Below are 60,948 nucleotides of genomic sequence, written 5' to 3' on the forward strand. Positions count from 1 at the left end.
TGATGGAAGATCGTAGACAGTGGCAAGAGCTCAACCGACAAGAGCGTTGCTCTTAAGATTATGAATGAATGAATGAATTTTATATTTCAATACTATCCACTTATTAAATTGCACCACCTTATTACCTCTGATCAACGTGACGGTTGACTGGTACTGAATGCCATCATGTAGTAAGAGTGCCATGTATACAATTGTGTGTGCAAAAGAATAAATAAATAAATATATGTACCTTTATAATAGAGTGTAAAGGTGCTTTAGAAGTGAAACAAAGGAATCGTTTCCAGTAAATATATATTTGCAAGCGTCGACACTCTTGTGAGACCTACAAGAGAGCTATCGAGCGCGATAGCGACGTTACATTTGCATTCAGCTAAATTTATAGGAATTACTTCATTCAAATTTAATTTACTCAGAACATATGGGTATGTTTGTTTTTTATTCAACTGGGGATAGTAAATAAGTTAACCACACGCCGATAAAATACTGTAAAGTTCTTTAACATCTTACATCTTTACATAATAGAAAATAAAGTCGCTTCCGCTGTTTGTTTCCTTAGATCTTTTAACACAACTGATTTTAATGCAGTTTTCAGCAATAGATAGAGTGACTACTTAGTGGATTTATATTATAATGCCTCGTTCAGAGGCGAAACACGTGTCGCAATATAGGTGTAGATTCAATAACGGTCGGAATTTGATCACCATTAGAGTAACTCGTGACGGTAGTCAATTTTCCTCACTGAATACTTTTGATCTAACACATTCTAATTGTAGCGGATTTAAACAAAAAAATATAAAGTGGAATGGATTTCCGCAAAATAACACCTAATTCGATTAAATATATAGATAGAGTAAAGATTTAAAAGATTTAAATGTCAAATAAAACAGTTTCTTTGCAAAAAAGCTTACTATAAAATTGAAGAATTCGTTAACGATAATAATGTTTTTATAGAAAAACTTTAAATCCATAGCACTGACAATATTATCTAATTACACTAATAATGAGTGCGTAGCGATTTCTATGTTGATTATCGCATGCCTCTTACTTGTTATACTGTAATTATTTATATAAAAAAAACATCTATTAAAAAGAGCAACACACAAGTTTCTTGCTCGTTCTTCTTGTGATGAATCTGCATTCCGAATGAGTGGTAGAATCAAAATATGACTATTCAAAAGTGCTTGTAATGAGTTTATTTGAATAAAGATTATTTCTATAGAGTGACCCAAGAGGAATATTTATATGTATAATACATGTATACACGTGCAAAGTTAGTAACTTTTAAAAGAAACTCATGAAGTTGTTTAATATTTTATCATACGTTATTGTTACCATACGTATTAATTATACGTGATTGGGAGGCTCGAGATTTGCTAATTTTGAATACTCATTTTTATATACTTACCTTAGTTTTATTTATAATTTATATTATACTAGCTACTCGCCCCGGATTCGCACGGGTGTACATGTATTATATATATAAACCTTCCCCTTCAATTACTCTATCTATGAAAAAACCGCATCAAAATCCGTTTCGCAGTTTTAAAGATTTAAGCATACGTAGGGACGGACAGACAACGACAGCGACTTTGTTTTATACTATGTAATAATATACTGTGTGGATTGTTCAAGGTTTTTCTTATTATTTGTTTCCATATTTAATAATATAAACATATTAGTATTGGCAAATTTACCTGTTAGATAAATACCAATAGTATGCCATTTTCCATTACTGTCCTTCAACCGCTTTCTGTTTTTACCCAATGGTTTGCTTGTAGTTAATACCATATGGCATTAAACTCGCCAATTGTATATTTATTTTAGATACTGCAGTTTTATCAATTTATTTTATTACCTTCATAGTAATAAAATAAATTCATAAAATAATCATCATTATCATCATCATCTCATCCAGGAAGACTTGGAGATCATTGGGGGAGGCCTTTGTCCAGCAATGGACGTCTTCCATAAAATATTATTTCGTCTAAATATTTAAGAATTTTACTTTAATATATAAGAATTCTTAAATATTTTCCCAGATGAAGTTAATCTGTTGAGTTTGAGTTTGATTACAAGTGCTAAACGTTGAAGTCCTATCTATCCTATAATTGCTGGGGAGGCAAGACAGTTTCTGCGGTGGGCATAATAAACTACGAGTAGAAATTTAATTAGTCGGAGGTCTAACACGACCGCACAACCGTCGCGGAGACAGTTAAACGGAGGGGGTCCTAGCACCACAACTGTGATTTAAATAGTATAACCACACAACTTTCCGGGTTGGATTGCTACTTGGGATTACGTGAATGCAGGAATTCATACTATTGATTACAGTTCGGAAGTACAGATTACATTTTCATTATTTTATCTATAGTCGAAAGCTAACATTTGTAGACGTATTGATTCTGTTATGAAATTTCTGAACGCACTATAAATATTTGACAACAAAACATTTGTCAACTTTACCACGTTAATAATACTAATAATATTTCAGGACAGTTTCACAATGTCATCTAGTCCCGAGCTAAGCAGAGTTTATGGATACTAGACATCTGATACAAATAAATAAATATATTTTTTATAATTACAATCATATTATATATAGAAAACACCCAAATCAATAAACAAACACAGTCATGAAAACAAATGTGTGTCTTGTGCGGGGAATATAACCCGCGAGCATTGGAATCGGAAGAAAAGAGGTTGTCGAAATAAATGTTTCTAATTACTCCTTCACAAGTATTATATTCAATTTTTTTGGTATTAAAAAACAAAGAACAAGCTGTCTGTAGAAAAAGTTAACATGAAGCGTTTTTATTTTCCCGCTTAAAACGAAAGATTCCACAGATTAATAAAATTTTCGCGGCAAACGCATTATAGCTGTATGTTATTAAGTGCCAGTATTAACAACGTCTATCAGTTCCCTATAACAAAGTTTTTTTTTTAAATTATGACTATATAGCGCTGTGTCATATGTCTATTTTTTTAAACAATTCTAGTCCAACGTTTAGTAAACAAAGTGTCGGGATACTAATTAATTTTGTCAAGTGAACATGTCAGTTTAACGGCCGGCTGTGTTGTTCTGAACTGTCGATGTAAGGGCCCCGGAGAGCAATTCCGAGCCGTGACATGTTATGCATTTCGCCTGCTGATTAACTGTGGGACTTGTGTAGTATCGTCTCTGGTTTTCGTCAATTCATCATTGGTCTAATTCGGTGTTTTATTATGTACTACGCCTATCCGACTAATGTCATCCTATCTTAATAAATCCGAACACTCAAGCGCGCGAAGTTAAATTGCATTTTTTTTAATGGTATTTTATTTTTTAATTGATCTGGCAAACTGCAGATTTTAATTTCTAAATTTATTTTGTGGTTTTTGCACTACATCAATATAATTATTTTTCTGTTAGTACTGTTATAGTGTCTGATATATAAGCTATTTTATGGTACAGTTTCATCAAAATCCGTTTGGTATTTTTTGCTTGAAAGCCTAACAAACATCCATCAATACTCACAAACTTTAGCGTTTATAATATTAGTAAGATTTCATTGGGCCTAGATGGCCTTTCGTAATTTAAAATGACCTATCTAGTCTCGAAGTCTGTAAACTAAATATAATAATAATAATAATAATCTCAGGACAATTCACACAGCGCCATCTAGGCCCAAGTTAAGCTAGCTAAAGCTTGTGTTATGAGTACTAGATAACTGATACAAATACATAGATATTTTTTTTTGTAAATATATACATATTATACATAGAAAATACCCAGACCGATACAAACAATCATACTCATATATACAAATGTTTGTGCCGTGCGAGGAATCGAACCTGCGACCATGGGTCGTAAAGCGGTGTGCTAGACCGCTAGACCACCGAGGTCGTCGAAATATAGGTACTTCGGATGTTTCTACTTTTAAAAGAATCACGGGGTAATTAATTAGTAAGTAACATTTGTAAATTTCAAATCCATATAAACGCCTTGTTTCAGGATCAACTTCTTTCGCCAAACGAACTCTACACCCCTTGTTTACCGTGATTTCACTTCGACCCACACTAAAGCAGCTTTCAGTAAAATTCAATTTTCTCGTTTAACTTTTAACTTATTTATAACTAAAAAGTGGTGTTTGTGCAGCCCTGGCGAACAAGATCTTTTTGTTATTGGATTTGTTTCAACGAATGTTTCTAATAGAGATTTTCTCTTCGTCTTTAAGCTGCGGTAATAAATTTTAACTAAAAAATTTAAGAACCAAGGTTTTTAGTTTAGTTGTATGTGTGAAATAAATTAGTTTTTCACCAAAATACTAAACATAACGATTTTTCTGACTAATACATTCTTTTATGAAAGAACAATACTTATAGATACTAACATCACAGATAAAATAACATTACAACTGCGACATCGAGTCTTTCGGAACGTCTGAACAGATCTTAATGTAATTTGAAAAGAGGATAGATTGTATCACTAGGTTAGACAAATGCTATTTTTTTAAACTAAACTAATTAAACTAGCGTACGCTAATGAATTAATTTTATCAAATTAGGAGTGTATTGCGCAAGCGCAGTACACTACTAGATGGATTTATATTATTTTGTTTAATTCCACTACAATTAGTTTTTTTTTTTATTAATAATGGGATTGCGCTTGGTCTTACCTCATCTGATGGTAAATGATGGTAAGAGCTAGGATGTAGCGCGCTTACCCAGAAGATATCTATTCACCATAGACTTGAAGAATCCGGGGTTGTATTTCTCCGGGAACACAAAAGCTGGAAGTGTGTTCCACTCTTTGGCAGTGCGTATTAGGAAGGAAGATGCGAACCGCTCAGTGCGAATGTGCGGAATATGTGAGTCTGTGTGAGATCACTAATATTCAGTGATAAAGTTGCCACGATGGGCTAACGGACCAGACCTCATGTTCATCTTACCATCCTCCACTGGTGCCGCGCCAGCGTAAACAAAATATCACGAAGGTTTCCAGGGGGCACCTCGTGGAGGTCAACCTGACGTGGTACTACCAATTCCTTTTTACCCCTAAAGTAAACCGATAGCATAGGCTGAGGCATCATTGCATTATCATCCATTAAAAAAAATGTTACCAATATCACAAGATTGTAGCTCGGAAATGGGACAATATAATAATAACAATCTCAGAACAATTCACACAGCGCCATCTAGACCCAAGTTAAGCTAGCTAAAGCTTGTGTTATGGGTACTAGACCACTGATACAAATACATAGATTTTTTTTAAATACATACATATTACACATAGAAAACACTCAGACCGACACAAACAATCATACTCAACAATACAAATATTTGTGCCGTACGAGGAATCGAACCCGCGACCATTAGAAGTAAGGCAGTGTATTAAACCGCTAGACCTCCGAGGCCGTCAAATATAAACTGTTTAACACAATTTCTTTGCAAAACTAAGGCTCATGATACGTGGACACGCGTTCATTTCTAGCTTGCTGTACCACCGTATCTTCCATCTCTCGTTCCTGATGGATGAGTCGATCAACTAGCCAAATTGTCCTCTACATCACGGGCGCTAGTGTTGCATAAACACAATCTTTTTCTTAAGAATCCACACTATCCACTCTGTAAGATTTGCTAAATCGAATATAGATTTTATTAAAGAAAATCTAGGAATAAAATAAATTGCGGTAAATAAGTTATATTTGGTACTTATTATCTTCAAATGTTCTTAAATTAAGTTTATTTATATACTTATTATCTTTCTTTACTTCAAAAGTGCTTAAATAACGTAAGTTACTTTGAATAAAGGATTTTCTACTCTATTCTATTTACGTATTTAACATTCATATTTAACATGTAACGTGTTATATGTTTTACAAACACTTTGTCATATGCAAATAATATAGTAAATTGTGTTGCTTAAAAAGAGTTTAAATTCAATTGTTTTCTATAAATATTTCAACAACATATTACCAAAAATAGATCTTTAAATAATAATACTGAAAAGAAAAGAACATTTCAATTACTTAACAAAATAGAATAAAATTTAGATATATTCTTCTTTTATAAATATATAAAGTAATAATATGTTACAGCTAGAAATTTCCTTTATGAATGTCGTATGGTATTCTGACATTTGAATCAACTGTGAATGCGCGCCAATTTCAAATAACGAATGTCAATGATCTTATATATATATATATATATAAATGAAATAATGACTACCGAAGACAATGGCTGTATGGGGTGAGTCCTTTTGTGTTTTCCTGAAATGGGAAAACCTAACCAATAAAAAATTAAATGACGTTTGTTCATTTCGCGAAGGTAGCAGTCAAACCCTAAATCACATATTTTTTTAATGTTCCGCTTATAATATTCAACGCTTGTTTTTATTGATTATTTACTGAACATTTATAAGAAATTGGAAAAAATCCCGCGCAACATCCAAGACATGTTGACTAATTTTGAAACATATATATTTATTTATACGTTACCTCTATATCGAGATAAATTTAAATAATTGATGCAGGGATATGGACAAAACTTAAGTAATTTTAAAATTACTTAAATTTTGTCCATAATTGGCATTTGGCCTCATTACCTGTACATAAGAAGAAATTTAAAAGTAGACTAGGCTGTACGATCTCAGGATCTTTGCCTGTTCCATCATTGAAAACGAGATGTATGAATATGAAAAAAAAACATATTTTTTTATGTTGTTATTTTTTTTAAACAGTCGGTTCCGAGTATATTATTACCTAATGTGCTATATATAAAAGTAGCAGTGTACGTACAAAATAGATAGATAGCTAGTTGGTAGTTGGTCGGTATCAATCACGCGGCGTTCCTCGATGTACCGTGCCTGACGGATTGCTCGATCGACGCAGCAAATTGTCCCCTATATCACGCTCCGATATTGCATAGCAAGTAATAGGGCACACATAAACAGACGCTTTTCTTGGAAATTCCAGTCTTTTATTGATGTTTCCTGAAGCGTGGGTAATGTGTGGAGTCTCAGTAGAGAGATTGTCTTGCAGACGATTTAAAAAACGCAGAGTAAGTAAGTAGTAACGCAGGAATGTTGCAATTAATTAATGTTATTGCTACGTAATAATAATGATTTATTTTCATTCAATATACATTCGAATTAAATTAACAGTATATTCATGTGCATATAATTTTATTCACGAATGCAGCTCACTTCAATACATCTCGTTACACAATGGCATGTCAATAGTAATTACAATTATGTCAACAGATAATTTTGTCACAATTACAACTTTAATTATTTAAAATTAAATAAAAAACACTATTATAATTGACATAATTTTACATTGAAATTCAGACATTCAGTCTTATTGTAAAAAACACTATTAAAATTGACATAATTTTACATTGAAATTCAGATATTCAGTCTTATTGTAAAAAAGGATGTTGCTCGAAAAATTTATTGTATTTTGTTCGTAAATTCTATTAATGTTATATTTTTTTATTTATTACACTTTATTGTACTAAAATAGAAGGATATTAACAAAATACATATTATATGACAACATCTTCATTTTCTTTCATCCATTTCACACTACGTTTCATCACAAAAGCAATCAAATTTACAAATTACAGCTACTTTTATAAAACATAGTTGAATATTTGTGGAGATAAATGAAACGCCATGATGGAATTTTCACATCTCTAATATTTTTATTTTTAAAACAAATAAATGCGAAGCGCGTTCGAAATTTAAAATAAATACAAAAGAGTTTTTATGTCTCGTACACTACACACACGAGTAATAAATCACATTAGAGAATTACTGAAGGTGATTTCCTCTTCAAATAGTTTAATAGTATGTAGTAATAGGTACCTATCGCTGCTGAATCGCATGTAACCTGAGGGCGCCCCGTCTACACGAAAGGGGCGTGACCACAGGTGATGTACCCCATGAGCTCTTCAGAAGCCAATTACGGATCTAACAGTGAATCTTCCAAGAATAGGCCTGTTAATGTTTCGAACATTGTCGAATTTGGCAACAATTCTAACATGTTATTGCGTATTGTACATCTTGAATCTGTACTGTTCTGTCTCGAACAATCTAGCTTTGTGGGAGTCGTATACCTATATCAAATAGATCACTCCAATATAAATTATCCTAATTAAATTGACAAATAATAATTTTATTTGTAAAAGATTTTTGGCTACATTACATATATTGTCTAAGACCTTAAGTATTGTTATTTATAAGGGTATGCAACCTCTTTGCTACTTTGTATAATGTTACTTTAAAAAAAATTCCTTGGAGGATAAATAGAATTCCTTTAAAATAGAACAAAATATTTGTTTTATTTACGTAAGAAGGGATATTACGAACATATACAATATTATTAAAAACATAGCCCTTACAAAATTTGCTTATATCTATAGTGTACAAGTCTTTTAGTTCAAGTATAACTATTTATTGTTTATATAATTATTGGAAATTTAAATAGAATTAGTAGTAATATTCATTCGTTAAAGTTCATTTTATTTACTTTTCAGCCTGTCCATTTATTGTCAGTTATATTAAAGTTAGTGATAATCAGAATGTAATTTATTGTTAAGGAGAAACAAATATTTCTATATACAACACTTTTAGAAGAATATGTTTTTTATTGTTTGTATTTGATATCTGTAGATACGATTCAATACTAGCATAGCTATAAAATAACAACTTAGATATAACTTAAAGCAGATTATAAATTGATTTCAATCAAACAAGCTTAACCCAAGCGAGCCAAATCAAAACTTATCTAATACAAAGACTCAGAAACTCATTATGCAAATCCAGAATGAAACATAACCATTAATCAATTAACATCTGAATACAACAGTGGGATAGATCATCAAAGACCACAAACACTGGCCGAATTGTAAGAGATCTAAAACTATCCTCTGGGGCACATCAATCTGGGACGCTGCGAGACTGTCCGGCCTGTCATAACTACGGCCTATTTGATTAATTTCATCTGCCAACAATATTCGAACACTGCAAGTTTGTGGAACAGCGATCGAAGCGATGCTACACGATTTATACGCTTCGGTAAATTGAAATAAAGTTTATATTAGTAAGTAAGTCGATTGAGTTTCTTGCCAGTTCTTCTCAATTGGATCTGTATACTTAATTGGACAGTAGGGAAAAATATATAATATAAAAAATTTTACGTCCATAACCAGCTAAAATGTCATGAATAAATTATTTTTGAATTTGAATTCGAAATTGAATATTTTTTACTTTGTTTAATTCCTCTACCTATGCATGTGTCAGATCAGAAATATTCATACGTATAATTAGTAAAAATCACGGGATCTTACCACGTTTTATATTTATTTGCTGAGTTCCCGATATTTCGGTAGTGTTTCAACCACTCAACCACCATGATCACGGGTAAACTCAGTTTACCCGTGATCATGGTGGTTGAGTAAGATCCCTTGATTTTTACAATTATACGTATAAATAATGACCGCGTCAAGTTTAAAACAGAAATATTCAGTACGGAATTTAAAACTAAATAAATAATAAAATAAATCGAAATTGTGACACTCTGAGGTAAGATTCGAAACTCTAGCGGTGCCCTCACACTAAAGTCGTATCCGTGAAGCAAGAGATGCCCTACAGCCGCTTCATAAATTCTTCCTTTGGTTTGGAGTGCCATGTGCAATCGCACCCTATCGTTCAGTGTAGCTGTAAAGGCTAGCTCTGACAAACAGCATTAGAATTGTTTAAAAAAAACTGTACAGAGTATAAAAAATAATTTACATTCAAACACATGAATATTATGATCCTACTATTTATGCTATCATAGTGATAGTTTGTGAAGTTATTATGCTCAATGAAATGATTAAAATCGTGTAGGTTCATGATTGAAGGAATTCGAATTAAATTTAATATACACTCCATGATCCCGCGACTTCGTCCGCGTGGAATTTCTAAAATAAAAGTAGCCTAAGTTACTCCTTATTGCATCAGGAAGGTCCCGTCAAAATCGGTCCATTTCAGAGATTAGCCGTAAAAGACAGACAGACATAAATTGTAAAAAAAAATATTTTATTTTACCCTTATAATTGTACATCTATATGTTTATATATACATAGATATGAATAAAAATGTAGTGTCTGTTTGTAATACATATACCGTATTTATATGCACGTAGTAAAAAACGGTTATTCAATATTAGAAACAGGCACTCCAATTTTATTTATATGTATAGATGTACAATGATAAGTCTAAAATAATATTAATGTGCACAAAATAATGTGTGCCTCACTGTGCAAGCATAATTTATACAAATAGATCAAATTGAAGTGTCTCTTTGTAATTTCAAGTTAACAACTGTTAACTAAACATATGAAAATATATACGACAACAGATAGTTGTCATGCGGTTCCACTTAGAAGCCATCATGATAAATTCCTGGTAAATTTGTCACGATGACACGATGAATATAAGGCCAGTTCAGTGAGCCCATCTCACTGAACTGGCCTTATATTCATCTTGTCATCCATCACTGCTGCTTGTGTGGACTGGCCTGCTCTGATCACTATGACTTATTTTTTCTTATTAATTGTTTGTACACAAGTTTCTTGCTTGTTCTTCTTGTGATGAGCGGTAGATTAAAAAACAATGTTATGACTATTCAAAAGTGCTTCAATGTAAGTTTATTTAAATAAATGATTTTCTATTCTATTCTATTCTATACTGGTGTCCCCACGCCAGTATAAACCTCGTGTCATAATATTAGTTACCATACTCCGAAACGCCTTGACCGATTTTTATGAAACTTTATATGCACATTCAGTAGGTCTGAGAATCCGCTACTATCTATTATTCATACCCCTAAGTGATAAGCACTGACCATCGTTACTATTTTCTTCATAATTTTTTTACAAATATATATATATTTTTTTTATAATGTGACATTAATAAATACATATAACCCTAAATTTTAACCCTTCTACCACCAACCCCTATTTTTAATAGCAATATTAGTACTGAATTTTCTATAGCTAAACAACGTTTGCCGGGACAGCTAGTTTACCATACAATTATTCGTGGTAAGATCCGGTTAAGAGTAGGTATAAATAATGAATGCGAATCGAAAGCGAGCAAGCAATATAGTAAAGTAGCTATTAGTGTGTGACAATCTTAGTGCAGACTAAATCCGGCTTATTGTTTTAGTAAGTTATCAGTCCAAGTTGTTAACAAGACGTCGCGGCGGCATGCTCATTTGATCCCTCGCTCGTTATTAATTATTTAATCATAATATAATAATAGTTCTAGTCACTGGATATTGTTAAATCTTATTAATGTTATAAACGCTAAAGTTTGTGAGTATGGATGTTTGTTACTCTTTCTTGCAAAAACTACTAAATGGATTTTGATGAAACTTTACAGTGATATGGCATAATGCATCAGAATAACACATAGGCATTTTTTATTTAAATTCAACGCAGGTAAAACCGTGGTCACAGCTTGTAAGTAATAATAATCTCTGTATATGAATCAGCGTTGTCTAGTCGTAAATTACACCCGAATAGCACCCGTAAGGTAGCGAGTTCAGATCTGACCTTACTTATATTACTTACACCAATCCTTCATAATCTAATTAATATTATAATGTCGAAAATTTGTGAGTATGACTGTAATTTGTACTGAACGGATTTTGATAAGATTTTACAGTAATATAGCTTATACATTAGAATAATACATAGGCTACAAATTTCATGCGGATAGAACCGCGAGCAAACCTAGTAAGTAATAATAGTCTGTGTATATTATTATGAATCCGCGTTATGGTCTAGTCGATTAGGACCCCGAATTACACCCGAAGATAGTGAGTTCAAATATGTCACTATAAAATAACTTTGCCTCAATTTATAGTAATAATAATAAAACTATATATTGTGTATAACAGAACAAATAATTACAAAAAATAACAATAAAAAATATGTAAACAAAAGCCGGCCAAAACAATCAAACAAACAATTAAATCATTGTTCTGCTGCTTATGCAATTAGAAGGATAAGGCAATTAACAGACGTGGCGACGGCAAAACTTGTATATTTTAGTTATTTCCATAGCATTATGTCATATGGCATACTACTATGGGGTAAAGCTGCCGATATAAATACTATATTTATTTTACAAAAGAGAGCCATACGTTCTATTTATGGTATGGGTTCTAGAGAGTCATTACGTCAATGCTTTAAACAATCAAATATCCTCACCGTTGCCTCACAGTACATTTATGAAAATATTATGTATACAAGGAAAAACTTAGATAGTTTCAAGAAACTTAAAGACTGTACAAGTAGAAACTTACGCAATAAAAATAAGCTAATTTTACCTAAATGCCGTCTACACAAAGTTAGTAATTCATTTTATGGTAATTGCGTAAGATTCTATAATAAACTGCCAGAGTCTACGCTAAATCTTACAGAGAGGCAATTCAAATCTTATATTAAACAAATGTTATGTAAAAAAGCCTATTATAAGATAGATGAATTTATAGATGATAGCAATATATAGCAAGAATAAGTTTATTTGCGGACAACGTTATAATTTTAATTTTCATACTGCTTTCTTGATATATGATAGCGTAGCGGCTTTTGTATTGATTGCCGCATGCATCCTTATGTAAAGTGCGAATACTGTAACTACCATATAGTAATTTTTGTAGCTGTGACGTGGTCGTGTGGAATGAGTAGTCATGCTCACTAAAATGTCCAGACATGTGGCGGCGTGGTGGGCCGGGTCAATGGGCTCCCTAAAATATGGTCGAGCGCAGTGATGGCTGGCTCATCCGTCATACTCGTGAACGAGTGTTGCTTGTAGGGACTGGTCTGCTCTTATCACTACGACTGATTTAATCTTATTGCATGATTATATTTGACCCAAAAAATTAGTGCTTGTTGGTGGTTTGTATTCACACGTTTCGACTTGTAAATGTAAACTTACAAGGATTATTTAAAAGAGCAACACACAAGTTTCTTGCTCGTTCTTCTTGTGATGAGACAGCTTTCCGAACGAGTGGTAGATAAAAAACAAATTGTTATGACTATTCAAAAGTGCTTAAATTAAGTTTATTTGAATAAATGATTTTCTATTCTATTCTATTGCTTTATAATCGTATTATAAAGAAATCTTGCTAAAATATGTTTTTTTAATGAAACTTAACTATGACACATAGTAAAATTTATTACAGTACCTATGACAATTTATGTAATGTTGGTCACATTACATTCCATACGTTACTACCATAAATAAATATTAGCTGTTTTTTTAATACTAAATCTTTTTTTTAAATGTGGATACTATCATACTATTTAAAAAAAATCTAATCTTTATAATTGGGTACATTTTTTTTTGGAGGATGATAATGGAATGGTACACCCGCCGACGCTAGCGGCTTACGCTGGCGGGGCACCAGTGGAGGATGATAAGATGAACATGAGGTCAGGTCAGTTAGCCCATCGTGACAAATTTACCAGGAATTTAACACGATGGTTTCCAGGGGGAGCCGCTTGGAGGTCGACCTGATATGGTATATGCTATTTGGTATATTACAACTACAAATTGCAGATAAAATTTGTGATATTATATTCACCTTCATAAGACAGGTTTTAAAAATGCCTAGAACCCGGGGTGAAGAGAATTGTTAGTAACCAAATCCCATTGCTAGCAATGTACCAACTAATGTCAACCTGACAGGTTCACATCCACGCGATTCACCCTTGAAACCATCGTAATCAATTCTTAGGGAATTTACCACGGCAGGCAAACTCACTTATCTCATGCTCGTTTTATAATCGTCAAATCGCCCCGCCAGCGCAGAACTATTAGCGCAGGTGCATCATTTCATTATCATCCATAAAAAAAACTTAGAATCCAGTAGAAGAAGTGTGTATGTACAGAAATAGGAAAGAGAAGGTAAATTCTATTATATTATATTCTATTCTATTCTAATTATATTCTATCTTATTGAGCCTCATACTACTTAGTTTGTCTAAGTAGTATGAGGAAATAGAAAAGAGAAGGTAAATTCTATTATATTCTATTCTATTTTAATTATGTTCTATCTTAATGAGCCTCATACTACTTAGTTTGTCTAAGTAGTATGAGGCTCAATAAAATAGAACATAGAGAAGGTAAATTTTATTATATTCATTTCTATTATAATTGACGTTTTATTATTGAGCCTCCTACTTAAACTCAACGTATTCCCTCTCCACGATGGCATATCTTCGCTTTTTTCTTTTATGCGTAAATATTCAGGCATAAAAAAGTGAAAGCAATAGCTTCGTAAACCTTCGGCTGAGGACTCTCATATCTTAATAGCCAGGTAATATTATAGGTCAGATTTGAAGTGGTGGCACGAAATTGATTTAATGAATACACCCTTATCCCATTTCAAACGCCACAAGAGTGCTTTGCTGGCCCTCCAATTTGTATTATCGCCGCCAACGTGTCCCGCTTAGGGATGTGAAAAATAATAATAATATAATTTATTTATTATACCTCACTAAATCGATTATGGAAAAAAAAATCTACTATAAAAACAATATTGATCGATTATGTTATGTAACAAGCTACCCGCCTCGGCTTAGCACGGGTGTACATGTTTACATAATCATTCCTCTTGAATCACTCTATCTATTGTTAAAAATGAAATTAAAATTCGTTGAGGAGTTTAAAAAATCTAAAAGATCAGACAGCGGAAGTGACTTCATTTTCTACTATATAAAGATTAACAATTATATCCGTTACCCTAAGGTTAAGGTTAAGACTGCCTTATTACTAATTGCAAATTTAAAAAAAAAAGACTTTTTTTCAATTTGCTTGTAAAGTTGCCTTATTATATTTATACAGATGTATAGATGTAAAGTTTTTAGGGATTGGCAATGCTCACATGATCACCCCTGATATTTCAGGTTTGCATAATCTACTGTAACCTTTAACAGCAGATGGACTTGATTGTCATTGTCAGTCATTATAACAAAATCGATTGTTTATAAATCGATTATAAAGAAGCGGACGATAAATTAATAATCGATTAAATTAATATTTTTTATACAGAATGTGACATCCCTAGTCCCGCTTCACTGAACGAAAATGTTATTATTCCTGTCGGTTTGATTTGAATGACAGAAATGTTAGGGGTGTCATCTAAATATAAATATTGCTACTGTTCATTGCTTCATGACACCATGTGGTGATTTTAATATAGCTACAAAAAACAAAAAAACAATACGAAGAATAATTACGGTCAAATTTGGACCACTAGTTATTATTACTGGTCCAAAATTGACCATAATTAATTTAAATTATAAATTAGAACATTATTAAGATTCTATTGTCAAAGACTATACTTCTGTAATCACAGCCACTGGCAATCACACAGCCAGTAAACAAAAGAGTATATATGCGTGTGTGTGCCAAATCATAATAGTGGGTGTAATGTTTTTTTTTATTGGTTTAATGTATTATATATGCGTAATTAAAAGTATATATATTATTCATTCATTGCATTCTGCACTCCTCTATATAAACTATACAATTCAGACTCCTCTATCCGCACCATTTTCGTAAAAAGGGGAACAAAGTTTTTGCTTCACGTATTAATATTGTGAATATATATGATTATTATGAAAAGATAGTAATGCGAATTAGGCTTTTAATGTAACAAACAAATTAGTAAAATAATTATAAAGACAGACATAATAATACAATATTTTATTATAAAACAGATATCTATAAAAGTTAATAATAATATAATATGGTAAAAGTACACAAATGTTATGGCAGTTGACTAGCATTTGACTTCAACGTGGCAAAGGACTGATGTCTATCCCCGTCTCACGATTTATTTCATTTGTTATCGGTGTTTCCATCCCCAGATAGTTAATCAGGAATAAAAATTATTGCATATGACATATTTTCTTTTCCAGCCAGTCCAAATCCTGTACTGTACTGTAATACAGACTGAGCATTCCAGATCGGCTCATTGCCAATTTGTCTTGCTAATTCTTTAGACTAAGTATAACATGCCGACCACCTTCATGAAGGTGGACTACTAAAGGAAGGGGAGTATTTATCAGCACTACCGCAGATTGCCGTCATCAATGACCACAAAGACAATTTATATTTCATATTAATTTTAATATCATTCATATATATGTTAGTCTAGGTATTTATAATATGGGCCATTAGTAGCCAAGTAAATAAATAGATATAAAAAAATAACAATATTACTTCTGCGAATAGCCTAATTTCAGAGTCTATGATAAATCCATCAAAGTGAAACTCCTAACTCTTCAAATAGCCCTTCTGTGGTATTTCCTACAGTGCTATAATACCAGAATTATACCACAGTACAGCAAAATAAGGATTTCCCCTCTGATAATTTTGTTTACATTTCAAATATTTGAATACAAAACTCCAAGCCACAGAATGCCGTAATAATACAAAATATTTGGAACTTCCACCGAATGACCACAACAAACGGATGAATGAAAAGTTAACTGAAATCATTTAGCTGCAAACTCTGTAGTGCGTTTAAAACAGCATTTCCCAATTACTCTGTCGTGGTAACCAGTTATAACCAGTTATAACCAGTTATAACCGCTGGAAACTGGCGAGAAGCTCTATTGTATTCGAGATGAATTGGCGCGAAGTTTCAGTTTGGAGTGACTTATGCATCGATCTCGTTTCGCCCCTCGATTTCGAATACTTCGTTATTTTGTAAGATGAAATTCAGTTGTTGTTTTGAAATTATTATTAATATTGTTAACAGATTGAAAAGTTTTCTCTTTTCAATACAACTGCTCCCCAAGAAGAATATTTTAGGTTAATATCGAGTAGGTACAATCATCTTATTAATATTATAGAGGCGAAAGTTTGTGAGTATAGATCGATGTTTCTTACTCTTTCACGCAAAACCTACTGAACGGATTTTTATCAAACTTTACAGTAATATGGCTTATACATCAGAATAACATCTTATATATTTAAAATTCTCGTGTCACAGTTTTCGTTCCCATACTCCTCCGAAACGGCTTGACCGATTCTCATGAAATTTTGTGAGCGTATTGAGTAGGTCTGAGAATCGGCCAACATCTATTTTTCATCCCCCTAAATGTTAGGGGTAGTCCACCCCTAATTTTTATTTATTTTAAGGCAAAACAACGTTTGCCGGCACAACTAGTAATTTATAAAGATATTATGTAAATTGGGCGAAAGATAAAGATAAATGTTAAGTAAGTATGATGCAGACGAAGTTGCGCGGGGCAACTAGTTATAAATAATAATAATAATATTAACCCTGGACATTTCACAGAGCGCCATCTAGACTCAAGCTAAGCTAATAATAATAAATATAATAATCTCAGGACAATTCACACAGCGCCATCTAGTCCCAAGTTAAGCTAGCTAAAGCTTGTGTTACGGGTACTAGATAACTGATACAAGTACTTATACATAGAAAACACCCAGACCGATACAAACAATTATACTCATGAATACAAATCTTTGTGCCGTACGAGGAATCGAACCCGCGACCATCGAACGGAAGAGGTGTGCTAGATCGCTAGACCACCGAGGTCGTCGATATTTATAATATTAGTAAGATTTTTAAATGAATGAAAATAGAATGAGGGCCAGTTCAAACTATAAAACAATTTGCTTATCAATTTACGATTGGAGGTTAATAACACGGAAAATGTGTTTATGCTGAACAAGGATACCGAAAGCAAGGTGTGTATAAATTGAAAATTTATACAGAAATCGGCCTGCCTGCCGCGGCCATGGAATGGAAATCAACGAACACAGGTGTTGCGATATTGTTTTGGGAATATTGAATTTTGCTCAACTTATTTTACATCTAGAATTAGATAGGGTATCTTGTTCGCCAATGTTAGGGACTGCATACATTTGAATAATGTATTCTGCTGAATAGCCGACAGTTATTTTATTTAATAATATAACGCTCGTAGCTATCTCGTTTGTTTACTTAGCTGTTAAATATGTGACGGACAAAGAAATATAACCATTATATTAATACATGAGGCAAAAACTTTGATCCCCTTTTTAAGAAAATCGCGCGGACTTAAAATTTATATAGACATTTATGCAGAACGCTAATATTTTTTTAATTATTCATAAAATATATAAATCCATTAAAAAAATCATTACACACACTACCATATATTAGACACACACGCACATATAAACTTTTTTTCTTCATTATTCATAAAACATATTAGCTCAAGAAAAAATTATTACACTATCATGTATTTGACACACACACACACGCATATAAATTCTTTTGTTTATTATTAAGTCTGTGGTCAAATTGAAAACAGATTAATATTATATTTCTTTAATATTATTTGTCTATAGTCTTTCTGAATGTTAAATTAATTAAGGTCGAATTTCGACCACTACAACTTTGTAATTAAAAAGGAAAAATTTGATACATTTATTGTACTTTTACAAGAAAAAGAAGTACACGCGACGAGTTTGACCATCTGTATGGCTGTAGATGTCCAGACGAGTTAATTAAGTTAGGGGAGAGAAAAAAAGGGTTCGCCTAATGACGGACAGCTTGCTGCAACTGAGCCACATTTGACAATGATTTATAGAGGCCTCTTGCAGGAAATCCCTTAACAATTGGTTGCAGGGTGAGATATGGCAGTGTATTTACAAAATAACTACACATAACATCTTAGTCATCATTGGCAACGCCCATACAATGGGCATCACATAATGAAGTAATGTCCTTAGTGCTACGCATGGACATACAATCTTTAAGCAATCACCTATTTCAATCTCGAAGCAACTTACTCCGTAGAGAATACAGTATAATAAAGTAAAATTCTTGGTGCTACGCATGGACATACAATGGGCATCATATAATGGAGTAATGTCCTTGGTGCTACGCATGGGCATACAATGAGCATCATATAATGAAGTAAAATCCTTGGTGCTACGCATGGGCATACAATGGGCATCATATAATGAAGTAATGTCCTTGGTGCTACACATGGGTATACAATGGGCATCACATAATAAAGTAATATCTACTTTATACAAACTTGTATGCATGAGTACATCTCTCTCACCTATTTCAGTCTCTAAGTAACTTACTCTATAAGCTGTTTCCATTGATTAGTATATAGGGTAGTAAATGTAGAAAGTAGGGTGCACGGTTTTGTGCAAAGTCTGTCTCTGGCATAATGATAAATCAAAGCCAAGGTCGAATATTAAAATTTCTCATATTTAGTTACTAATGGGTCCCACTTAAGGCTGCATATCCCTTACCTCTCTTCATACAAAATGATTAAATGATTCGTTTTCGTAAAATCTTTTTTTTATCAAATTATTTCATCGAAATTTTGTCATTATAATGAGGCAACTAATATCAACATTTCAGTTTGACTATTCTCTAAACACAATGGCGTATGGCACAAATAGCCAACTCCATTTCTTTTATTTGTTCATGTATTTTTTCTGTAACTCGTGTACGCTTTGTGTCTGTAATTGGTGGATAAAAAATTTATATATCTATCTACCTATCTACCTAATCAAGGCATGGACATCCCCTTAAGAAGTTTTGATTAATGTGCCGCTGAGGAACTCTCCATTGCGCCGGCTCTGTCTATTAATCTTGTGATGCAACTATGAAACGGTCTACAACAGCTTCATTGAAGTAACAACAACTTATAAGTATTCTCCAGTTTGTTATTGTACTCACATTTTATGAAAATAAAAAGCTGTTCTAAATTTCTAAAGCAAATATAGGCAGAAAAGAAATAACATTAACGTAGGTATATTAAGATAAATTCAATTTAGAAGAATGGGTAAGAAACTTACCCACTACTATAAATAAAAACAATTCCCTCGTCCCATATGATTACTACCAGTTTGTAAAAAATACGCACCATACTTCTCAGATCGATCCCCCGTCTAATATTCATTCATTCATTCATCAATTAATTTAACATTCAGTAAGACTACAGACGAATAATATTAAAGACAAACAATATTAATGTATTCTCAATTTGACCACGGGCTTTAACAATAAACAAAATAATATATATGAGTGTGTATGTCAAATATATGGTAGCGTGTGTAATGTTTTTTTATGTATTTTTATATGCATAACTTTTAAAAAATAAAAATTTTCTGTACTCCTTCTTTATATAAACTATATTATAAGTGTGTGAAGTTTCATATTCCTCCGTCTGTGCAATTTATGTAAAAATTGATACAAAGTTTTTGCTTCACATATAATATATAGATTTGTTATCTGTGCCGTGACGTACACAGAGAAAACATACACAATACATTGATGAAAACAATACCAACAATGTTTTCAAAAGTATTGAAATTTGGTACACAAATACCAAATTTTATTTAAATCGGTAAGTAGTTTTGGCGAGACAGATAGACAGACAGACACAGAGTTACTTTCGCATTTATAATATTAGCACAGATAACATCAATATTAGTAAGGATAAGCAAGTAACTAGGAAGTAAGGATTAGGCAAGTTTGAAGGACAGCTATTTAAAAATTGTTTAAAATTAATATTTGCAAGACATTGCGTGGCGAAACTAAATAAATAAAATTTCCGTGCCGTGACGTATACATAGAGAAAACGTACACAATGTATAGATGGAAAACAATATCGACATTGTTTTCAAAAGTAATCCAATCCAAAAGGATAGAACAGATCAAAAATGTGATACGGCCGTGACACCGTCCTCGTATTACGGTATTGTAGAAATCTGGAAAACTAATCCAATAACCGATCCGATTGGGTACAAGGGAATCTGTAAACTGCACAGAAAATAGTATTTGAAACACGCCAGGGCTACACGTGGGTATAGTAGATTGATCCAATCTGCGCTCTTGAAACATTTCTATCGCTCCATCCAAGAGAATTGACTTTTTGACGTCTGCCGTCTGTCTGATGAGTCGGCGGAGTCAAGACTTCTAAACCACGTTTATGTATGTGTATTTTAAACTTCTTTCTCAATTACACACATTCTATTAACTTCGGATATTTATCTTAATAATATTATTTATGGATCATCTAAGAGTTGACTTTTCACGGCTGCCGTCCATCTGATGGCGGAGTCAAGACTTCGGAACCACGTTCATGTGTATTTAAACTTCTTTCTCAATTATACATATTCTATTAACTTCTGATATTTACGAGTACCATATTAATATTATTTAAGAAATCCAGTGTTAGGTATCCTTAAAAATAAGGTGAGTGTATCTCATGTGTCTATATAGTGTTTTCCAGTGTCGCTAGTAGATTTAACAGTATAATTATGTATGTATATATTTACATAGCTGACTGCCTATAGTCGTATATGTATGTAGTAGACGGATAATCGCGGTTCGATTCCTCGCATGGTACAGACATTTGCATCCATTTTTTTCATACTCATGTATGAGTATGAAAAATATATTGTCTTGTACCTGTAACATAAACTCTGCTTACCTTGGGACAAAATGACGCCGCTATGACGACGATGACGCTGTTGAATTATCCAAGAATATTATAATTATTATCTGAATCTCAGAAAAAACAAATAAATACTATTTTATTTATCCTAATGAAATGCTAAACGAAGTGACGAAATTACAAGTGGTGATTAATTATAACGATGATGAATAAAAAGCAAGACCTGTGGCTTACACTTTTTGACCTACATACCCTTTTTGAGCCAACTTTCCTTTAACAGATGAATATATAAATAAACGAAATAAAAACAGACTTCAATTTTATTTATTTGTATACATAAATACAAATCGTTCAGCATTATTATCTATATTGAATACAATTTGTCTAGATCAGATATACAGAAGTGATGTAGCTAATAAATCCAATATTCCCAATGCATCAAGATGAACTCGAGATATCTTGTACAGTATTGCATCCAATTTTTATTATCTATACTAAAATAAAATTATAAAATGGAAACAATTTTTTTCATGTGTGTAATAGTAGATATATATATTAGTTTGTCGTGGTATGGACATGTAATGTATAGGAATGAAGATAATATTTTTAAGGAAAATGTTACATATGAAAGTGGTTATAAGGAAAAAGAGATGGATGGTCTGTGTGAAAGATGATATGGTAAGAAAGGGAGTAAGTAACGAGATGACTTTGAACAGGGATGTATAGAAGTGAATAACATACTACGCCAACCCCAAATAAATAGGATAAGGAAAAAGCAGATGATGATGATGGTGATGAATTGTAATAATATATAATCCTACACATGAATATGAATGTCTGTACCGTACGAAGTATCGAACCCGTGACCATAGGGAGTAAGACGGCTATGGAATACCATACTAATATAAAAATATGGCTGTAGGAATACAGGATTGTATCTGAGACCAGCGATAAGGCACGGTGCCCTCTCACCCCGTGTGACAACACTTATCTTCTACCCAATGAGTTATGAAACAGGATTAATTTTTTTTTATTCAAAGTATGGTAATGTTGGGCAAAGGTACCTACTTTATCCCGCCAAATATTTTTGATATTAAATAACCAGATCAAAGTGATTTTTTTAAGAGTGTACTAGCCGTTACCTTTGTCTTCGTCTTCACAAACTTTCGCCGTCTATTTCATCCCTAAATATTTTTGATGAGGCAATAAAATATTCTATGTTGACAGTCTCAGTGGTCGCGAGTTCGATTCCTCGCACGGTGCAATTTCTATTAAAAAATATAATTGGTTACATCGGTCTGGGTCATTTCTATGTATAATGTAATGTTGTGAAAGGTCGTTAATAATTGTTTTATGAATATAATAGACCCTCAACAAATAATTAGTGTATTAATATATTAGAATATAAAAATTAACAAGAAAATGCATATATGGAATAGAGTTGTATAAGGCGAGTGACGGATGACTTGAGAATATTTTATAGGTGAACTATGCAGTAGCATATGCTGGTGGTCACTCTATTGTCCCAAATTTTAATTTATAATGAATCTGAATTATTGCAAACATGTATTACATTTATTTGATAAGAATACGAGGTGAATTTCTTTTCAGTTCTTCTCATCTCGAAATCATTCCGAACTGACGATAGATTTGACATATCATAAGAGTCTGTAATAGACCTACATGAATAAAGATATTTTAAATTTTATATTTTATAATTATTTACCTTATCCAAATCTTTTGTGCATTAAGTGAATGCAGATTCCTGCGATCAGATTTCGGTGCACGCCTGACGTTGCGCTCCTGCCTTCGGTAAGTCGTATCCGAGTATATTGATGACTTACTTAACTTTATTTACTTATTTAACTTAGCTAACCGTGCCACTTGTATTGGAAATAAATGTGCTGGGTATATCTTAAATCATTGATCAGCTCTCAATATTGCTTTTTTTATTATGTAATTGAAATGGATTATCAGGTGATGGTTCACCAGACAAAGTACGGAGCGCCATCCCAGACTATGGCCCATCTATTGACCTGCCCTTTGTGCATCCTGCACAAAGGAAGATCTATGAGGTGCGACAGAAAGCGCAAAAGTCGTCGCCACGTTCTGGGGAAAATATATTTAGTTGCCGTTGAAACGAAAAAAGAAGAACCAGACAAAAAACAAGCAATATTATATAGCTTGCTTTATATTGTCATATGGACCCTTAAGGGTAAACCGGCTGAAATAGGTGGAACTAAAGTACCCAGGTACACTACCTTTTACATTGTGCCTGTTTAGATATTTTGAAATTATTTATTTATCATAAATAACCATGGACAATTAACACAGCGCCATCTAGTCGTAGTAGTAGGTACTAGACAACTGATATAAATACTCAGATATCTTTACCGACAAACAATAATACTCATGAATACAAATGTATGTACCGTGCGAGGAATCGAACCCGCGACCATTAGATAATAAAGCGGTATGCTAAACGACTTGACCACCGAGACTGTCAGAGTCACATTATTAAATATCATCATTGCCTTGCCTTTATCCCATTATTTGGGGTCGGCGCAGTATGTCATTCTCTTCCACTGCTCTTTATCGGTCGTCATATCTAAACATACTCTTCTTTTATTCATATCATCTTTCACACAATCCATCCATCTTTTCTTAGGGCGTCCCCTGCCTTTACATCCATATTCCATATATTGTTTCCAAAAGAAAATCTAGATTAAAACCTATGCACGAAATAATCTAAGATGCTGGCGACTAATAAAAACAGACAGGGTAAATAGTCCCCACAAAACTTCCTCTTCACCCCGATCTGTGCTAACTTTTTTCATAACACGAATACTTGTTCATTGTGCGGGTTGAACGCCTAAACTCGTGTTTTATTGCGGCCTCTTTTTTATTGGATTGTTTTATTTACTGCCTCCGGTCAACGGCTTAAGTTGCTCGAATTGTTTGCACAAATTGATAAAATATGGTCATTGAATTCCTAATAAAAACAAAAGAAAATAAGCATCTTAAACATGTATAGTTATTTACTTAATATTCACATACAAGATTTGTGAATGTACTTTGATTTTAAAAATAATAAGAATATACAGCCATATTCAATTAGAAATTCAAAAATTTGAAAATGGAAATAATTTCAAAATTCGAATGGCCATTTAAAAAAGTATAATTAAACCCATTACTGTCTTAATGTTACCAGAATCTACCAATTCAAAATTTGAATAAATAAGCGAGAGAACTTCGCTCAAGACTTTTTATAAAACTAAACGAAATGTCATCGTCCATAAGTATTATAATCCAACTGCTGCAAGCGACAGCAACAGAAGATTGTCCAAGTTGCTAATTACGTATTCTCGGTTATTTTATGTTAAAATCTACTCGAGAAGCACGTCTAATTTGTATGTTGAGTGCAACATCTTCTTACTCGAGGGGACTTCAACACTGTCTTGTTATTGTTATACAACGCAAACCAACGTTCGAACATCGAGATTTTGTAGTATTTGTAACTACTATACTACTTTTATGCGATCATTTCGTTTTTCTCAACACTATTCAGAAATCATTGTCATAAAAATAATTAAAAAACAAAAAAAAAACATATTCTCAAATTAATTTTTTTTTTGTCCGCTTAAATTATTGATTTAAAATTGGATGCTGATTATATCTGAGCTTGTGATAACATGAAAATAAAAGTTTGAGAAACTAGGTGGCAAATCATGTATATCTGGATTGGTTCAGACGTGGTTGTAATTAAAAAGTTAGGCGCTAAATATAATATGTACCACTTAGTTCATACTCGATTGTTTACCATCATATGGCAGTAAGCTTGTTTGCCACTATCGTAGTATAAAAAAGTAAAAAAGTCCCAAGTTGGGTGCCAAAATGTGCCTTTTCAGACATGTTTACTATCGTCTCAATTTACGCGGCAAATAGATCAAACTTACTCTAGTGTACACCTCATTGAGGTTGTACTTAATCAGCAACAGCTGAGGCGCTCAGCTATTGACAACTTTATATGTTATTTTTATTTCTTATTTTGTGTATTATTTGTAATTATATTGTGTTATGTTGGCAATAAAAGAATTATCCATCTTCATAAACTGTCTGTTAGTTTAGAAATAAACGCCCGTTTGCCGAACCCGGTCACAGAAACAAAAATGCTAAACCGAATGCACTCGACGTGGGCGGCAAACGCCTAGAGTGCATCGTGCCTTGAATACAAATCACTAACAAATGCATAACGCAGCCATCATATTGCTATACACGAGACAACTACATCTGCACTCAATATTTCTCCACACTCCTTGAGAGACTACAACAATCATCGGCACTAAGATAGATTCCTTAGGAGTTAGTTAGAGACACGTATATAGATAAAGAAATAACCTTTATTCAAATATATTTAATACTAGCTGTACACGCGACTTCGTCCGCGTATAATTTAACTTTATTTTTCTAAAATAAAAGTAGCCTTAGTTACTCCTTAATACATCTGCTACCTGCCAAAAAATTCCCGTCAGAATCGGTCCAGCCATTTCAAAGATTAGCCGGAACAAACAGACAGACAGACAAAAATTGTAAAAAAATGTTATTTTGGTGTATGTGCCGTATTTATGTTCATATGTATGTAGTAAAAAACGGTTATTTCAATGTTACAAACAGACATTCCAATTTTACTTATATGTATAGATGAGCGGACTCCGTGAACTCCGTTCGAACAGTTTGTATGAGAAAATTAAATTGTTGTTTTTAATATTTTCCATGCAATTTCTTCACATTTTCTCACCACTTAAACCTTCCTTGGAGTTCTACAAAAACTTCAAAACTACAATTAACCGTATCGGTCCAGCCATTCTCGAATGTTAGCCAGACTGACAAACGTCATTTCATATATAAGATAACAACTTTTTATTTTTTTATAACATATGCAGCAAACAAGCTTGTGGCACACCTGTTGGTAAGTAATTACCGCCGCCCATGAGCATCTGCAACAAAGGGGGACTTACAAGTGCGTTGCCGACCTTTTAAGAAGGAATAAGCTCTTTTTTTTAAGGTTTCAATATTGTATCAGTATCATATAATACTAATTTTATTATTCTACCGTTTTTTGGAAGATATACTCATTACAAGAAAAACGAGCAAGAACATTGCGTATTGCTCTTTCAACTAAATGTTGTTCAACGTTACATATTTAGAATTTCGAGTGAAAACAAACTGCCAAATATCAGGACAAAAGTAAATAAATATTGCTACTTGATAATTTATACGTGCAAAATTTATTACAAATATTTTTATGTTTGTAATTAGTTAAGGTAGAAGCTAGCTAAAATATAACGATATTACCTTGATACAGGTTTAAATATCTCTGTATTTTATTTATTTTTTTCTTAATTACTGGTAACTACTCCTGTAAACCTCGTCTCAACTTTGTCTAACGGGCGCTCTCTCTCCACACCTCTCCTCTATCCCGTATCACATCATTCACTCTTTATCCTGCATTATACACATCTTGCAAGACTTCTCTCTCTCATCCATCCTACATAAATAATGAAATTTTATTAATATTATAAATGCGAAAGTGTGTGACGCAAAAACTACTGAACGGATTTTGGGGAAACATTACAGTAAGATAGCTTATACATCAGAATAACATATCTTATATATAAAATTCTCGTGTCATAGTTTTCGTTCCCATACTCCTCCGAAACGGCTTGACCGATTCTCATGAAATTTTGTGAGCGTATTGAGTAGGTCTGAGAATCGGCCAACATCTATTTTTTATCCCCCTAAATGTTAGGGGTAGTCCACCCCTAATTTTTTTTTATTTTAAGGCAAAACAACGTTTCCGAGACAGCTAGTAGGCTATAAAATTCACGCGGATAAATCCGCAGACATAACTAGTAAATAAAAAACTACTAATTATAGTTCAAAGTTATAAATTTACAAAGTTATATCAAATAACCTAAATATTTGCACAGATATAACAATAATTTCGTCTACAGAAACCCGACGAGGAACGCGAGTATATTTTATTTGTATTCCAAAATCTTATTCACCTGAATTTTAAGGTCGTTAAATAAATGAGATTAGGTGCCCTTACCCCCCTGAGTTCCCCAGCGGACTCCCCGAAGGGAATGAAAAGGCTTTGTGTTATTATGAAAAATAATTGGAGTAACAGCACGCATTGAACTTTCACAAAGGCCGAGTAATACTTGGATATATTTCTGGACATTATTGAAAACCATTTTTATTAATAATGAAAAATATAATATTTATATTGAAATTTGTGTACCAATATTCTTATTTACTCTAAAGGTAATCGGTTTATTTTTATTGTGTTACTAGCCATTCGTTCCAGCTTTGTATGTATATATGTATAGGAGTGAGTTTGTGCATATGTGTATGTATATATATATGTGTAAAGTGTACAATTGTCAAATGTGTATATGTAATAATGGTTAACAATAAATGTTTTTCTTTCTCTCTTCTTTCTTTCTTTGTACGAAACCATTACAATATTTTGAATTTATCGGCTTGTTCTATGCTAACACGCATGTATTATACATATAAACCTTCTTCTTGAATCACTCTATCTATTGTTGAAAGCTGCATTAAAACACATAGTATACATGTGGCACATACAACACATATAATACACATGTAAACACATACATGTGTAGTGGCGTTATGTCTTCCATTTGGCAAAACCTTCAAATCTTTGTTTAGTTCATTCTCTGTTGGACTACTTTCTTAATTTGAGAAAGAATCACAAACACTAATACTTATTTTTACCATAGATAATATAATCTTATTAATATTATAGACGCGAAAGTTTGTGAGTATGGATGTTTGTTATTCTTTCACGCAAAAACTACTGAACGGATTTTGATGAAACTTTACAGTAATAGAGTTTTTTTAGATTAGTATTGAATTATATTTATTGTATATTATATATACTATTATAAAATTTATATCTGACTCTGGCAAACAGATGACATTTTAATTAGAATTTTATACATATTTAGAAAGATAGTGAAAAAAAACCTCTTCTATTGTTTCGTAGGTTTTGTTAACATTGTGAACCTTTTACCAAGTATATACACCTTTTACTACCCCTACAATATATTACGAGGGAAATAAGCAATTAAACAAATATTTATGTGCAACAACAATATATTTCTTCTAGAACTCATAATAAACCTTGCTCATAACAAAATAACATGACATCTAAAAATTACAATTGTGAGAGCAAATTTAAGTTAATAAAAATCTGTAATAAATATTATTATTATAACACTTTTTTATACTACGATGGTGGCAAACAAGCATACCATCTGATGGTAAATGGTTACCGTAGTTATGAACGCCTGAGATGATATAAATTAAACTGTTTAAATAAGCATAGTATTCTCTTTAAAGACCTAACTATTTATCTATTATAAAACATTGGCCGAATATAAATATACTACTTCAGAACGAACCCAGTTGGCGATTTGTTCAATACAAGATTTGTACAAAGAACAGGTTTAAAATACCATCCAACTAAAGATATCCTTATAATTATAAATGCGAAAGTAACTCTGTCTGTCTGTTTGTCTGTCACGTTTCACGCTAAAACTACTGTACTGATTAAAGTAAAATTTAGTACACAAATATTCTAGAACCTAAGAAAGGACAGGCACTACTTTTTAATGCGACAAAAGGGGTTGTAAAGAGTTGAAAGAGGAGATGAAAAATTGCATAGAAGTATCGACATATTAAAGTTAGAAGTTCAAAACTTATTTTTTGGATGTTGATTAAATATAAATAAATATATTATAAAAAAATAAGTAAGTAATTAAAAATGATATCCAAGGGATTCCACGCGGATGAAGTAGCGGGAACACCTAGTAGAGTATAAATTAAAATATATAAATTACCCATTTAAGCAAAACCAAAAAAAAAGGTTATAATTTTTTTTATGTATATTTTATTTGTTATAAAAAAATATGATATTACAGATTAATGTTCACTTTTTCAGTTTTGATTTTATGTTGATTTATTTACATGTTACTAGTTAATATATTTAAAATTTTGTCCTAGGAAATCTTCATTCCATGTGAAGACTTCTACTAGTAATATTTTACAACAAACAACCCTCTTCAGATTCGAACTGGTATTCAGTTTATGTAATTAAGGTCGTATAACTACATACATTCATGGTAGATATAAACTTTACAGTAAAAATCCACAATAAGATAGTAGAAACCTTATCAAAATCTGTGACGTGGTTTAAAAGGAAACGAAAAGCAAAACAGCGACTTTGAGTAATGACTACAAAAAACAATGGGGACACCAAATAAGAAATAAAAACAACGATACATAAAACTGAAGTTTCTGTTTGTAATTTCTAAATAACAGCCTTTCAATAAATGCCTATGAAAGTATATATATATACGGTACTTACATAAATAAAATAAAATTTTAACGAAATGCATATATACCTATGTATTCATATGAAAAAAATCAAAAAATATATGTATTAAATTGTCCGTCTGTCTGTTTGTTCTTGCTAATCTCTGAAACGGCTGAACCGATTTTGAACCTTATATAGGAGTAACTTGCGCTACTTTCGTTTAAAACATTTTATTTATTTTAATATGAAAGAACTGCTCAAACGAAATCGCGAGTAACAGCTAGTTTATAAATAAATAAGGAGAAATGTCAAAATTTTAATATATGTTAATTATTTAAGTAACCTAGCAGTATGTCAGTAGTTCATTGATGCTGCATGGCTTGTCACAGCACTCGCTGACTATGCCCTGGTATCTCTTCCCCCGTGATGGCAACCCCATACCCCTCGCCTTGTGAGGTGTCAGCCACGGCCAGTTCATCGACTCCTGCTCCTTGTAGTATGGTGACAGAATAGCCCCTAAAAATAGAAATAATCTTTATTCAAATTAACTCAATACAAGCACTTTTTAATAGTCATATTTTTTTATTCTACCACTCATTCGGAACGCAGACTCATCACAAGAAGAATGAGCAAAAAACTTGTGTTGCTCTTTTGAATATTTGCTCATTAGAATATATGTTTTTTTTAAATAAATAATTACACAATAACAGGTAAGAGGCATGCGATAATCGACATAGAAACCGCTACGCACTCATTCTTAGTGCAATCAGATAATAATATCAGTGCAACGAACTTTAAGTATTTTCTACAAAAACATTATTATCGTTTACAAACTCTTAAATTTTACAATAATAATTTTTACAGAGAAGCTGTTTTATACGATATTTGAATCTTTTTTCAATTGTAGAATCATTTCACTTTTGGCAACTGCAATCCTTATCGTGTAGTTAGCACATATTTCGCTGAGTATATTTTAAAGCAGGGATACCTACCATCCTCTCTCGGATTAATAATGTCACTGTTACCATCACTGGGGATTCAGTCAGAAATATAAATTGAAAGGCTTTATTTTTGTGTAAGCCAATTTCGATTTCCCAACCTTCGTTATATATAGTTTTTTACTTAATAAACTCGGAAACAATTATTATTAAACTAGCACCCGCGAGTTCGTCCACGTGGAATTTAAGTTTATTTTTCTAAAATAAAAGAATTTTTCTAAAATAGGCTACTTTTAGCCTAAGTTACTCCTTATTACATCAGCTACCTGCCAATAAAAGTCCCGTCAAAATCGATACAGCCATTTCAGAGATTAGCCGGAGCCAACAGACAAAGAGACAGACAGTCAAACGGCCAAATAAAAATGGTATACATTTTTTTTGTTGTAAAAAATGTTATTTTGGTGTATGTACCGTTTATATTCATATACATGTAGTAAAAGATGGTTATTTCAATATTTCAAATAGACACTCCAATTTTATTTATATGTACAGTACAGTATATTTGGGTGTGTAATTTGGTCCAAATTTAAAGAATGGATAATTTATTCACTATATTAGAAATACTGACCCAAGCAAGACACTGTAAGTAGTTGTCTGCGTGGATACCTATTTCAATTGCCAGTTTGCTGTGTAAATTGTATTTTTATTGTAGTGTGGGATTAACATTGACAAAAGGCATGACATCTTAGTCCTTAGTCCAACGTATGAGTAATATCACGGGCGTCACATGATAACAGTCCATAGTGCTATTCGTAAATTTACTTAGTTACTTATCATTTGATAACTAAGTAACTAGCTTTGCGTCGCACGTACACAAATGAGAGTATTGTATACTTCAATAAGTTATATAATAAAATACCAAGAAATATGCTTGAAATCAATCATCTTAATTTGTTTAAAAGATATTTTTTTATATCTAAAAATTATTGTAAAAGTAATAGCTATTTCAATGGTAATTATGATAATATACTATACAATTTAACAATTAAATTGACTGCTTACTCATAAACAGTGTAAACCGTTAAATATTAACACCATTTCTTTATTCAAAAATAAAAAGATTGAATGCTCGATTGATTCTATCAGTCAATCAATCAATAAGTCTTTTAATTACTATCTACGACCAAATCATCTATTAAAAATCCTAATTAACAATTATACTTACTGTACATAGTTCCAATATCAGATTTCTTTTCCACTGCGCCATCATCGAAGCAGAGGACAGCTAGAGCCCGCGCAAGGGTTCTTCCGCAGTACATTTGAGGGTTGACTTCTTGGAGTGGCATCTGACCTCCGCCGATGTGACCCCAGCATATTGAGATCAGTGCAAAGAATGCCAGAGTTCTGATGGACGTTTGGATCTTCATCTGCAAAGCAAACATTTATAATACTTTATTCTTCCATTCAACCTTTGAATGACAGAGGAATTGTGAAGTGGTGAAGGTGGTGAAAACATATACAATATATAATACGCGTCACAATATACAATATACACAAACGTATATAAATTGAAATAGTATAACTAATAAGAAAATATATACTGATAAATTTAATAAAATAATAAATTATTCAATATATATATATACACATATACATATGTATGTACATACACATACAAAAGAAAAAAAATTGTAAATGAGTGAAGTATAAAAAGAGCGCAGTGTTAGAGTGACCCTATAAGGAGCCTACTATATACTTATAGTGCATTTTATTTTGTTGTTGTTATGTTTATTTTTATGTAATGATTTTATATCCAATTTAAAGTATTTTTTTACTACAATTTACATAATATCATCATTTATATGCTACTGTGAGGATCATCAATATTGTGTTGTTATCGACATCTGATGGTAAACGTGATGGAGATATTCAGTGGATTATACAGCTGCAAATATAATTTACTCTCGTTCTGATTCAGTTGCACGTTACATATCAACTGTTAATTAGCAACATGATTACTTATTTTAAATGTCCATCAGATTATACTTTTTCTTCTTAAATCAATGTGCCTAATAAAACGGTTGCCGTAGCCTATTGACGACTGAAACACCAGGGTTGTGTTGCGCGTTACCAACTTTTAACAATCATATCCCTTTCTTGAAAACACCATACTGTTGTCAAGAAAATCAGCAAGTAGTTCATTCCACAATCTAGTGCACGTGCGAGGAAGCTCCTCTGAAACCGTACTGATGAGGTGTTGTAATCAATTTTATTCTATTCTTATTGTCAGATAATTTTAACAGATCTACGCTTTTCCTTCCAATACTAGTACTATCTCTTCTAAGAAGTCTTTAATCAAGGTGCCAAATCTTAGCACCGCCCTTATGACTAATCCAAAAAGATATCTATTTTGCAACTTAGCTTTAGGTATTAATAAATAGCACAGTTTTATAGAAAAAAGCTTAGCTCTAAGCAAGGTGGATGCGCATAGACTAAACCTTTATAATGAATGTATTCAAATGATTGCTTGGATATATTCCTTAGAAAATAGTTACACAAACTTCAACAAGTATCTATTTGTGTCCGTGTGGATTACATTTATTATTCGAAGCTAATATTTATTTATAGTACAGTGGACAAACGAGCTTGCAGCTCACCTGATGGTAAGTTATTACCGTTACCAATGAGCACCCGTAACACCAGCGGAGTTTCAAGTGCATTGCCAGTCTTTTAAGAATATATTATCGTAAATTATGCTAAAGTCAGTAAACTGAGACGATTATACTGCGTCGTTCCCAAATCAAGAGACAAATGTACAGTAATGATGATGTGCTATATATATATTTATATACAGTAGACAAATTATGTATATGCATATTTCTTTTTTCAGAGACAAATATATAATTACAATACACAAAAAACACTCAGAGCAATACAAACAAACATTATAATATAATAATAACCACGTACAATATACATAACGCCATCTAGTCCCAGTCTAGCTAAACAGAGCTTGTATTATGGGTACTAATAATAATATACATATATATAATAATAAATACTGATAGAGTACTTACATTCTTTTTGTAAATACATACATAACATATATAGAAAACACCCAGACCGATACAAACAGGCATACTAATAAATACATCTTTGTGCCGTGAGAGGAATCGAACCCGCCATCATCGGAAGTAAAGCGGTGTGCTAAACCACTAGACCACCGAGGTCGTCGTAACACATGAACATAAATGCTCGCATTATATTTACCTTTTTTTTCTAATTTCCTACCTTTATTTATCCACGTGCTCTCCTTTCGTTCACTTGGTCGGATTATGGCGTATCCAGTCGAATATTGACATTATATAGTCCTTCAGCTCATTAATATTCATTACCTAATATGTCGGGATGAAGAACAACTTGTGGAATCCTAACGAGATGTGATCCTTCAGTTTTAATAGGTCTTCCCGTAGGTATTTGCAAAATAGCTGCCTGCGTAATACCTATATTGCTTTTGCGACGTTATGATTTTTTCTATACTTATTCAATGTTGATACGCAAACAAAAGAACTCGCAACTAATTTTGTTAAATGATCAAAATATATTCTAATATCTTGTTGAAGGTCTTCAAAATTCTATATACCTCTCAGGTTGTCTATAAGATTGTATTAAACGATAAGACCGCCTTTTGTTTGACATATTTACATAAAGTTCATATTTTTCTAAATGTTTTTCTGTGTATAATAAAGAGTTATATTATTATTATACTTTACATTGTTTTATCTGTATTGCATGGCTAATAAATAACTGAATATTAATTAACCGATATCATAGAAAGGCAAGTTCACAAATATAGATTTTATGAGGAAACTTGACTAAGTACTTACCCGTACTTACCCGTTGAACAGTCTATTGGCGGTAGTTGAACAAGTAACACTATCTCTGCCCAGTCTGCATCCGACCATCGCGAAGCGGTTAGTGCAACCTAGTCGATAACAATTTAGAATCTTGCCTTAATAAAGTCATTTATATATCATACTGCGTCACCACCTGGAAAACATAATTATAACCACTCTATATAAGAGGGAAAGAGGATTGTTAGTAATGTGGACTAATAATAATAATTATAATCTTTATTTATACAGCCACAACATTACAAAATTAAAAAGAGAGTACATAATAGTTGAAGTTCATTAGCTAGGTAATCAAATGGCAGAAAGTTGTGCAATACAAAATGAAAACCCTGATATCCTACACTAGGTATTCAGAACACACGGTTGATTCTTTGCTAGAAGTATATGACTGAAGTTTAAGGTTCACATATACTGTAGTAACTCAAGTTGTTGCTCATAAAACAAAAAGGCTGTTTTGCACATATAAAGTGTCTTTAAACTTTAAACTATATAGATATCAGTGCTCTCTTGTCACATGTACTATACATATATTACAAAATAATACAATTGCTAGAAATATACCATGACAGTTTAACCTCCACACTCTTGGAAACCATTATGGTAAATTGCCATTAACTAAAATGGGCTAACTGGGCTGACTTCATGCATTTTATCATCCTCCACTGGTGCCCCGCCAACGTAAACCCTTTGCGCAGGTAGGTGCATCATACCATCGCCATTCATAAAATAAACGCTCTGTGTATATAAAATAATAGTATCGTAAATAGACATAAATAAAATTCTCGTCTCACAATGTTAGTTACCATACTCCTCCGAAACGGCTTGATCGATTTTTATGAACCTTTGTATTCATATTCAGTAGGTCTGAGAATTGGCTACTATCTATTTTGTCATACCCCTAAGTCATAAGGTCATAATAAATAAATGTTAGGGGTGGACAACTCCACTAACATTATATTTATTTTTTGCCAAATTTTATTATTTACTTATAATGGAGCATTAAAAAATATATACAACCCTAAATTTTCACTCTTCTATCACCAACCCCTATTAGTAATAGCGATTTTAATGTATATGGCAAATCAAAATTTGCTGACTAGTTATAATCATAAAAATGCTTCCAGAATTAGTGAAGTCTGCGTAAAAATGTAGATCTAACTACAAACTACCTATTTCATGATTTAAAATTTACATGCCTTAATAACTAGGTTTGTTATTTAAATATGTCGAGGCGTCGCGGCGCCGCGGCGCTATATACCGACGCTTGCTAGTCCCAATCTAGCGCGCACTTAAACCGTCAAATAAGATGAAACGGAGCGTAACATGGGATCTGACATGCCCTCCAAACAACACAGTGTTGCCATACTTCTTTTGCTAGAATTCAGTTCCGCGCCGTTGAACATTTTCATGGAATTCCACCCATATAGGCTTGAAGTACATAATGTGTTACATAATTTATAATCTCACCCATCATAATTACAGGTACATGCATCTACCTACATCAATGAGGTTCGGTAATTAGTTATGATCATTCATTACGGAAGATCTGCTACTGAATAATACGCCTACGTTATCTATCAATTATATAATTTTATTCCTACATACTTAGACATTATACATAGAAAACACTCAGACCGATTCAAATAATCATACTCATGAATACAAATATTTGACCCGTGCCAGGAATCGAACCCGCGACCATCGGAAGTAAGGCGGTGTGTTAAACCACTAGACCACTGAGGTCGTCGAATTCTACCTTGCCCTCTGGGTTACATGTGAATCCTTACTGTCATCTGCACAGGTCATACATTCGATAAGAGGGTTCCCATCCCAAACAATAGATGCTTACCCCAACTCAAATAAAGAACCTAATATACTAAAATATATATATATACAATAAACAGTATATACAAATATACTGACGGCCTCGGCGGTCTAGCGGTTTAGCACACCGTCTTACTTTCTATGGTCGTGGGTTCGATTCCTCGAACGGTAAAACATTTGTATTCATTAGTATAATTGTTTGTACCTAGCTGTGTGTTTTCTATGTATAATATATATGTGTATTTACAAAAAATATATATATGTACCTACTTATATCAGTTGTCTAGTACCCATAACACAAGCTCTAGTTAGCTTGGGACAAGACAGCGCTGTGTACATTTTTTTTTTACATTTTTTTTTCTCAGGACTATTCGTCCTGAGAAAAAAAATGTAAACAAATACAGAATCCAATAAAAATACTTTTATTTTATACATTTCATTTATTTTAACAAAACAAAGGTTTCATTCCATGAATGCGATGTAATAGGTAATAACTAGCAATTTTCAAATTCAAAATTCATTTTAATATAACAAAAAAAGTTTAATTCCACGAGTGCGATGGAATGGGTAATAACTACCAATATAATTAATAACAGACAACTTCAGATAGCTTAATTAGAAATTAGCATAAGTTAAAAAAATAAACCTGATATTACTACGACCAAATTTCTTGAAACCAGTATGACCAATTAATGACCCTGACACAGTAATTCAAAAATGCAATTCTATGTGTTACACAATATCGAAAACAACGTGACTGATGACATCCATGAGAAAAAAAATATGATGAAGCGATGATGAAGCATCATCATCATCATCACCCGCCTGCGCTAACAATCTACGCTGGCGGGGCACCAGTGGAAAATGATGACATACAACGAGATGGACATGATGTCAAGTCAGTTAGCCCATCATGGTAATTCACCATGAATTTATCACAACGGTTTGAGGGGGAACCACGTGGAGGTCAACCTGACATGGTACATTGCTAGCGATAGGGCTATTAGTCCACATTACTAACAATTGCCTTCCCCCCACGGATTTTGATGAAACAGTAATATAGCTTATGCATCAGAATAACATATAGGCTATATTTTTTATTGAAATCTAACGCGGGTAATCTCGCGGGCACAGCTAGTTTATATATAAAAAAATAAAATTATAAACCAAAGAATAAAGTAACTGTACCACATTATAAGCCCTTCAAATTGTTACAAGAAATTTAATATTAACTATACCTAATACCTATATATAATGAAAATTTATATAGACATCATTCACATATCTGCCTATCCAATTAATGAAGTCTAAAGATAGAAAAGTATGAAACAATACAAAATACTCAACATTCATAAGCGGCTGAAATGTTTTACATGAATAGGTAAATTAAGTTAATTATAAATTACTAGCTGTCCCCGCAAACGTTGTTTTGCCATATAAATAAAAATCGCTATTAAAGAATAGAGGTTGATGATAGAAGCGTGACAATTTTAGATTGTATGGATGCCTATTATTAAAAAAATTGTCCAAAAAATAAAAAATGTTAGGGTTGGACAACCCTTATCACTTAGGGGTCTGAAAAATAGATAGTAGCCTATTCTCAGACCTACTGAATATGCATATAAAATTTCATATAAATCGGTCAAGCCGTTTCGGAGGAGTATGGTAACTAACATTGTGACACGAGAATTTTATATATAAGACAAGAAGAAGAGCGGCACTAGAAGGCAAATTTACCACTAATCCGGGAACATCTGCCCCCGGAGAAGTAGCCGGGATATCGAGTTTCAGAGAAAAAGGATGGATGTCTCGAGAGACATCCATCCTTTTTCTCTTTGCCTCACCTGCACTCTCCCAGAAGAATAAGGAGAACCCAGATTTATTAATTCCAAAATATGTTATAGTCCACATCGTTTAAAAGCATATTTAAATGTAATTTTATTTTTAAAGTACATTAGATAAAAAATTTTTTTTAATAATCTCTATTCCTTGAACTTTATTTTCATATCAATATTTTATTCATAATTTTGGGATTCGTAAGTTCAAAATTTTGGGGAAATTAGTTACTTTGGAGGAAAATCACAGTGCCGTATGGCAACACTGATTTTGACATTGACAGTTTCAATAAGTTTTTTACGTACAGTTTAGCACGAAGTATCAATAAATAAACAAACCTGCTCACTTTACAATCATTTAGCAATTTTATATACCTATACTAGTCAACGCAACCTACTTTACTTACTAAGTTTTAGAAAGTGCCTAACTATGTACACAATACCGTTATTCGTGTTCGCGTAGTGAATTACGAAATATAGCAGTCTGCGCTGTTTCTTGTTGCTTTCTGTTTAGTCCAAATTTTTAAAATCGTAATTTTAGAATGTTAAATATTCTAGATATTATTTTCTTAGGCTTAGCTTTCACTGCGACAATAACTGGAGTTTTAATTAATAATTTCGAAAAACATGTGCCGCCTTTTATAATTAAGGGATATAGATATGGAAGTTTCGCATATAAAGGGTCAGATGCCAATTTTCTACAAGTAATAGAAGTGCCTAAAGCCTGGTACCGGCATTTTTATTTATTTTCTTCTGTGTTCGGAGTGGCAACGTTGGCTTATATGATATTGGTGTACTACTTCAATTTTACTGTAAACCACTTTTTTACAATTATACTGAGATTGTTACTGGAGCAAGATGAACCTGCAGGTAAATATTACATTTTTTAAATATTTACAATAAAAAAATCATTCAATTATTGTAGGATTATTTAATAGAATTGCTTAAAAACTTTTAAACTATTCAGAATAATACACCTGTCTGCCTGGATCACCTGGATTTGTTTTTAAACAGAGGCACTGTTTAAAAATAATCCTTTCTCTACCACAGATTTTGTCATAATTTATGCTAGTTTTTTTTTAAATGTAAATTATGTTTCACAATGTAAAAAAGAACTTATATTACATGATAACAAACCCTATTGTATTAACAAAAGAATTGTTAGTGTTAAATCTTGGTTAGACGAAAATTGGGCAGACTTATTCCAAAAATACTTTTAAATGCATATATTTTACATCTTATATCCCATAAGAATAATAATAATAATAATCTTTATATAAGTGAGTCACTACCCATAAGAGAATATTTTCCTACAATTATTATGCTAGGCATCACGCTATATGCTTTACAATGAATTTTCCTTGTTTTTGGACCTAAAACTATCATTTAGAAAGATTATATAAATTGGCTAAAATATATCAAGTAAGTGTGATACAGAGGAATTTGCTCAGGTCACCTAGTTGATAATAAATTTATTTTCATTCTTATTACAGTGTCAGCGACAGCAGCAGTGATTGCAATGACTCTACTGACAATACAATGTATAAAAAGACTGTACGAGACATATCTCATCCAAGTGTTTGCCAAATCGAGTAAAATGAATCTCAGCCATTATTTAGCTGGTATTATTCACTATTTTGCATGCATTATAGCAACAGTCGGACAGGCTCCTTTATTCTGTGGTAAGAAATATTTATATGTAATTTTTTTTAAGTAACTGAAATAGCAAAAATCTTATGGCTTACCTGATGTTAAGTGGTAACTTAAGGATGATAATTTAATTAGGAATTAACCACAATTGCTTTAATTAGGAATTAACCACAATTGCTTCCAGCAGGAACCGCATGGAGGTCAACCTAACTTGGTAAATTTCTAGTTATGTTAGGTTGACCTCTACTACACTAGACCCAATTACTAACAATTCCCTTCCCCCCAATCCATCATGTATATAATGTTGTGTGTAATAGAGTAAATAAATAAATTTTGTGATATATCCAATCTATCGTCACTTCAGAGTGCTTGACATGTCATAAGAGTCTGTAATAGTCATGAAATTAGATATTTTGATTAGATATAATATTAGCATTGATAGAGATATGTTTTTGGAATGGTACACCTGCCTGCGCTGGGCCACCAGTGGAGGATGATAGGATGAGCATGAGGTCAGGTTAATCAGCCCATCATGATAAATTACCGTTAACCCCGATGGTTGAATCTTTCCTTCATCATCTACTAGCTACTCGCCCCGACTTCGCACGGGTGTACATGTATTATTATATATATAAACCTTCCTCTCACTCAATCTATTAAAAAAAACGCTGCAAAATCCGTAGCATAGTTTTAAAATTTTAAGCATACATAGGGACGTACAGACAGCGATAGTGACTTTGTTTTATACTATGTAATGATAAAAAAAGATGAAACTAAAGTACTCATGCAGAGGACTTCCATCCTGAAAAGTAATTCAGTAGCTATAACATACCAACCAGCTATCAGTGGCCAATCTCAGCCACTGTCCATGCTATGCTGCAATCGTTCACGCATGTCTGAAGTGTGTTGGAGACCTTGAAACTAGAATATTCTATCCTCTAAAATTATTATTCAAGCCGACAATGTGATAATGAACGTGACAGGTATGTTATAGAATCAATTATGTTGCTTGCACGCTACAACCGAGCAACAGTAACAATGAAAAAACTATATATCGTAACTACATGATGATCTATGGTAGCAAATCCCAGATCTTTCTGGATTATAGATCTATATGTTATTTGAAATAAAAGCTTTTTATTTAACTCAATAAAAGTAAATAGAACGTGGTAAGATGCCATGATTTTTTTTAATTGTATTTATAAATAGAATAGAATAGAAAATCATTTATTCAAATAAACTTACATTGAATCACTTTTGAATAGTCATTACATTTTTTTAATCTACCGCTCATTCTGAAAGCTGTCTCATCACAAGAAGAATGAGCAAGAAAGTTGCGTGTTGCTCTTTTAAATAATTTTATTATTACTTTACATTTTTAAGTTTAAGTGTGTGAATACACCACCAATTAGTACTAATTCAATTAAATACTCAAATAGAAAAATATTGAATATATAACAAACTGGTTAAACAATTAACTGTTAATAATAAGAGGAAATCAGTCATAGTGATTAGAGCAGACCAGTCCCTACAAGCAACACCCAATATATATAACGTCAAATTATAATAAATAAATAACCCTGGACAATTAACACAGCGCCATTTAGTACCACGGTAAGCAGAGCTTGTGTTGTGGGTACTAGACAACTGATATAAATACATAAATTAATTACTTAGTACCTTGCGAGGAATCAAATCCGCGACCATCGGAAGAAAAGCGGTGTCCTATAATACTAGACCACCAAGGCCATCAATTAAAATATACTTTTATTTTTTTTTATACCACTTAGGTGGCACACAAGCATACGGCCCATCTGATGGTAAACGGTTACCGTAGCCTATGGACGCCTGAAACACCAGGGGTGTCACATACGCTTTGCCGACCCTTAAGAAACCTTAATATACCCTTCTTGAAAAACCCCATGCTGTAGTCTCTCGAGAAAACCTCGGCAGGTAGTTCATTCCACAATCTAAGTGTATATACTAACACACTTATACACTCACTAATAATGAACTTCATTTTTGTTACAGGTAATCAAAACAGACAGAACGTTAATTGGAATGATACCCGTACATCAATCTTAGTTGTTCCCTGCTCTATTATATTTCTGCTCTCCTGGTATGAACAATTGAAGACGAATATTATATTCGCGAATTTAAGAAAAGATAAGAAATCCGGTGAGGTGGTCACCGAAGACCATGGTGTACCTAATGGAAGGTTGTTCAGTCACATATCGAGTCCGCACAGATTGTGCGAGATAATTATATATACAGCTTTATTGTTTTTGATACCAACGAAAACATTCTTCTGTATATACCTGTGGGTTCTGGGGAATCAGGTAAGAATTCAAAAATTTGAAGAATTTTGAGAAAATACATTAATTCTAATACTACTAGCTGTGCTCGAGGTTTCAACCGCGTGAAATTTATAACCTATATATTATTCTGATGTATGAGCTATATTACTGTAAAATTTTATCAAAATCCGTTCAGTATTTTTTGCGTAAAAGAGCAACAAACATACATTCATAAACTTTTGCGTTATAATATTAATAAGATAATAGTTTGTCAATTTGTGTGTCTCAAATATTTAAATAATGTACACAAAACACAAAATAGACTTGAATAGAATATATCTTTATTGCTAACTGTGTGGGTATATTTTTTTGTAGTTGGTATAACAATATACAGTGGACCCGCGGTAATCCGGCCCCCCTTGTAATCCGACATTGTCTATTATTTGTTATTGAATATTACTTTGACAATATACTTCAGAGTGCATATACATACATACATATATAACATAGAATCTTATCACTGGATCTGTAATTTGTCGGATTACAAGATACTCTTTTGTAAAAAATTCCGGACTATAAGCAGAGGACCCTTAAGCAGCACTCTATCATCCGACAAATACGATGGTCCGACACTGCCCTGCAAAATGTTTGTCGGATAACCGGGGGTCCACTGTATATGTATATAATATAAAGAATCATCATTGGATCTATAATTTGACGGATTACAAGGTACTCTTTTGTAAAAAAATTCGGACTATAAGGGGTCTTAGGCAGTACTCTATAATCCAACAAATTCGGTAGTCCGACACTGCCCTGCAAAATGATTGTCGGACTACCGGGGGTCCACTGTATATAGTTTATGTATCAACAGTTCACCCTATCGGACATGCAACAATTTACAACATATTTGATTTTAGATTATAGTATAAATTACATTAATTAATTATGTCATGGTATTATTATAAGTATATTGTCAAGACTGTCTATGAACTATATATTATTACATGCTTTAAAATTACGTTATTGTTCTAAAATATTCATTTATGTCATAGAATACATTGTCAAGCAGCCAAGCTCTTAGTCGAGCCTTAAACATTGAATTATACTTAATACTTTTATTTCAACATACTGGACACAAGTCTCAATAAAACTACCCCTATTCATATACATATGTAGTTAATAATTCTAAATTAATATATTTGGGAATTTGATTTGTAATGTACTTACAACAGCTTAGTCCCATTGCTAACAAAAGTAGTTAAGTTTTACCTCCCCATCATCCTCAATAAAACTGCAGGGGATACGTTTATTAATTTCATCCCTTAGCCCTCGCCGTACAATAAATCTCACCGGAACACCATTCCATCAACCATAACAATGACCAATCTTTTGCTAGGAACGACTAGAAGATACATTATATAATGTAGGTCATCTAATTGTCATAGACAAGTAACTTGATGTTTTTTTTTTCAGATACAAACAGCCATCCAAGCTCATGAATGGTACAAGAAGACATTCAAAAACTACCCTACAAATAGGTTCGCTGTATTTCCCCATTTGTTATAAGTTACAACTTTATAAGACTGAGAATTGAGGCCGATTCCAAAACGCCCTTCCCTAAAATTCCAATAACTAGAATTTTATTCTTAATTACGTGAAGCCTTTAGCTTTGAATTATTTATAAACGATCTCTTAATTATCGTAAGAAGTATATTTTACCAATATAGACTACAATTACAAAGACCTTGCTTTATAAACTGTATTTCGTTTTAAGCACATTTTTGTTTTTAAAACTTTACGAATGCACCGCAAAATACAACTCAATAATAATAATTCTAATTGTATACATGAAATAACTTTGTATAAATGTGCTAAACGGCTACATTATTTTTTTTAAAGGATGATAATGGAATGGTGCACCCGCCTGCGCTATTGGTTTACGCTGGCGGGGCACCAGTGGAGGATGATAGGATGAACATGAGGTCAGGTTAGTTAGCCCAACGTGACAAATTCACCAGGAATTTATCCCGATGGTTTCCAGGGGGAACCGCGTGGAGGTCGATCTGACAAGGTACATTGCTAGCAATGGGATCATCAGTCCACATTGCTAATCCCCTTCGCCCCACTAAACTATATTTTTTTTTTATTGACGATAATGTAATGGTGCTTCCGCCTCCGCTAACGGTATACGCTGGCGGGGCACCAGTGGAGGATGATAAGATGAGCATCACGTCAGTTTGCCCATCGTGGTTAAATAAGCAGAAATTAACAAGTTTCCAGGGGGAACCGCGTGGAAGTCGACCTAACATGGTACATTGCTAGCAATGGGGTCATTAGTCCACATTACTAACAATCCCCTTCCCTCCCATGTGTATGATTTTTTTTTTTTTAAGAATGATAATGGAATGGTGCCTTCGCCTGCGCTAATGGTTTACGCTGGCGGGGCACCAGTGGAGGATGATAAGATGAGAAAGAGGTCAGGTAAATTAGCCCATCATGACAAATTCACCTAGAATACTAAACTATATTAGAAGACTGAGACAGATAAATACGTCAGACACGTGAATACGTGTCACGATAAAATGAGGAGGCTATATATTATAACTAGCAGACCCGGCCACGCGTCGCTGAGGCTAAGGTTCTTGAATAACATAATATTGAAACTATAAATTGAGATGTAAGCTATCCTATCTTTCAAGTTGGATCAAATTGCACCCAATGTGCAAATCAAATTTGCAATCGGTTCAGTTGTTTAGGAGTCCATCGCGGACAAACAACGTGACACGTAATCATTATCATTACATAGTATAATTTAAAACAAAGTCGTTGTCGCTGTATGCTTAAATATTTAAAACTACGCAACGGATTTTGGAGCGGTTTATTTTTAATAGATAGTGATTCAAGAGGAAGTTTTATATATATATATATAATACACGTACACCCGTGCGAAGCCGGGGCGAGTAGCTAGTTTTTATATATACTACAATATAATTATAAAGATTATTATGAACTAAATTGAATATTGTTGATATCATTACATTGGTTGAGGGAATGGCCTATTTGTATCACACCAAATTATTGTTATATTTGTATATTTAAGAGATTATATTATTAATATATTTATGGTTAATAATAAAAGTGTATAATGAATTTAAATAATTTATTTGACTACTCACATAGAATTATAAAACATATTGCAAACACACCTCAGATGATAGTTCTTTACTCCGTGATATTCTTATAAAACTATTGTAAATGGAAAACCTCTTACTTGAATAGGAAGCTGAAACAAAATTATGAATTGGTTAATATACACTTACTACTTATTTTTAGAAATAGATTTTTTCACCAGTCAGATTTTTTTTACTACTTTGGTGGCAAAAAGTATACAGCCCCCTCTAGTGGTAAATGGCTACCGTATCCTATAATAACTCAGGATAATTCATAAAGCGCCATCTAGTTCCAAGATAAGCAACGCTCGTCTTATGGTTACTAGACTACTGATGTAAATACTTAAATACATTTTTTTGTAAATAATATACAAAGAAAACACTGAGATTGATACTAATAATCATACTTATGATAAAGAGGATACAAATCGAACTCGCGACTATTGGAAAAAAAAGCCGGGTATTAAACCGTTAGACCACTGACGCTGCCCAAGAAAACTATCACATACTTATTGTATTTTAATAAATATATATTTATTACACTATGTTAAACCGACTCTTAAAAAAGGAGAAGGTTGTCAGACCGCATTTTTTTTTTTGTCATTGGCTGAATTAGGGACAGGCATTTTCTAGTCTACCTCTAGTTGTTGTAACACGTAATATTATATTTTTCGTCCATATAAATAATAAAACAGTGATACATACCTATAGGGATAACCCTGTGTTTTAGCTCTGAATACAGATAACAGCAATGAGAAGAATACACAAACTAGGACTAGTCCCACAATAGATTGCACCCTCCGCTTCCTCCCTTCTGCCGGTGTTCGCAATAATTCTGCATTATTAACACCACCCGCTGCTTCTATCATTAGGATCATGCCTATGACAACAGCGCAGTCTGGTGGAGGAGTTAAGGAACTTATAGTAATAATATTCTACGACAATATACACAGCGCCATCTTGTCTTAAGCAGAACTTGTGTTATGGGTACTTGACTGACTGGTGTGTTTTATTTTATTATTAAAACACTTCAGTTTTCAGCACTTTTACATGTTTTTTTTTTAAATAATAACGTTCTGAACTGTTTACACGTCGTCCTCATCTTTGCACTCTCTTTCACACTCATATATTCTATCTCGCTCACTCGTTAATCTTCATTCACACTCATGTTTGAGTACCATACCATCTCGCTATATACAGCCTATCCACCCGTTAATTATCACACTCCTACGTCACCAATGTGAATCTGAAAAATCTTTTTGCTTAAAACCAAAAACAAAACTGCATTTTTCGACGCACTAATCGAAATCTCTATAGGACACTATCAGGACGGTTCAAAATTGTATTCATTCATTATCAGGATTATATTACCGACTAAAATATAGTGTGTATATTTTTTTTTATCTGGAATAATGAGCAAGCTAACCTATTATAGTGTTCACCATTCGAGTTAAAAAATCTATAGGAATAAGGCAACTGCCACCTGAACTGAACATCTATATAAACATTGCCAATGCCCTCACCATGTGACGAATTACCACGTCATCATGTGACGAATTACCATTCCTATTTAGGAATGGTAATTCGTCACTAGAGACTAACATCCTGTATCCTGTAACATTCAATTTGAAAAATAATGCACAACTATAGTAAAGGATACTTAATATAGCTACAATGTAGCTCTCCAATATAAACTGTCCGTGGGATCCACCATTAATGTAGACAGGGCCATTCTTGGTCCTATGGTAGAATGGAGGCCCTCTAATTTGGTTCCACATTTGCCCGGAGACCATGGCAAAACAGAAGAAGACAGCTGCGACTGCCCACATTTGCTTGTTGTAGAGGAATTCTAGATTGTTCCTGCGTAGGTACAGGAAGCCTGCAATGAGAGCGAACAGCATAGCAAACGCTGCGGCTCCTGAGTAGTTCGGTGGACGGAATACACGAATCTGCAACATGAGCAGGAAACATTTTTATTCTGTTCTCCTATCTGTAATCGGTGTCTTAACAATAAGCAGCTGTATTAAGTTTGTGAAGTCATAATGGAGTATCACCCCAGCGGGAGCAGCCGCTTCTAAGGATTACTACGAAATTACATAATATTGCTTTGCAATTGCATAATATTAACATTTTATGTGCTTAGGGTAATGTCCTTATAGTTCTAATCTAGCAGGAAAAATTAAATTAAATTAATTTATTTTGCAATGTTTGTGGTAACTATATGTATTTGAAGTAGTCCTAAAATTCAGTCTATTCAACATGCAAAAAAAATCTTTAATACTGAAATTTATTAATTTGTATTATATTAAGCTATTATTATATACTATGTATTATATTTTCTACAAAAATTTATTTAATATTTCATTTCATCAATTCACTGTTGGATAATGTTCATGTTGGATGGAAGATCTCACATGGTTGATCATGTGAGATCTATGACTATACAAAAGTGCTTAAAGTTAAGTTTATTTGAATAAAGAATTTTATATTCTATTCTATGTATAAGTACATGTACTTGTGTATAGTCTATGTATGTAATAATGAAAAACAGTTTTAAACTACTTTTAATCAACTAGTACCAACCTGAACATCTGTACGATCTTGAATCCACTTGGCCATAGCCTCTGCGTGAATACCCGCCCTTTCGAAGTCCATAGAGTCGGCTGGTTTTGGCTTGCCTTTGGCAGGAAAATGCATGATAACAGGCGCTGTGTTAAGGCGAAGCTGAAAATTTTAAATTCAAACACCTAAACAGCCATTGCATCACAATGTAAAGTAAAACAAAAGACTATTCAAAGGTGCTTGTATGAGTTATTATTTAATAAAAATTATTGTACATACTTCTTCAGTCATAATTTCAAAGAAAATATTACCAGAGTAAAATTTTAGCCTGTTTAAGTTCAAAATATATAGAATACTAGTTGACCTTCCCAACTATGTCCTTAACACATTTACAATTGGGAGTTTTAACTACAATTTTCTTTGCAACTCTTCTCCTGTTGGTCATAGTCTGATCTTATATATGCTTATGACTATCACAAATAACAGCTTTTTATTTGTAAAAGAATTTTCTTAATTGGTTCAGTAGATCCAGAGATTACACCCTACAACCTCACAAAGTTTAGTTCTTTATAGATAGATAAACAATTTTATTTACCCAATTTATACAATGTTTACAACCTTTGTCCTGCAAAACTTCTGAGGGTTTGACTGCAGAATATGAGTATATTATAATACTATCTGACCACTCTACTTCATATGCATACCACTTATTTGACATTGATCATTACATTTCTCTCAATTTACATAATATCCTTTTAAATTAAAGCCTATGTGTTATTCTGATGTATAAGCTATATTATTGTAATGTTTCATTAAAATCCATTCAGCAGTTTTTGTGTGAAAGAGTAACAAACACCCATTCATCCATCCATACTCGCAAACTTCTGTAATTATAATATTAGTGAGATGTGATACCCATATGATGAGTCATCATCATCATCATCATCATCAGCCCACTGCAGTCCAATGCTGGACATAGGCCTCTCCCAAGGCACGCCACTGGGTACTATCTTCAACTCCTCTCTTCCAGTTTTTACCAGCGACCCTATGTATGTCATCGCTCCATCTAGCTGTGGGGTGTCCTACACTACATTTGCCAATTCACTATCTCCACTTTAGAACATGCCTACTATATATAGTATAGATGAGTATGATGTACAAAATACCAACATACCATTTGGAACACTTCAGAGCCTTCATCAAAGTCTACCACACCAAAGAACAGTTTATTGTTATAAGATGGTGTCATTCTAAATGAATTTGCCACAATCAGATACTCCTCATACACATGTTGACAGATGGTACAGCGGCGGGACGGAGCCATGGCTGTGAACATCACAACAAAGGAGTAATCCCTAGGTGGACTTTTCACATATTCCTTAAACTTGCTCAGATTCAATGATATTAATGCCTTCTTCGATGCTAAGTCGGTTAACTGCTGCACTTTCTCCTCCAGCTGGAAAAGAGTAACAGATGTTTTTTTGTTATATCAGTATATAATATACACTAGCAGATCCGGCAAACTTTGATTTGCCATATAAATTAAAATTGCTACTAAAAGCTATTTTTAGTAGCAATTTTAATATTTACATTCACCCTTCTCACCAACCCATTGGGGTCAGTGATAGAAGTGTGAAAATTAGGGTTGTGTGTATTTTTTAATACTATTGCAAATAGATAGCTGATTCCCAGACCTACTGATTATGCATATAAAATTTCATCAATATTGGTCATTAACATGTAACTAACATTGTAACAAAAATATATTTAATATATATAGTGGTGATCTATCAGATAAGGTATATTGCTAGCTATGAGACCACTAGTTCCCATTACTAACAAAGCACTAGGGCGGGAGGGACTACTGCCACTCTATCGGCTGGCAGTAAACAAAATTTTGAACTGTTATGTATGGATGTAAACTTGTATGTCTGTACCCACCACTAAGCTTGTCATAAAATAAAACAGTGTGTGTATTTATGGATGGTTTACCTTTCTGTTGAAGGATACAAAAAAAACCTATTTTTATGTTGATTTATCCTTGTCTCCACTATTCACATATCTAACATTATACTCCTTGGTACTCTGCCACCAAATGGAAAATATAAATATAACCACTCTATGCAGAGGAAGGGGATTCTTAGTTTTGTAGACTGATGATCCCATTGCTAGCAATGTACCTTGTCAGGTTGACCTCCATATGGTTCCTCCTAAAAACCATCAAGATAATGTCATGATGAGTTAACTGACCTGACCACATGATCATATCTTCCGCCACTGGTACCCTGCCAGCGTAAACTGGCAACGCAGGCGGTTTCACCATTCACCATCACATATCATAATTAAAAAAAAACTATTCCACATTTTTCCATTTAAAATATTTTGACATAAAATTAAAAATTAGAGAATTCCCAAATTTCCTGGATCTAAAAAATTTTGTGTTAATTTATATTTCTGACCGATTTTCCAATGATCGAAATACGAATCAAAAACAAAATTCATCTCCCATTTTTAGCCAAGTTCAAAACATAGACATGTTCAGGATTACGTTCACCACCACGTCCATTGCCAACAGTGCTTCTGAATATTATATCTGGGTTAACAATCACGAAACTATATACATAGAAATAAATTATTAACCGGTGTTTTTCAAGTCATAAAACATACCCCTTTTGCGCGATTTTGCGCTTCTCCACCATAATACGTTAGAAGCACGATGAAACATAATAACGCTTTGTACTTCATAGTAAATTTAAATTTAAATATAATTAGAGATAATATATAGAAAATTTGAAATAATATTTTATTTCTATGAGCAAAACAAGCTGATCGAAACGTCAAATATTTCAATATGAAATGACGTGTTCATGTTCGCGATTTGACAGTGACAATTCGTGTTAATATTGTACATTCACAAAGTTAGGTGCTATTTTCAAATGACATAGACAAAAAGGAATATAAACTAATCTTCCTTCAACTTATCGTCATTCCCTCGTGCAATTTAAACGGGGATCGAAATTACTACCTGAGCCGAGGTTCGAAATAGCGGATCCTCAGATTAGTCGTATCTGGCAGGCAGGATTATGCGGAAGGACCCATTGAAGGGTCCATAAGGCTCCATAAGTCACTTTTCTTCCACGGGGGTTTGAAGTGCTATCTGCATTCGCCCCCTATTATCCGATAAAACTTAAAAAACTAGTTGCGGCCAAGATCAGTAGAGTGAGGCGAAAATAAAATTTAACTTATCTATGTTAAAATAGATTTCATGTGAATAGAAATTTCCCATATTCATACATACATTAGAAAAGAGAAATTGATCTCATAAAATTTCGGCAAAATGTAGTTTATAACCTTTATTATTCAATACTGTGCCACTGAATAAATTTATATATTATAGCTACCCGCCCCAGCTTCGCAGACAAACAGACAGCGAATGCGACTTTTTTTTATACTATGTAATAATGATTACCTTAATATGTGCAGCGTCTATATATATTTTTATACTACGCAAACAAGAATACGGGCCATCTGATGGTAAACAACTTTGGCAGTAGGTAGGTACCTATAGGGGTCTCAGCTTAAAACACTACCTCTCATTCCGGTGATGGCGGGTTCTATTCGCGCATAATAATTATATTTATTTACAAATCTGTGTTGTTATTTAGTAGATATCAAGTTCCTCCGTATCATTCCATATATGGTTTAGAGATAGGTTTATTCAGTGATCGGTATTCAGATATTTCTAAAATTGTCTTATAAATTGAAACACATACCAAATTATTAATTTGTTTAATACGTTAGGTACCAAACAGTACAAATAGCTACATAACCTTGAGTAATTCAACCATATCAATTCTATGGTTCTCGTTGAAAATATACTTCACTCTTAACGGTCAGCAACAAGCACGTGACAAGACTTGTTTCCGGCGTCCATAGACTATGTATGTAGGTCTACCATAAGATGGGACGGTATGCTGGTTTGCCGCCATTGTGGTATAGTCAATGATATAGTATACTTGTTTAATATAAGCCTTTTATTACAGAAAAAAGCAAGCCTACTAACAACCAAGTAGGTGAATATCGTTTAATAGGTCAAAATTTGTCATTTTGTTTTTCCTGTATAATGTTGATCTCGGCCATGCCAATTTCAATCTGTATATTTATTTCTGACGAAGAGTGCATATTATACTAGTTGACCCGCGCAACTACGTCTACATCACTTTTAAATTTACATATCTTTTAAATAACAGCCGATATGTATGCTATATTACAGAAAATTTTCAACAAAATCAGTTAAGTAGTTTTTGCGTGAAAGAGTAACAAACATCCATCCATACTCACAAAATTTCCCGTTTATAATATTATTGAGATATAGAACTTCGATTAATTATCGTTTCCAGGTGTATTTTTAAACTCTAGTTGCAGAACTATTTATATTATAAACATAAACGGATGTGTGTAAACATGCATTTTTCTGGATCATGGATCTCTCAACTATAGGAAGGTGTAGACTAAACAAAATTTAAAATGGATTCAACAGAAACACTTGATTCATAATTTACAGTAGTTATTTTCAAAATATTTTATTAACACAATTCATTCAATAACACCAAAGATTATAACATTATCTAACATGAACCTAAAATAAAGTACAATTTACCTAGATGTATTTACTTACCAATTTATAATCATTCAAACATCATTTCGACTATGAGGTATACAGAATAAATATATTTGAATTATTTCACATTATAAATTGTCAGAAATGTACCATTTTAAATATCTATATGATTACGATAGTGCAGTGTCTATAGACATGAAAGCATCTGGCTAGGCTGCCTTCCTAATATTATATTAATACTTTCGTTCGTAAGATCGTGAAAGGAAAATAAAACACACAGAACAATCAAGTAAGAAACAAAATAATATGGAATGTACAAATCATGTTTATTTACGGATTCCTGGCAATACAATGTTTGTGACTCGCTTTCGATTTGTCACTCGATAGTAATAGTTATAAACATCCACAGGGCCATACAGTTCCATAGGATACATACATCCACTAAAACACTGAAAGCTATACAGCATGATTACTTAAGCCAGGTTTAACCTCAACTTCTCAGCAATAGAGATACGGTACACAGTACCCTGGGGGTTTTAACGGTTCATAAATTATGTTAACGTATATTGGACTTAAATTTCTACTCTAACTGTACATTAGTTTCGCCTTAATGCTAAAATAATCTAAAAGTGATATCGTCAGATTGTATGTAGTATTCGCGAGGGATGGAACGCGCAAAAAAAATTGATATGTCGTAGGTGAAACAAAGTCCCCCTGTCACCGAAAATGAAATACAACTGCGGCAATAAATTAAAGTTAAATTAAAGAGTGTCATCGCGCGGTAGCTTTTATAAAACATGATTGGGATTCGAATATTACGATCGTATTATAAAATTGAAATAGAAAAATTATTTATACAGTTCGCGGGTCGAGGCACGGCGCCACCGCAGCATCAGGGCGGCGCGGGGCCGGACACCGGCGGGAAAATATAAATATGATTAACGTTCAAGTATACTCAACAAGTAATTACTATACAGGGTGTGCTCCGAGGCCCTATGCGGTGCCGCTACCGGCGACGACTTCCCTGTGCGCGATGACTGAGCAGATTCTGGCGCAATGAGCATAGAAACTCGGAGCACGGCGACGGGAGAAGAGTGTGCTCAGCAGATTTACTGTTTCGTGTATAAGTAGATGGCTACGATGAGACCGTATAGACCCAATACTTCTGCGAAAATGAGAATGAGGATCATGCCGACGAATAACCTAGGCTGTTGCGCGGTACCACGTACACCAGCATCACCCACGATGCCTATGGCGAAACCGGCCGCTAGACCTGAGAAACCTACGGCGAGACCAGCACCCAAGTGGATGAACCCTCTGAAAAAATAGATAAAACATTTCTTTAGTATACATATCAACAAAATTGACTTATTATCTAAATAAATAAAAAACGGTCTCTCTGCCCACCCCGTAAAGAAGCAGACTATAAGATAAAACTATCAATTATATAATCTCACAATAATGACGGTAATAATCATCATACAATGCAAGGCTTATTGTTGCAGTTTTTCTATTAACTGCATAAAAAATGGATTCTCATTCATTATTCACATAAATCGTTCCAAAACCAGTTGAATACACAAGACTAAACAAATTAAACAAAATAAGGCAAACTACTAGTGACCCACCATTTATTCGCTTGGGTACTCATAATTGTGCATTTTTAATTGGTGTAATGTTCTCTCTCTTTTTAATATTACTATAGACAAGTTTTTTTATTATTTTATTAACAAGCTCCTATGATATATTGATACTTCTTATCATTGTGATTGTTGTGTGTGATCAAATAAAATTATATAACACAATCATTATATAATATTATTTAATTAATGTTATTATGTTTAAATATATTTTAATAATTGCAAATCTTTTACTGATCATTTCATTATTGCTTACTTTAAATCACCTACTGGTATATTTCACTTTTTATATAAGAAATTACTAGTTGCACTGCAATAACCAATTTAATATAATTTATAATCTTATCTTGTTTATTCAAGTGCTTACGGCATGATAAATCATTGCATAATTGTAGTATTTTTCTATAATTTTATAAATTTTTACAGTCAATATTTTCCATTGCTGTATAATGCTAAACTCTACATTATATTCATGTTTTCACAAATTTTTCATTGAAGCAGCATTTACAACATCGTTAAAGTTTTTTGCTGCTGCTTGTAGGATGGCTTGTATAATTGCTGGGTCTGCTCTAATAACTACTGATTATTTTGTTACTCAAGTAACTATTTATTTACTTATGTCAACTTTGCTATTTGTCAGTTTGTATTGCTCCAAAACTCTTAAAATGTGATTCTGAACAATTTTTATTATAAAGACCAAGAGCAAGTTTCTTGTTAATTCTTTTTGTGACGAGTTTGTGGCTGCATTCTTAATGAGTGGTCAAAATAAATATGACTATTTAAAAGTGTTTAACACAAATATTATTCATTTATATCAAGGATCTGTTTCTTTTTCCAATTTAAATTAGGTAATATTAAAAATTATAAAAAAGTGTAATTGTAAACATTAACAATTAACTGATGGTCTGTGAATGGTAAAACTCATTGAAACCATTCAATAAAGGCCATACCATGTCAAGCAATTTGCCTGTAACCTTGTATTACGTCATGACAGTCCATTGAGAAGCTGCAGGAAATAGCAAAACCACTGAAGCACGATGTTTGCAAAAAACATTGTACAGTCTCTATTATAATCATTAGATAACACTTTTGTATTACATAATTATAGTTCAAAAAATTGGCAATGTAGGACATTTATCTATCTATACATATAAAATAAAATTGTAGTGTCTGTTTGTAATAACAGTTTTTATAATAATATTGAAATAACCGTTTTTACTGTTTTCACTACATGCATATGAATATAAATACGGTACATACACCAAAATAGCATTTTTTTTTAATTTTTGTCTGAAATGGCTGGACCGATTTTGGCGGGACTTTTTTTGGCAGATTGCCGATGTAATAAGGAGTAACTTAAGTAAAGCTACTTTTATTAAAAAAATATATTTTATTTTAGAAAGAAGCGGACGAAGTCGCGGGTTCAGCTAGTACATAATAAAAATGTAACTAATCTCTTTTTGTACATGGTAGATACATATGATTGAAACTATTATTGGGATGACTTAATTTATATATTTTTTAATTCTGCTAACATCAGAAATATTTAGTGCAGAAATATGACCACCCTTACTGGAAGTGTTACGATCCTCTCTTTTGGTGTTCAAATTCCAACCGTTATTAGATCTATACCCATATTGCTTTGTAACGTATAAATACAAAAGATATAATATTTGTATGTATAAAATACACTATTTAATAAATAAAACAGTGTAAACAATGTGTTGAAGGCAATACAATTTGTCCATTCACCACAATATGATAATTAAGTGACCATTTTATTGCACCAACCACAAATTCATTTAGCTATGTATGCTAAACATGTTTTGCTAATTACTTGTCAGAGAAATGATATTTGTAAATGTTCAGCATTATATAGTACTTCATTGCCTATTTATTGTTAGTATATCAAAAAGTGATTTAACTATCTTTAGAAAGTAAGTCTTTAGTATTATGAATAAATGTTTAAAAATAGTAATTAGGTTATTATTAGCTATTACTGCATAATATTTATGATATGCTAGTAATAATAATAATAGAATATAAAAGATTAAACTTAAAATAATAATAATAACCCCGGATAACTCACACGCGCCATCTAGTACCAATCTAAGGAGCATGTACTATTGGCGCTAAACAACTGATAGAACAATTAACTATTTTTTTTTAATCAAACCTTCCAGAATGTTACCAGTGACCAATGAAGTAAGTTAGTGTGCAAACAGCTGAACTATGAAGACTGTGTAATGTAGAAATAATCATTATTACTAGATATAAAAATGATGATCATGTCCTTGACATTTTAGCAATGTTCTGTGAACATATGGTGCTAAAATGACTAAAATGTGTTGTTATGTTTATTTGGAGTAAGTATAAACATTTTTTATACTATAACTGGACTTAATATTAGAAAATTATAACTTTAAATGTAACTATAGTATGTTAACTGTTTAAGATTCTTGTCAGGGAAGATTTAACTATCTTCTTGATATTTACTTTTGATAAATGCTCACAAGTTAATCAAATTACGTGATAAAAATAGAGAAAATTAGTAATCTTGTACAAATATTAATTTGACATGAAAACCTATTTACTATATTTAATTAACCCAAATTCTATATTTTTCATTTTGTTTCTTGCTTTTTTCCTACAAAGTGTCTATAGTTTAAAAAAATATATAATGACGGTATAATTTTTGGATATAAAATTGAAAGCTACCCAATATTAGTACAGTATTTATCTGGCATATTGCGAATTTCCCAAGATTTTTTTTGCTTAGATTATTATGTAATGAGATACGGCAGACTTATAGAATTCAAAATATAATTAGTATAATAATAAATAGTAGTAGTAGTAGTAATATAGTTTTCTTCTTTAAAATTTATTTTTAATATTTATACTACAACAAGAAATACTACTAGCTGACTCCGTCTGTCTGCATCACACTTACCTAACATTTATCTTTATATTTCACCCAACTTCCATATCTTTTTATACTATAGCGTGTGTTATTCTGATATTACTACATTTTGTTATTCTAATGTATACGCTATATTACTGTTTCATCACAAACCACTCAGTAGTTCTTGCATATAAGAGTAACAAACAAACAAACAAACAAACAAACAAACAAACATCCATCCATCCATCCATACTCACAAACTTGTACATTTATACTATTAATAAGATACATTGGTGTGAAACCGAGGTGGGCAGCTATTGAAGAATACAACTATATAAGTGGATACTAACTTGTACAGGGTGTAATTGGCAGGGCCCTCCAGGGATCCTGCAATGAGCACAGCCACCACCAACCCGTAGATGGCAATGATACCCGCCATGACGACGGGAATGATGGACTTCATGATGAGCTCGGGCCGCATCACCGACATGGCTGCGATACCCGTGCCTGATTTCGCTGTGCCATAAGCAGCTCCCAGCGCTGGAATTTAACGAGATAAATTATTAGTAAAGTTCAACATATGTACCCTAAACACTAGAACTTTGAGGACAATAGAAAGCTTTTTTATTTATCTTAAATTACTAGTGACTGATTGTCAGTGTATTACTGTGTCACACACAGCCTCGATGAGATGCTAATTGCGGAAAATGGAGTCCAATTTATATTAATATCTGAATAAATCTGAGATTTTTTTTAATAATGTCAAAATAAAGGATGTTTTTTTGATGGCAAAGTTAAAATTACTTATCACTATAGCTACTCCAATTGAGAGGAAATGGCGATAAACTCTAGTGTTCATGTTTCTATTCTGGAATATTGCTCTAATAGTATCCACTAATAGGACATAAGTGTATAATAAGTATGATTTCAAAAATTCCATTATGACTTTCAGAGGAAATCACATGAGATAGATCATTACTAGCAAAAGATTTACAACTAAAAGTTCTGCATCATTAGTAATTTAGGGTCATGTCATTATTACTTAGCGAAGTTCTAGTGGGAATGGGAGAGACACTTGTTCAGGAATGTATATTACCAGTGTATCAAGATGATATAGTATTGATCAGGTTATGTACCAGTTGATTGACCAAGATGATGTAATAGAAATAGCTGATAATACCAGCATAAGATCTCAAAAACTGCCACAAATTGGGAGTGTTCGGAGTTAGGAGTGAAACATTAGCATAAGATCTTAAAAACTGCCACAAATAGGGGTTTTTCAGAGTTAGGAGTGTTTGAAATGGAGTTAGGTGTGTTCGAAACATTAGCATAAGATCTCATCAACTTCCACAAATAAGAAATGCTCAGAGTTAGGAGCGTTCAAAATTAAATTCGTAATATGCTTACTATCTCATAGGGAGGCTTATGTCCAGCAGTGGGCTGATGTAACATGATTAGATAACTATCAGGTGCTGTTTGCATTCTTAAGATGTATGAAGCATGATCACATGATTTAGTTACTATTTCAATATTATATATTCATTTTGGACTATTGGAACAAACTCCATATTCTACAGAACACTTTAGGGAACACAATTTTGGGAAACTCCCAATTTAGAGATTACATAAGCAAGTAAAGAGCCTATTTCAAGTACAATTACATTTAGATTGAAGCTTACTATAAAATTGAGACTATGATCGTTAATGAAAATAATCAACATAAAATTGAGACTATAATTGTTAATGAAAATAATCAACAATTTAGATTTGTTCTTGGAATAGGCAATTTGCAGAGAATGTATTTGTAAGCTATATCTCTAACATATTTAACTAACATAATTGTATAAGAGGTATATGATCTAGTCTCAATATAGAATAAGGGGAGCAAGTATATTTCCAGTAGTAAGTAAGGGTAGTAAGGGTATTTCCAGTGTCTAATTAAATCTGTTAGTTAATTAAGTACTTATCTTAATTAAAAGGACCACAGAATTATATTTGCATTGAAATATCAATGATAACTACTGTATCATTATTGATTACAAGATATCAGAATCTATATTATTTAATCAGTACAGTGTAGACTAAATACAAGAAGTCATATGAACATAATCATGTGATTCAAATGATCATGAAAAATATCCTTTATTGTATAACAAATAATAGGATATCCACTAAATATAGTGGGGATTGTTTGAAATTGTGTTTTATTGTATAAATAATAACAGTTATTTTATATTGATAATAGTACTGGATAGGTTAAGTTAAGCATGACTAAACAGCTGACTGGTCACATGACCAAGACTAAGTCATGTGATGACTTAAGTACATCATTATGATAGTTCTGTCTTTTTTGTCTGGAATTAAGTCAATTTGATATTAATACAACTATTCTTTGTGATAGTAACGTGATATATGCTTATGTATTTGAACATAGCAATTCTTTGAGATGAAATTTCTATAATCACATTTCTTTAAGTACTTTTATAGTCCTAATCTTGTTATAGTACTTGTTACAAATCTGAATAGGGCTCTTTAGTATAGAAATTACTATATAACACGTAAACTTAGTCAGTTAATATGCTGTAACTAACTCTCTTTGTGTGATACTCAATGTCCAGATTCTATACCTTAATATTGATTTCAGAAAGCTATATAAAGTGAATGTATAAAAGATAAAACATTTCAGGTCAGGCTGGTGTTTTTCCAGTACTACCAACATGGAGATAACTACAAGTCACATGACTAATGATTCACAATCTTGTTTCATCCCTCACGCTTAATTTCCTTGAAATTTAAGCTTCAAACTAGTTTTTTTACCCAACAATCGTAACAAATCACATAATCATACAGTTTTATCAGGGGTCCAAATTTATCGCTAGGTACTAAGGTGCGGCTATTACTATAATTAGGATGCTCAAAATAACGTAACCAGACAGCTTTTTTATAGCCGACCAAGGTAACAATTTAGAATTTGTTCAGTGGGACAGGTTTTCGGGACACTACAATCCTAAAATAAAAGTGCAGACTTCGAGGATCGATAATGATTCAGACAGCCATTCCAATGGTATCAAGGCGCACTAGGTACATACCGCTAAAGATGATAGCTGACGCCGCCCCCATAACTCCAAAGAAGGGTCCGTAGATTGGGTTTTCGGCCATTTTGAACTTGAAATGTGGGAGTATTTACAGGTCCCAAAAAACTGTGATGACTATCTGCACACACTCACTCCACAGAACTACTTAGTAGAGACAAATATGGACCAAGCTTTGCAGACACGACAGACTGGGTCATATGACGATTGATGTCGAAGGCAGTGCTCGATATGACCCAAGTTCTGATTGGTCTGCGTACGTCACTTCCGAAATGCGCAGCCAATCGTAGGCATATAACTTTGCGGCGATATGACGTTCAGCATTGATGTGGATCGCTGGCCAGCATTTTTCTTCTGCGCATGTACTGTTTCGTAGTTTCAATACTTTTTTAATGTGAATATAGATAAATGCATATTTTATAATAGCAATTATACAGTTTTCGGACATAAAATAATATATTATTAAATTATGTTATAAATAAAAATAGAAAACAGTTATAATTATAAAATTAAAAATGAATGTGACTAGCGGTTAAGGTTGCCAGCAAAATAAACTTAGTACTTATTATGTAGTTTAGAACTATGAACACAACTAACATTTTTTTTA

General features: G+C 32.7%; 4 protein-coding genes across 4 annotated transcripts; 1 reads left to right on the forward strand and 3 right to left on the reverse strand.

The window, feature by feature from the left end:
• Positions 1–30,095: 30,095 nt before the first annotated feature.
• Positions 30,096–34,160, reverse strand: LOC131853267 (bombyxin A-1 homolog). Its single transcript, XM_059204112.1, has 3 exons — positions 34,126–34,160; positions 32,060–32,261; positions 30,096–30,412 (listed from the first exon to the last, which is right to left on the reverse strand). Exons 2-3 carry the CDS (start codon positions 32,259–32,261, stop codon positions 30,240–30,242), a joined length of 375 nt encoding a protein of 124 aa, XP_059060095.1. The 5' UTR covers positions 34,126–34,160; the 3' UTR covers positions 30,096–30,239.
• A 4,548-nt stretch (positions 34,161–38,708) lies between these two features.
• On the forward strand, positions 38,709–44,087 carry LOC131853314 (polyprenol reductase). Its single transcript, XM_059204174.1, has 4 exons — positions 38,709–39,277; positions 39,901–40,089; positions 42,089–42,396; positions 43,828–44,087. The coding sequence occupies exons 1-4, from the start codon at positions 38,950–38,952 to the stop codon at positions 43,918–43,920; spliced, it is 918 nt and encodes a 305-aa protein (XP_059060157.1). The 5' UTR covers positions 38,709–38,949; the 3' UTR covers positions 43,921–44,087.
• Positions 44,088–45,500: 1,413 nt separating this feature from the next.
• Positions 45,501–50,923, reverse strand: LOC131853254 (tumor suppressor candidate 3). The gene is made up of 6 exons (XM_059204096.1): positions 50,754–50,923; positions 49,261–49,542; positions 48,108–48,248; positions 47,185–47,473; positions 46,230–46,422; positions 45,501–45,637 (listed from the first exon to the last, which is right to left on the reverse strand). Exons 1-6 carry the CDS (start codon positions 50,829–50,831, stop codon positions 45,622–45,624), a joined length of 999 nt encoding a protein of 332 aa, XP_059060079.1. The 5' UTR covers positions 50,832–50,923; the 3' UTR covers positions 45,501–45,621.
• Positions 50,924–52,992: 2,069 nt separating this feature from the next.
• Positions 52,993–60,617, reverse strand: LOC131853159 (V-type proton ATPase 16 kDa proteolipid subunit c). Its single transcript, XM_059203982.1, has 3 exons — positions 60,339–60,617; positions 57,600–57,789; positions 52,993–54,024 (listed from the first exon to the last, which is right to left on the reverse strand). Exons 1-3 carry the CDS (start codon positions 60,406–60,408, stop codon positions 53,817–53,819), a joined length of 468 nt encoding a protein of 155 aa, XP_059059965.1. The 5' UTR covers positions 60,409–60,617; the 3' UTR covers positions 52,993–53,816.
• Between the last annotated feature and the right edge of the window lie 331 nt (positions 60,618–60,948).

Source organism: Achroia grisella, unplaced genomic scaffold, assembly GCF_030625045.1.
Source record: "Achroia grisella isolate CSIRO2021 unplaced genomic scaffold, CSIRO_AGI_Agris_v1 utg900, whole genome shotgun sequence".
NCBI classification, from domain to species: domain Eukaryota; kingdom Metazoa; phylum Arthropoda; class Insecta; order Lepidoptera; family Pyralidae; genus Achroia; species Achroia grisella.

Bases quoted from the DNA above. Each gene is read 5' to 3' on its own strand.
- LOC131853267 (XM_059204112.1), bottom strand. From the start codon at position 32,261: ATGAAGATCCAAACGTCCATCAGAACTCTGGCATTCTTTGCACTGATC. The intron at 30,413-32,059 runs GTAAGTATAATT...TTCTATTTTTAG, and splicing joins TGATATTGGAACTATGTACA to GGGCTATTCTGTCACCATAC.
- LOC131853314 (XM_059204174.1), top strand. From the start codon at position 38,950: ATGTTAAATATTCTAGATATTATTTTCTTAGGCTTAGCTTTCACTGCG. The intron at 39,278-39,900 runs GTAAATATTACA...TTCTTATTACAG, and splicing joins GGAGCAAGATGAACCTGCAG to TGTCAGCGACAGCAGCAGTG. The intron at 40,090-42,088 runs GTAAGAAATATT...TTTTTGTTACAG, and splicing joins ACAGGCTCCTTTATTCTGTG to GTAATCAAAACAGACAGAAC.
- LOC131853254 (XM_059204096.1), bottom strand. From the start codon at position 50,831: ATGAAGTACAAAGCGTTATTATGTTTCATCGTGCTTCTAACGTATTAT. The intron at 49,543-50,753 runs GTATGTTTTATG...ACTCTTTTCCAG, and splicing joins CGCAAAATCGCGCAAAAGGG to CTGGAGGAGAAAGTGCAGCA. The intron at 47,474-48,107 runs GTTGGTACTAGT...CTCATGTTGCAG, and splicing joins AAGATCGTACAGATGTTCAG to ATTCGTGTATTCCGTCCACC.
- LOC131853159 (XM_059203982.1), bottom strand. From the start codon at position 60,408: ATGGCCGAAAACCCAATCTACGGACCCTTCTTTGGAGTTATGGGGGCG. The intron at 57,790-60,338 runs GTATGTACCTAG...GTTAAATTCCAG, and splicing joins GTCAGCTATCATCTTTAGCG to CGCTGGGAGCTGCTTATGGC. The intron at 54,025-57,599 runs GTTAGTATCCAC...CTATTTTTTCAG, and splicing joins GCCAATTACACCCTGTACAA to AGGGTTCATCCACTTGGGTG.